Raw genomic sequence first — 72089 nt, 5'->3', positions numbered from 1 at the left:
AGGAGTTCGAGACCAGCCTGGACAATGTAGGGAGACCCCATCTCTACAAAACATAAAAAATATATGAATTGTTCAAGTATATAAATAAATGAGATAATGTTTAGGCCATAGGGCTCATGCTGATAGCTATCAAGAATTCACAGAATGGCCGGGCGCGGTGGCTCAAGCCTGTAATCCCAGCACTTTGGGAGGCCGAGGCGGGTGGATCACGAGGTCAGGAGATCGAGACCATCCTGGCTGACATGGTGAAACCCCGTCTCTACTAAAAATACAAAAAACTAGCCGGGCGTGGTGGCGGGCGCCTGTAGTCCCAGCTACTCGGAGGCTGAGGCGGGAGAATGGCGTGAACCCGGGAGGTGGAGCTTGCAGCGAGCCGAGATCACGCCACTGCCCACCAGGGGGGAAGAGAGAGAAACCCTCCGTCTAAAAAAAAAAAAAAAAAAAAGAATTCACAGAAGTAATTAACTTGGAAAAACTGTCAATGATCAATTATAAATGTGACCATGGTTTATTTTATCATTCATGTTATCTTTTTCATACTTTTCATACTTACAAAACAAAATCATGATTAGCGCTCTCTCTCTCTTTTTTTTTTTTTTTTTTTTTTTTGAGATGGAGTCTCGCTTTGTCGCCCAGGCTGGAGTTCAGTGGCATAATCTCAGCTCACTGCAAGCTCCTTCTCCTGGGTTCATGCCATTCTCCTGTCTCAGCCTCCCAAGTAGCTGGGACTACAGGTGCCCACCACCACGTCCAGCTAATTTTTTTTGTATTTTTAGTAGAGACGGGGTTTCACCGTGTTAGCCAGGATGGTCTCGATCTCCTGACCTCGTAATCTACCCACCTCAGCCTCCCAAAGTGCTGGGATTACAGGCGTGAGCCAACACACCTGGCCAATTAGCTCTCTGATAGCAAACACCAGCATGTATACTCACCAAACCCATTTTCCCTACATCCTGGGCACACACCTACATATTCATTCCCCAGCTTCCCTTTCAAGGAGTGTCACATCCAGGCCCTTAAGACTTCTCACACAATCCTCTTGTGCTTTCTGTCTTCCATATCTGCCAGACAGATGCAAAGGATCCCAGAGAGAAGGGAAAAAGAGTATCTGAAGACACAGGGAAAAATAAATCACTAGATGGAAGAAACCTGTGTCTCTGAATTACTGCATGGAGAAGAGCCATCCATACCAACCAGCATTGTCCTGTGACATGCAGAAGAAGCAGACATTTGTTGATTTAAGCCACTGAAATTTGAAGTTAAATACGTATTACCTAAGTTTACCTTCCTGAACTCATTCACAGTCTTACATTGTATTCTTTCCTTTTACTTCAGAAGTTGAGCAACTATGGACAATTCATGTTTATTTTTTCCATAGTTAGAGCATACTTTAGCTCTTTTTCAATGTTACTTGACTTTCTTCTGTGTCAAAACAACTTGACCGCAGATAAGTAAGACAGCTGTGCAACCATCTTTTACACAGTCCTTTAGGCAATCATGCTATCTCACAGTGCTAAGATGGAATAAAATACATAAAACCCAAATATTAAATCACTGAGAGAAATCTTTAAAATAGTCCTAGATTCCTTCTTTTTAATAATTCCACGATGGCCAGGTGTGGTGGCACACACCTGTAATCCCAGCACTTTGGGAGGCTAAGGCAGGTGGATTACTTGAGACCAGGAGTTAGAGATCAGCGTGGCCAACTTGCCAAAACCCCATCCCTACTAAAGATGCAAAAATTAACCGTGTGTGGTCATGCGAGGCTGTAATCCCAGCTATTCGGGAGGCTGAGGTGGGAGAATTGCTTGAACCCAGGAGGCGGAGGTTGCAGTGAGCCAGGATTGTGCCCCTGCGCTCCAGGCTGGGTGACAGAGCGAGACTTTGTCTCAAAACAACAACAAAATAATAATTATTATAATTCTATGATGGCCATTTCATGAAAAAATAGAATTTATCTTCCTGTAATACACATTACTGTCAATAAACATGCCCAAATTACACAGGAAATCACTATTAATGCCTAATGTACAAGAAAAGACAATAAAGAACCTTCAAAACACTTTTTTCTTAAAAGAAATAATTCTGACATTTTTGACACCTGTATTAATGCTATCTCACTAATAAAATTATGAGAATTACCTGGACTAGGTCGGGCACAGTAGCCCTCGCCTATAATCCCAGCACTTTGGAATGCCAAAGCAGGTGGATCACCTGAGGTCAGGAGACCAGCCTGGCCAACAGGGTGAAACCCCATCTCTGCTACAAATACAAAAATACAAAATTAGCAGGGTGTGGTGGCACATGCCTGTGGTCCCAGCTACTCAGGAGGCTGAGACAGGAGAATCACTTGAACCTGGGAGGCGAAGGTTGCAGTGAGCCGAGGTTGCATCACTGCATTCCAGCCTGGGCGAGACAGAGCGAGACTCCATAAAAAAAAAAAAAAAGGAATTACCTGGACTAAATCAAGCCCAATTACTGGGACTAAATCAACAAATACAAGTCAAAATGCATAAAGAGAAACGAACACAGTCTTTGTCAGCTATAGATTTCCACCAGTGCAAGGTAAAAAAACATAAATGAAATAAGTAAAGTGTGCATTTTCCAAGTAGAATCAACTTGGGTTAGGAGAGTAATAATAGTGGCATCAACAAAGAGCATTTTTGGCATCGTTCTTTGAGTTTTTGTTCTATCCGTATATGTAAGGAAGTTTTATTGGGTCATTCCTCTGAAGAGAGACAACTAAACTGAAATAAAAGCTTAATGATGTCTTTGTTTATTTAAAGGATACTGTGATGCTGTTATTATTGTGTGTTTGTGGTTTTACATAGGTTTCCATCCATGTTCCTGGCTCATAACTCCAATAGCTCTTGGTATAATGTTGGAGCACTTTAGGGCTCAGAAGCAGGCCTGAGAAAACAGAATCTCTCTCTGCTCCCCTCCTGCCCTCCTTGCACCTGCTCCTTTTTCTCCCCAAGTGAGGAATCTTCCTTATCTTTCTATCTTGGCGCTGGCCATAAAGGAATTCTCTGACCTACCTTGTCTGACTTGGGACGTAAGACCCTCATTTCAGAAGACTCTCATTTCAGACCCCATTTCTTGCCCCATATCCTAAAAGAAGGAGTCCTACACAGAGGGGCCAAAAGGAATCTGAACAGACAGGCCTTACTGGGTTTCCCCTCTCAGTCTATAAGTATTAGACCATACTCTTTTTGTCCAATTACATTTCTACACAGTTGTCAGTCATGCCTATTCAATGATGTTTCCACGAAAGGCTCAAGCAAGAGACCAAGATTCAGAGAGTTTCTGGATAGCTGAACACATGGAAGTTCCTAAAGGGTGGCATAGCCAGGGAGGCCATGGAAGCTCCATGCCCCTTCTCCCTTACCTTGCCTTTGCCTCTCTTCATCTGTATCATTTCTAACATCTTTTATAACAAACCAGTAATCATAAGTGTTTCCCTGGGTTATTTGATCCACTCCAGCAAATTAATTGAACCCAAAGAGGGAGTTATGAAAACCCCAACTTGAAGCTGATTGGTCAGAAATTCTGGAGGCCTGGAGTTGCAACTGACATGTGAAGTAGGGGCAGTCTTGTGGGAATGAATCCTCAACCTGTGGGATCTGATGCTATCTCCAGGTAAACTGCAACAGAATTGTAGAATTTGTTGCTTGCTTAGTGGCAGGAAGAACACCTCCAGCCCAATTTGGTCACAGACATCTTTTGTGTTTATTGTTGTTGAGAGAGAACAGAAAAAACACTTTGAGTTTGAGTGTGTTTTTTTTTCCACAGAGGTCCTTATTGTCTACAATTCATGAAGAAATTTAATGTCGTTATGTGTTATATTTGTTTCACTGTCTTTTAAAACTTACCACTCTAATTTTTCTCTTACAGTCAATATTTTGACCTGTTCATGCTTACCAATTTCTTTGTTTTCCATTTCTTCTTTCGTCCCCTTTTGAATTTCCATAATCTTTTTTCTAACATTTATTGTTTACTAGGTTTTTCTGCCTGGCTAGGACTTGTAAATAATAAACACTTTTAGTTTGTATTTTAAAATATCTTTATTTCATCCTGACTGAAATAATATTTTTAGCTGAGTCTAGGTTCCTAGATTGAATTATTTCCCCTTAGCACTCTGAATACACTAAGAAGGCCTTTATCCTCATTTTTAATGAGGAACCTGCTCTTAGTGGGTAAGTAGTCATCTCTCTCAGGGCCTTTCAGGGAAGGGTGTGGCCTGTCTGCAAGCCTTAGCTTCTGCGGAGAGAGCCCCACAGTTCCGAACACCCAACAAAGGAAACGTAAGTGCAGCTCCAGTAATTGGAGGGGGCTCCTCTAAGGGCCAGGAGAGGACTTGGCAAAGATCATCTCTCCCCTGAATATAGAGCATGGCTGTGAATACAAAATACCAAAGCGCCAGCGCTGAATGAGAGCCTGCTGGCCATTACACTTAAGCGCCCTCTACTGGTTTGCAGCCGAAATTACAATGCCAAAAATATTACCCAGAGCAAGAATCTAGCCACAAATAAAGATCCCATACAGAGCCTTGGCCCTCTGAGTGTATCCAGAAATGAAGCCAATTGACTCTACTCAGTATATATCACAGTTAAACCCTCAAGGTAAATGAATAATATAAAAACAAGAAGACAGAGGTACACCAGCCCTCTCAGAATGAGTCAGCACAAGAACTCTGGCACTTCAAAACATCAGAATATCCCCTCACCTCCAAATAAGCACACTAGACCCCCAGCAAGAAACAAAATGTCTGGAATGACAGACATAGAATTCAGAGTCTGGATGCCAAAGAAGCTTATCAAGATTCAAGAGAAAGTAGAAACCCAATCCAAGGAATCCAGTAAAAATGACCTAAGAATTGAAAGACAAAATAGCCATTTTAAAAAAGAACCAAATGAACTGGAGTTTTAAAATTCATTATAAAATTTTCATAATAGTGTTGGAAGCATTAACAGAGGAATAGATCAAGCTGTGGAATCTCAGAGCTCAAAAACTGATTATTTAAATCAACTCAATCAGACAAAAATAAAGAAAACATTTTTTAAAAATATACAAATCTGCAGAGAAGTATGGCATAATGTACGACTCACTGGCATTCTTGAGAGAGAAGGAGAGAGAGTAAGCAGCTTGGAAAACATATTTGAGGACATAGTCGATGGAAAGTTTCCCAATCTCGCTAGAGAGGTTGAGATGCAAATTCAAGAAATACAGAGAACCCCTGTGAGATACAAGATGAGCCTCCCTAAGGCATGCTATCATATTCACCAAGGTTAGTATTAAAGAAAAAACCTTAAAGGCAGCTAGAGAAAAGAGTCAGGTCACTTACAAAGGGAATCCCATCAGGCTAGCAGTGGACCTCTCAGCAGAAACATCACAAGCCAGATAAAACTGGGGACCTATTTTTATCATCCAAAAACAAAAGAAATTCTAACCATGAATTTAATATCCTGCCAAACTAAGCTTCAGGAGCAAAAGAGAAATAAAATTATTTCCATATAAGCAAATGCTAAAGGAATGCATTAGCACTAGACCAACCTTACACGAAGTCCTAGGGAGTGGTAAACATGGAAATGAAAGAACAACATCTGCTATCACAAAAATACACTTAAGCATATAACCCAAAGACACTATAAAGCCACTACACAATCAAATGTACAAAACACCCAGCTAACAACACGATGACAGGTGTTGTTAACATATCAGTGCTAACCTTGAATGTAAATGGTCTAAATGCCCCATCCAAAAGGCATTGACTGGCAAGTTGGAAAAAAGACAAGACTCAAATGCCTGTTGTCTTCAAGAGATTCATCTTCCATGTGATGACATCGAGAAGCTCAAAGTAAAGAGATGGAAAAAGATATATCATGCAAATGGGAAACAAAAAAGGGCAGAAGTTGCTATTCTTACATCAGATAAAACAGACTTTAAAACAACAACAATCAAGAAGAAGAACAACAAAGAGCATTACATAATGATGAAGGGTTCAATTCAACAAGAAGATTTAACTATCCTAAACATATATGCACCCAGCATTGGAGCACACAGATTCATAAAACAACATCTTGACCTACAAAAAGACTTAGATAGCCACACAATGATAGTGGGAGGCTTCAATACCTCTCTGACAGCATTAGACAGATTATTAAGGCAGAAAACTAACAAAGAAATTCTGAACTTAAACTCAACACTTGAACAATTTGACCTAATAGACATCTACAGAATGCTCTACTATACGACCAAAGAATATAAATTATTCTCATCTCCACATATAATATATTCTAAGATCAACCATGTGCTCAGCAATTAAGCAACAAATTTTTTTTAAAAATTGAAATCATACCAACCATACTCTCTAACCACAGTGCAAGAAAAATAGAAATCAATACCAAGAAGATCTTTCAAAACTACATAAATTATATGAACAACTTGCTTCTGAATGACTCTTGGGTGAAGAATGAAATTAAGGCAGAAATCAAAAAATATATATCCGAAACTAATTAAAACTTACCAAAATCTTTAGGCTATGACTAAAGCGGTGTTAAGAGGAAAGTTTATAGCCCCAAATGCCTATATCAGTAAGTTAGAAAGATCTCAAATTAACAATCTAACATTGTACCTGAAGAAACTAGAGCAAAAAAGAGCAAACCAACCCCAAAGCTAGCAGAAGAAAAAAAAATAACTAAATCAGAAAACAACTGAACAAAATTGAGGCACAAAAATGCATTCAAAAGATCAATAAAAGCAAAAGTTGGCTTCTCAAAAGAATAAATAAGACCAATAGACTGCTAACTAGACTAACAACCAAAAAAGAATTCAAAGAAACACAATACAAAATGATTAAAATGGCATTACAACGAATCCCACAGAAATATAAAAGATCCTCAGACTATTATGAACACCTCTATGCACACAAATTAGAAAATCCAGAGGAAATGTAGAAATTCCTGGAAACACATAACATCCTAAGATTGAACCAGGAAGAAAGCAAAAAACATGGACAGATCAATAACAAGTTCCAAAATTGAATCAGCAGTTTAAAAAAGTACCTACTAACAGAAACAAACAAATAAACAAAAAGCCCTGGATTAGATGGATTCACAACTGAGTTCTACCAGATGTATAAAGAACTAGTACCAATCCTTTTGAAACTATTCCAAAAAATCAAGAAAGGCCTCCTCCTTATCTTATTCTACAAAGCCAGCATCATCCTGATACCAAAATCTGGCACTGACCCAACAACAAAAAAAAGTAACCTCAGGCCAATATTCCTGATGAACACAGAAACAAAAATTCTCAACAAAATACTAGTAAACCATATCCACTAGCACATCAAAAGTTAATTCACCACCACAAAGTAGGCTTTATTTCTGAGATGCAAGGCTGTTTCAACATATGCAAATCAATAAATGTGATTCACCACATAAAACCATATGATCACCTAAATAGTTGAAAACAAAGCTTCTGATAAAATTCAGTATCCCTTCATGATTTAAAAAAAAAAAAAAAAAAAAAAAAAAACCTCCTCAACAAACTTAGCATCAAATGAACATAATCTGCAGCCAACATTGTACTGAACAGGCAAAAGCTGAAGTCATTCCCCTTGAGAACCAGCATAAGACAAGGATGCCCACTCTTAAACACCTATTCAACATAGTTTTGGAAGTCCTAAGCAGAGCAATCAGGCAAGAGAAAAAAAAATACAAGACATCCAAATAGGAGAAGAAAAAGCCAAACTATTTCTCTTCACTAACGATATGATTCTATACCTAGAAAACCCTAAAGACTCTGCAAAAGGTCCCTGGAACTGATAAACAATTTCAGTAAAGTTTCAGAACACAAAATCAATGCACAAAAATTAGTAGTAGCATTTATATACCAATAACATTCTAGCTGAGAACCAAATCAAGAACACAATCTCATTTACAATAGCCACACACAGAAAAGAAATGCCTAGGAATAAATCTACCCAAGGAGCTGAAAGATCTCTACAAGGAGAACTACAAAATACTGCTGAAAGAAATCAGAGATGACACAAATAAATGGAAAAACATTCCATGTTCATGGGTTGGAACAATCAATATTATTAAAATGGCCATACTGCCTAAAGCAATTTACAGATTCAGTGTTATTTCTATCAAACTATCAATATCATTTTTCACAAAATTAGAAAAAGCTATCCTAAAATTTATGTGGAACCAAAAAAGAGGCTGAATGGCCAAAGCAATCCTAAGCAAAAAGAACAAAATTAGAGACATCACATTACTTGACTTCAAACTATACTACAAGGATACAGTAACCAAAACAGCATGGCATTAGTACAAAAACAGACACATAGACCAGTGGAACAGAATAGAGAACCCAGAAATAAAGCGACACGCAACCACTGGATCTTCAACAAACTGAAAAAACTAAGCAATGAGGAAAAGACTCTCTTTCAATAAATAGTGCTGGGATACTGGCTATCCATACGCAGAAGAATGAAACTGGACTCCTACCTATCACTATACACAAAAATTAAAAAGATTTAAATGTCAGACCTCAAAATCTATTGGGGGAACCCACCCCCAATAGTTAACATGGGTTCTTTTCTATTTCCCTAAGCATCAGCTGGTCTGAAAAATAAAGGGAAAGAGTACAAAAGAGATACATTTTAAAGCTGGGTATCCGGGGGAGACATCACATATCAGCAGTTTCTGTGATGCTCCCTGAGCCATAAAACCAGCAAGTTTTTATTAGCGATTTTCAAAAGGGGAGAGAGTGCATGAATAGGGTGTGGGTCACAGAGATCACATGCTTCACAAGGTAATAAAATATCACAAAGCAAATGGAGGCAGGGCGAGATCACAGAACCACAGGACAGGGCGAAATTAAAATTGCTAATGAAGTTTCGGGCATGCATTGTCATTGATAACATCTTATCAGCAGACAGGGTTTGACAGCAGACAACCTGTCTGACCAAAGTTTATTAGGCGGAAATTTCCTCGTCCTAATAAGCCTGGGAATGCAACAGGAGACCGGGGCTTATTTTATCCCTTCGGCTTCAACCATAAAAGACTGCCACCCCTAAAGTGGCCATTTCAGAGGCCTACCCTCAGAGGCCATTCTCTCTCAGGGATGTTCCTTGCTGAGAAAAAGAATTCAGTGATATTTATCTCTCCTATTTGCTTTTGAAGGCCGGGCGCGGTGGCTCAAGCCTGTAATCCCAGCACTTTGGGAGGCCGAGGCGGGCGGATCACGAGGTCAGGAGATCGAGACCATCCTGGCTAACATGGTGAAACCCCGTCTCTACTAAAAATACAAAAAACTAGCCGGGCGTGGTGGCGGGCGCCTGTAGTCCCAGCTACTCGGAGGCTGAGGCAGGAGAATGGCCTGAACCTGGGAGGCGGAGCTTGCAGTGAGCCGAGATCGCGCCACTGCACTCCAGCCTGGGTGACACAGCGCGAGACTCCGTCTAAAAAAAAAAAAAAAAAAAAAAAAGAAAGAAGAGAAATATGGCTCTGTTCCGTCCAGCTCACCAGCAGTCAGAGTTTAAGGTTATCTCTTTTGTTCCCTGAACATTGCTGTTATCCTGTTCTTTTCTCAAGGGGCCCAGATTTCATATTGTTCAAACACACGTGCCCTACAAACAATTTGTGCAGTTAATGCAATCATCACAGGATCCTGAGTCAACATACATCCTTCTCAGCTTACAAGGATGACGGTATAAGAGATTAAAGTAAAGACAAGCATAAGAAATCACAAGGGTATTGATTGGGGAAGTGATAAGTGTCCATGAAATCTTCACAATTTATGTTCAGAGATTGCAGTAAAGACAGGCATAAGAAATTATAAAAGTATTAATTTGGGGAACTAATAATTGTCCATGAAAACTTTACAATTTATGTTCTTCTGCCATGGCTTCAGCTGGTCCCTCCATTCGGGGTCCCTGACTTCCCACAATAAAAATCCTATAAAAACATCCTACAAGAAAACCTAGGAAATACCCTTGTTGACATTGGCCTTGGCAAAGAATGTGTGGCTTAGTCCCCAAAAGCAATTGCAACAAAAACAAATGTTGGTGAGACTTAATTAAAGAACTTCTGCACAACAAGAGGAACAACCAAAAATGTAAACAGATAACCTACAAAATGGGAGAAAATATTTGTAAACTATGCATCTGACCAAGGTCAAATATCCAGAATCTATAAGGAATTTAAACAGTTGAACAAACAAAAAACAAATAACCTCATTAGAATGTGGGCAAGGACATGAAAAGAAACTTCTCAAAAGGAGACTCACAAGCAGCCAAGAAACATATGAAAAAATGGTCATCATTAATCATCAGAGAAATGCAAATCAAAACCACAATGAGATACTATCTCACAACAGTCAGAACGGCAAAATCAAAACCACAATGAGATACTATCTCACAACAGTCAGAATGGCTTTATTAAAAAGTCAAAAAATAACAGATGTGGACCAAGCTGTTGGGGGCGTGGGGGAAGGGACATTTATACACCATTGGAGGGAAAGTAACTTGGCCCAGCTAATGCAGAGAGCAGTTTGGAAATTTCTCAAAGAACTAAAAGTTGAGCTATTAATCAACCTAGCAATCCCATTACTTGGTATATACTCAAAGAAAAACAAATTGTTCTACCAAAAGGACACCTGTGTGTTCATTGCAACACAACAGAAAAAACATGGAATCAACCCAGATGCCCACCAACAGTGGACTGGATAAAGAAAATGTGGTACATACACACCATGGAATACAATGCAGTGATAAAAAAGAATGAAATCCAGCCAGGTGCGGTGGCTCATGCCTGTAATCCCAGCACTTTGAGAGGCCAAGGCGGGTGGATCATGAGCTCAGGAGATTGAGACCATCCTGGCTAACACAGTGAAACCCTGTCTCTATTAAAAATACAAAAAAAAAAATTCGCCGAGCATGGTGGCAGGTGCCTATAATCCAGCTACTCGGGAGGCTGAGGCAGGAGAATGCCGTGAACCCAAGAGGTGGAGCTTGCAGTGAGCCAAGATGGTGCCACTGCACTCCAGCCTGGGCGACAGAGCGAGATTCTGTCTTAAAAAAAAAAAAAAAAAAAAAAGAATGAAATCCTGTGAATTAATGCAGAAGCAGAAAACCAAATACCACGTTTTCTCACTTGTAAGTGGAAGCCAAACATTGGGTATGCATGAACATAAAATGGGAACAACGGATACTGAGGATTACTAGAATGGGGAGAGAAGGACAGGGGCATGGGTTGAAAAACTACCTGTTGGATACTCTGCTCATTACCAGGGTGATGGCTTCAGTCATACCACAAACCTCAGCATCACACAATATAATACCTCTGTAACAACCCTGTACATGAACCTGATGATCCTAAAATAAAAGTTGAAAAAGTAAAAAGGAAAATCATGATTAATCTCTCTTCAAATATTGCCTTTCTTTTATCTTTTTCTATGGGAACTTCTAATTAATGTGTGATTGCCTTCCTTACTGTAATCACCATGCAGCAACCTCTCCTCCTTTTAAATCTTTACTTATTTGTGCTGTATTTTAGGTAATTTCCTTAAGACTAACTCTCAGTTCACTAATTCTCTTTTCAGTTCTGAGTAATCTGTTGCTTAACACAGGACTTTTTTGTTGTTGTTGATTTTAAAGACGTAGATTTTCAGGTCTTTATTAGGGTTCTCAGAGAAACAAAACTAATAGAATATACATATATGGAACTTAATTGAACAAGCAAAAAAACAACCCCATTAAAAGGTGGGCAAAGGACATGGACATTTCTCAAAAGACTAACAAGAGACCAACGAACATATGAAAAGTGCTCATCATCACCAATCAGCAGAGAAATGCAAATCAAAACCACAATGAGATACCTCCTCACAACACTCAGAATGGTTTTTGTTAAGAAGTCAAAAAATAACAGATGTTGGTGAAGCTGTGGAGAAAAGGTACACTTATACACTGTTGGGAGAAATTTAAATTGGTCCAGCCACTGGATCAATCACATATACAGACAGAAAGAGGGAGAGAAAGATAATCGGTTTATTATGAAAATTGGCTCATGCAATTATGGGGACTGAGAAGTCTCACAATATGTTGTCTGCAAACTGGAGAACCAGGAAAGAGAATGGTGGAATTGAGTCTGAGTCCAGAAGCCTGAAAACTGGATAAACCAATGGTATAATTCCCAGAGTCTGAAGGCTCAAGAACCGGGAGCTTTGATGTTCAGGGGCAAAAGATGAATATTTTATTTAGCTCAAGATGAGAGAGAGAATTTGCCCCTCCTCTGTCTCCTTATTCTATATGAGACCTCCTCTTCATCCTGTAAGTTTCACCTTAAATGTTATCTCTTCAGAAAAGACTTTGTCAGCCACATTTCCTGGAGTAGTACTCACTCCCCTGTACACTGTATATTTCATTGTCCTTCTCTGGTCTCAATTGCACTTATCATTTATGTATTTATCTACTTATTTAATTTTAAATTTTTACTTACTAATCATTTGTCTTTCCCAACTAGAATGTAAGCTCTGTGAGAGCAGGGGCTTGGTCTGTTATGCTCTCCACCACATCCCTAGCACCTAGAATAGTGTCTGTCACATTGTAGGCTCTTGGTAATTTGGATACACTGAATTGGCAAATGAATGAGTGAATAAAAGAAACTGCAACTACTTTTGCTTTACATGTTCTTTCCCTGATGTGGTCCTCGTCAAGTTGACAATAATGGCGTGTACCCTGCCTTCTTTGGGTAGAGGTAGGCATGTGACCCAACTTGGGACAATTCTTGGTATGGTTTGGCTCTGTGTCCCCACCCAAATCTCACATGTAATTGTAATCCCCATGTGTCAGGAGAGGGGCCTGGTGGGAGATGATTGGATCATGGGGGCGGATTTCCCCCTTGTTGTTCTCATGATAGTGAGTTCTCACGAGATCTCATGGTTTAAAAGTATAGCACAATCAACCCAAATGCCCATCAATGATAGCCTGGGTAAAGCAAATGTGAGATAGATATATATATATATATACACACACACACATATATATATACACACACACACCCCAGAATACTATGCAGCCATAAAAAGGATGAGATCATGTCCTTTGCAGGAAGGACATAAGCTGGAAGCCATTATCCTCAGCAAACTAATGTGGGAACAGAAAACCAAACTCTGCTTAGTCTCGCTTATAAGGGGGAGCTGAACAATGAGAACACATGGAAACATGGGAAGGGAACAACACATACTGGGGCCTGCCAGGGGAAGGCAGGAGGGTGAGCATTAGGGAAAAGAGCTAATGCATGTTAGGTTTAATACCTAGGCAATGGGTTGACAGGTGCAGCAAACCACCATGGCACACGTTTGCCTATGTAACAAACCTGCACATCCTGCACGTGTACCCCGGAACTTAAAAATAAATAATAAAATAAAATAAGTGTGGCACTGCCCACTTCGCTCTCGCTCTCTCCTTTTCCACCATAGTAAGATGCACCTTGCTCAATTGTAAGTTTCCTGAGGCCTCCCCAGCCATGCAGAACTGTGGGTCAATTAAATCTCTTTTCTTTATAAATTACTCTGTTTCAGGTAGTTCTTTATAACAGTGTGATAATGGACTAATACAATTATGAACCTACACTCTTTTGAATACAGTGATTAGTCCAAGGATTGTCCACAGGTCCAAGCCAGGCCAATTGGTGTACTTCAACAAAAGTTTCAAAATAGAAAATTAAAATAAGAAATTCTCGTGGCTCACAAACTTTAAGGATATGTATGTAGGGTCATGGGTAGCCACCATCTTCTTTTGAAGCATTAAGGGTCTGTCAAGGGTAGACAAATGTGAGATTAAAACTTAAAGTGAAGCTGGGCTAAGAGATGTAGCTAGAAAGAGCGCCTTGATAACTTCAGTCAAACCTGGTTTCCAGTCTTGCTTGAAACTGGTATTGCAGTTCAGTGAGTCACTACATTTCTATTTTTGCTCAAGCCAGATTGAGTTGAGTTCCTGTACCATGAAACTAAGAGTCCTGACTATGAGTAGGTGCTTCACAGTTGGGTTCCTGTACCATGAAACTAAGAGTCCTGACGATGAGTAGGTGCTTCACACAGGTAACTCCCAAGCTTTCTGCTCCTCTCTGCCAAATGAAAGACTAAAGGATAGCAACACCAAGCAACAGCCATGGCATTTGGCAGTTCTGCCATCCTGGAGTGCAGTTCAAAAACTGAGCTTGAGAGAGGACAGCTACAAGTCTACTCCCTGTTTCAGAGCAGCTGCAAGCTGCTGAGAGGTCCTGCTGCAGTTCCCTTTCTTTCACTCCTCATTAAGCAACAAGGAGCAAGGCTGATGGCCAATGGAGGGTAGCTTTTCTTTCTTCCACCCCAGACCCACTCTGAAAAAGATCCCTTGTTCCAGATCAGATCATTAATAGCACTGGCAATGGCTATGACCCTTCCTCCCTTTCCACCAACCCCACTCCTCCTCCCAATGTCCAGGTCTGGATGAGAAGCAAATTGAAATCTTATGCCAAATCACAGAGCTGTGGCTGGCTTCCTTATTCTACTCCTTTATGAAAAGAAATAGCAATGATATCAGTAGGGTTGGTTGTGCCTGGCTGGTTGCAAAACAAAACCTTTTCTGCCAAGGCCAGAGTCAGAACAATTCATAATGAGTACTTTAAAGCTCAAAAGAAAAACTTAGCAAAAGGCGGCAAAATGTTCAGCAAAATTCATACAAGAGAGGTGAAGTCCTTATCTCCCCACTTAGCACTTGACTGGGCCACCTGGCTTCTCACTCTAATTCATCATTTTCTTGAATGTGCTTATAACCTGTCAGGGATCTATTCCTTTTCCTTAAACTTCCTCACTTAGGGACAGCATCTCCCTCCAGAGTTCTCACCTTCTCCCCATGTGTTCCCTTAAGTCCAGGGTTCATCAGAAAAAAAAGACCTCCTCATATGCAGTGAAGCCATTCCCGTTCATAAATTTGATTTCTGTTGCTAAGACCTAGGGGCAAGAAAATACAGAAATTGAGCAGCTTCCGAAGTCTAACCAGTTCTCAGAACCAAGCAGTGAAGAGAAGACAAAGAACCAAAATTTATTCTATTGTTTTAAACCACCCAGTTTGTGGTCATTTGTTATGGCAACCATAGGAAACTAATGCACTAGGCCATGGCACGCCTGCTCTGTGCTTAAACCTGTGCTATGTGCTCTGCACTCCTTATTCATGGCAAAAACATCCTTACAAGGGAGGTACTGTTATCCTTGTTTAACAGACAAAGCGCTTAAATGCCTTGTCCAAGGTCTGCCGAGGAGAGAGTGGAGCCTGAATTCAAATTCAAGTCTATCCAATTCTAAAGCTCATGCTTTCTCCACCATGCCACTATTTCTGTAGTTAATAAAATGTTTGTTTTCAAATAATTAAAGAATACGATCTGGCCAGGCACGGTGGCTCACACCTGTAATTCCAGCACTTTGGGAGGCCGAGGTCGGTGGATCACTTGAGGTCAGGAGTTCGAGACCAGCCTCGCCAACTTGGTGAAAACTTGTCTCAACTGAAAATACAAAAATTAGCCGGGCGTGGTGGTGGATGCCTGTAATCTCAGCTACTCAGGAGGCTGAACCAGGAGAATCACTTGAACTTGGGAGGTGGAGGTTTCACGCAAAGGTTTCAGTAAGTCTAGATGGCGCCACTGCACTGCAGCCTGGGTGACAGAGTGAGATTCTGTCTCAAAAAAAAAAAGAAAAAAAGAATAGGATCTGATTCTGATTCTCTGATTTCCAGTTTTTAGCATATTTGATATCCAGAACATTTCATTTCTTAATACTTCTTCCTCTCTTATATGACACAATTATTTTCAGTAATAATCATAAAATGAAATGAATGTATTTCATGTACGGACCAAAATTTGCATTTACCAAACAAAATGATTGCACTTCACAGTCCACGCATTTGTTTCATAATTAAGCAGAAATAAAAATTCCCAGTGGTCACATAGAAGGATGTAATTGAAGAACTAAATTTTGTTTCTTTCCTTACAGCTGTTGTGCTCCAACTCTTCCTTTTTATTCTACTGCTTAAACACAAAAATAGACACTACCACAGAAGTTGGAGGCATGAGCTGAGCCATAAGTGAGTAGAAACAATTCTAAACCTACAAGAACCTACTTTAGAAACAAACTAATGTGGCTGTGCCCTCATGTTGGAGTCTGACTATATAACTGGGAGTTGTCTGAATTAACTTCCACACTGAACACAACGTTCACTAAAAAATATGTAGGCCAGGCACAAAGGCTCACACCTGTAATCCCAATACTTTTGGAGGCTGAGGTGGAAAGACTGTTTGACCCCAGGAGTTTGAGACTAGCCTGGACAACATAGCAAGACCTAATCTCTACTACAAAATAAAGAATTAGTCAGGTGTGGTGGTACGTACCTGTAGTCCCAGCTCCTGTGGAGGCTGAGGAAGGAGTATCACTTGAGCCCGAAGGTTGAGGCTGCAGTGAGCTATGATCATGCCACTGCACTGCAGCTTGGGTAACAGAGCAAGATGATGTCTCAAAATAATAATAGTAATAATAAGCTTTTCTTCTTTTACTACTGTAGTAAAAACAAAAAACACATACAACATAAAATTTACCACCTTACCCAATTTTAACTGTGCAGTTTAGTAGTGTTAAGATCATTCACACAGTTGTACAACAGATCTCCAGAACTTTTTCATCTTGCAAAACTCAATCTCTATATCCACTGAACAATTCATCATTTCCTGCTTTCTCCAGCCTGGGGTAACCACCATTCTACTTTTTGTTTCTAAGAATTGGATTACTATAGATAACCTCATTTAAGTGGAATTATGTAGTATTTATCTTTTTGTGATTGACTTATTTCATGTATGTGAAAGGTAAAAAAAAATGAAGTTAACAAATATTAAAACTAAACATTAATATGTTTCATGCCACTGAACTGTACACTTAAAAATGGCGAAAATGGTAACTTTTACATATATTTCATCACGGTAAAAAAAAAATGGAAAAACACTCAACACTAACTGTAACAGACCAGTTAGAACAAAAAAATCATTTCTTATGGAAAGGTGTTCTATCATTGACATAGTTTAGGATTGCTGGCACGTGGTAATAATAAAAAGCACTAAATTTAATCAGTTTAATTATGATTGTGTTTATATTTTTGGCCAGCAGTTCACTTCCTTATTGCCTGTCCCCCAGGACTGACTGCCCCCCTCCCTGGGCACAACACTACTGCAAAATATGCCAAGAGCAGGATCTGACAGCTTTACCATGAGGCTGTCCAGCAATGTGGGCTCTCATGCTCACATATTTAAAGTGGGGTTTTTCAGTAACTGTCTTAGTCAGTTCAGGTTGCCGTAACAAAATACCATGAAATTGGTAGTTTCTAAACAATTGGCATTTATGTCTCACCGTTCTGGAGACTGAGAAGTCCAAGATCAAGGGGCCAGCAGATTTGGTGTCTGGTGCGAGGCTGTTCCTTGTTGCACTCTCACATGGTGAAAGGGGCTAGCTAGCTCTCTGAGTCGCTTCATAAGTGCATTATGCCCTCACTGCCCAAAGACACCCTCTTCTAACACCATCACCTTGGGTTAGAATTGCAGCATATGAATTTGGGGGTGGGTAGAAACATTCAGACTATAACAACAACCACAGGACATTTGTCTCCAAGTTTCTATATTCTTGATGCATCCCGCCATGAAACCGGCAGAAGCCATGCTCACTTTAATTGCATTAGGGAGCTCTCTTAGGAATAAACTTATTTCACCATCAGATTCACCAGAAGAGAAGTGATATGAGGTGAGGCTAAACAGATCTCCTTCAGGCAAACAAACATACTGATTTTTGTGTGTGTGTGTGAAAACATTCTTTTCCTTTAACTCATTGAACTATTAGGAGAGGGTAAAAACAGAACTGACTACTTTGCCAATCCCCAAGTCTTCACTGAATGACTCTTCAGGACTTTGCTGTCATGGTCCCAGCCAGTGTTTTTATTTGTCTGTCTTTTCAGAGTGGTGAGTACAGACAGAATATCGCCTCTGAATAGAAACAAGAGACCAGGTTGCTGCAAGGCCACAGCCTCTTATTAACAGCATCTAAGATGGAAACCATTCGTTCCTGGAAACTGAGGTGATGAAAAGACCCATCCCATCCTAAGCTAGGGATGGAGTATCTTGACCTCACTCTGCCAATCCGCCCTAGCTTCAAACTATAGTCTCACTGTGTGGCCTTAGGCAAATTACTTGGCCTCCACACAAAGCTCCATCAACTCATCTGTAAAATGAAGATAAAAATAACTACCCTCAAGGGTACTGTGTGTATCTGAAAAAACAGACAATGAATTTGGCACTCAAGAAGTATTTATTCCGAGTCCCCATCCCCCTCTTCTTCATACTTGTTGCATACTTCAAAACCAGTATTTCCAAACACTTCTCTCTGTTCCACAAAAGCTGTGTCTAAAATCTTTCAGTGTCCTTCTTCTACCTGTAATGCCCTCCTTGAGAACAGGAACTCTTGGTTGTGGGAGACGAATTCTATGGAAAGGCTCCAGAACACATGTCAAAAAGGAAGTTTTAAGAACATGAAAATAACACTAAGTATACATAGCACACACCCTCTTTATAATGTAGAACTTAAAAACTGAGTGCCAGCTCAAGACAGAGCACAGGGTCCTTATATATTTCACACCAAGGAGGAGAGGAAGTCTTAGAAAGTAGATCAAAGCAGACTTGTGCTAGAACAAGTTCAGGAAGATGTCAAGGACTTTGGAGTCTCTGTGCTCTTTCAAATCCTACAAATGGACCTCCAGTGGCCTCATCCACTGAGGCCCAGATTGGCCCCCCAGAGAGAGGCTATGCAAGGGATGAAGAATCTTGAAGGGACTCTGCCAATTCTACCAATCAGTCACTTCATGAACACTGTACTAGGTTTGAATATGGGTCTAGTTGTCACGATACACATAGTAGGTACCCAAGTATTTGCAGAATACATGAATGACAATATATAATGGGCTTAAATGTAACAAACTCCTTTATGTTCCAAGGTAATCAGCCAACCACAATTGTGATGCTGATATTACAAGTATTGCTATTTTGGTAATTCACTGAAGATTTTTGAATAGGATATTGAATGCCTAATTGGAAGAAAGGGCTAATTGTGAAGGCAAGACTCCTACAAGGGAAATGTGATTCTGAAGACATACTTTGCATGAATAATGCTTTTTCTTGGTTGCAAACAATAGAAAGAGACTCTGATTATTTTAAGCAGAAAAGGGATTGGAAGGGTACAGTAGTTTGCAGCAAAAGTCTGCTCAGGAGGTTGCCAATAGCCCTCTTGCCCCAGTCACTATCACACCACCAGACCTGAACATATACAGGACCTCTGATCCTGCAACTTTGTTTCATGCTCTTAAGACTCAAAGTCCTGAGTGTAAGCATCAGTCTGACCACTTCTCAAGATTTTGGTCCCTGTTTCTGGATCCAGTGATGGGTGACTTCTTACTTGCTATTCTACTTCCATAAAGAGGTATATATTACCCTCCATTCTTCTTGGTATGAAGCAAGACAGTAAGGGTATTCTGACACTGAGAAGCCAAAACAACAAATGTCCCTTGTGCATCCCTGCTGAAAGTAAACAGCTCTAAAGAGCTTTACTCTCAGGCGGGCATGGTGGCTCACGCCTGTAATCCTAGCACTTTGGAAGACTAAGGCGGGTGGATCATGAGGTCAAGAGATCGAGACCATTCTGGCTAACACGGTGAAACCCTGTCTCTACTAAAAATACAAGAACAAAATTAGGCAGGCATGGTGGCGGGTGCCTGTAGTCCCACTTAGTTGGGAGGCTGAGGCAGGAGAACGGCGTGAACCTGGGAGGCAGAGCTTGCAGTGAGCCAAGAGAGTGCCACTGCACTCCAGCCTGGGTGACAGAGTGAGACTCAGTCTCAAAAAAAAACAAACAAAAAAACCCCCCAAAAACCTTTACTTCTTCATCTCCTGCAACTAACCTGGGTGAACTTTAGTTTTCCTGGTCCTACTTGCCCCACTCAGCAAAGCCACCCTAACCTATGCATCATTAGCATGGAGGTTCTGTCAACACAGAGAAGTCAATATGCCCTTTTTCAAAGTGGAGGAGACATTGTGAGAATCAGTGATGTATCCGTATCTTCAGTGTTTGACAACTCTGTTTTTCTCCCTAAATTAACTGGACAGGCTCCATTAATATTTGGAAAAGTCAATTTTTAAAATGATAGTTCTATCATAGTTTTAGCTTTCAGAAAATTTGACTTACTTAGACATATATAATCTAGGACTTTTTTGGCAGGGGGAGAGAGGGAGCTTAAAAGCCCTCCCACTGTTTCATTACCCCTCTCCCATACCCAGCACTCAATTTTCTTCCCTCTGACACTTTCCGCTGTAACCAGATGCATTGTTTCACCAACTTACCCTCCCAGGCTTATTTGTGTTTCACTGACTCTCAATTTGTTTTTGCTACTTTTGATCGTTAATTTTTTTTCCTGGTGCACAAGTAATTTTAAATTATGCAAATAATTATGAAATTAAGCAAATAATTGTGACATCTGAGTGCTGACCGTGTACTAGGCACCAGCCTAAGAGCTTTACATGCATCACACCTCATTTCATCCTCAAAATCTTGTCATTTTACAGATGGAGAAACAAAAGCCAAAAGCTTAAGCTTAATCAAAGTAGGAGCTTGAATTAAACTGCAAAATACAAGATTTGCTGGCAATAAATAAGATATCTTTATTATGATTACGTTAATAGTTAAAATTTGCATGTTTTCTAGATAGTCTGTTAACAGGATAAAAAAATACAAAAAGGTGAGGTTCTTAATGATTCAGCTGAATTAACTATAAAATTAAAATACCTGCTAATTATTTAGTATCTTCTAAAATAACACAAAATATATTCAATATGCAATACAAACCTCAGTAACCCAATTCTCCTAATATGCAATTATTTATAACCTCTGAACTAAGAGGACGTGGTTTGGCTAAACAGAGAAATAACAATGTTTTTATCCTAGGTAATCTATACTTTGGAGTAGAAATACTCATTTAATACAATATGTTAATTATTAATATTTCACAAGGAGTAATCTTTATTTTTAAAAACAATGTTAATTATACCAATTTTTAGTTATAATTTGTTCATGTGAATTTGCCCAACCTAAATTCCTGTGTGCCTGGAAAATACAACTTTTTAAAAGCTACTATTAATAATTTGCAACACAGTTTACTAATTCAAATTGACATCTCAACCTACTTATCTTTAAGGTACAGAATTTAGCATCTTTTTGTTGTTAAATGGAATTCTCATTAACAATGTAAAGCATTTTCCTTTCTAAATTGTATTTTATTCAATTATCTATAACAATGCCATATACTAGTAAGCAAAGCAAGCAACATTACTTTTTTTAAATAACATCTTTAATTAAAGTTTTTGCAAAGGTAGAATATTAAACTTAAAATAGGTCTTAGTACATCAAAATACTAAGTTCTCTAATTGTATTCCAAGATGGTCTTTAAAACATAATATCCCATATATCACAGAAGAGCAACCTTGATCTGCAATGAATTTTACAAACATAATAAATATATTTACGCCATTACACATAACAGTATGTACAACAGCAGTTGACAATAGTAGCTCAGAACAGCAAAAAGGATTAGCCCTGCCCCCCAAATCATAGTCCTGATGCAGACTGGACTTATTAAGGAACCTTGACTGAAAGAGTAATTACTAACTCAATGTGTAGTAACTTCCCTTAAAAGAGAAGAGAAAAAGTTTTTTTGTTCCTCAAAATAAACAAAAATGTTAGTTTGGTGTGTTCTTCATTAAACCATAGACAATGACAAAAGACAGAGTAAGGCAGGCTTAAAAAGGGAAGAATATAAACTTCATAATCATTTCCATAGCATAATAGAGGACTAAAATGCAAAGCTATTTAACAAACTCATGAGGAAACAAATAAAGCAACTATTTTTTAACTAAAGAATTCAAAATCTGCTATAGCTGATTCTGACAGGTAGGTGGAAGAAAGACATGAAATGAAAATGTACAAAGATGGATCAATAAACTATTACATTGCACAAAAGCTCAAAAAAAAGTTCAATATGAAATAATCGGAAAAACAGGAATTTTCTCAAGTGGAAGAAAATGCTAAGTCATAAAGAGAACTCCCAAGAGGAAATTACGTCTGTTTTCCTATACAAGGGGTATTCACCCTCTGGTAAGAATGGTGACATTATTGCTATGAGAATCAAAAATTACTCTTAAAGGGAGACAACTCTTTTCATTCCTCCATAAAAGCCAGGAAAAAAAAATCTTTGATTTTCACTAGAGCAAAAGAAAATATTCATATAAAAGCTATATGTTATTTCCTAAAACCAGAATCTATTATGCTCATCAAGCATACATTTTAATTACTACACACTGCTCGTCTTGATGTAATCTTAGAACAGAGTGACTTTGCTTTTAAAAGAGGCAACAGTGTAAATGTGACATTATGATGGCATTTTAATTAACAGAAAGAAATGTGAACATTTAAAAAATAGAAAAGCCCAATATAAAGATCCCCCTCATATAACAGACATTTTACTCTAGAAATTAATTGCACATTAAAGAGTTGTTTTAGCCATATGTGGCACTCCACAGAAATTAAACATGCTCTCAGGCATTCAAATGGTCTGATTACACAAATGACCACCAAGCAAGAGTTTGTATACTGAAAGGCACACATTTCCATGTTTTATCTTGTAATTTTGGGTAAATTTTCTTTAGCACTGTTGATTAATGTTTAAGTAAAAGGTGCCATCACCATCTGTGCAAATCTAAACAAATCCTCTCCAGAAACCATTACTTATTTTCATAATACCAAGTCTGAACTATTTTCTGCCTTTAGATAAACATGCTACTTTCATTTTAAAATTCTCAAAGTGGAAATCCCTTGCCTTTTCAAAGGAATGACATTTCAATGGAACCTAATACGAAATGATTTGTTAAATACAATGTTAAAAGCATGATTAAGAATTCAAGTACAATAAAAGATAAGCAAGTGACATTCTTACAGCAAAAGCTACTATAATAAAACTAAAACATGCTATTTGATTAAAAAGGACACAATGCAAATAATATGTAAGAGCACAATTTGGTATGCAATGTAGCTTGGACCAGCCTTCAGAATTTTCACAGGTAAAAGAAAAGCATTTGCCAAGTATACCATAATTAATATGCAATACACAGGTGCAAATACAAAGGGTTATTTCCTGCTTCAAAAATAACAAAATAACCACTCTGAAAGCAGTGGTTGTTAATATTTGAAAAATAAAGTTATAAAAACAGGCCAGTAAACAATGCTACTATGAATACGAATGTTTGTCTACATAGAGGGCCCAAGACAAGCTGAGTATCATACAGTAATCCAAGTTTCAGTAGCATAAAAACTACTAGATAGCCAAAGGGTTTCACTTAAGCAACACTGCAGCACTGCTGAATTTTTATAGGTAGTTCAGGTCACTGACTTAAGCTTTATTGAGTAAATACAAACCTACTAGCAACTATATTAAAGAGCAGTTGAACAACAGGACTTCTGTGATGTTACTCCCTCCCATTTCCTCTTCTCAGTCTCACTAATAATAATATATATTCTAAAACCTCTGTGTGCTTTGAGAGTCGCAGAATAAACAAACTTCCCCTCAAAAAACTAATTAATATAGTCAAAATAAAAACTGTATTACCAGTTATGGCAGCTAAATAAAATCTAACTACTAGCATGCTAGACACCACCATTTACACCAAAGTTTAGAACATAATTTAAAGAGATCAAGGTGGTAAGCTGGGTGGGAAGTTGAAAAAAAAATTTTTGCCTTTTTTTAAAGTTAAAAGATTTGTGTTAAAAAAGGAATACTATATAATAGCTCACAGTTTTCTTCTTTGTAATGTACTTTAAAAAGTGTTTATGTGTTACTTCTGAAAACACAAAGGCAAAAGGAAGACAAAAACTGAAGATTAAAAAAATATATCAATATACAAGTAACCTAAACACATGTAAATTTTGTCAAGATAAACCATGGAAAGTTGAATTCGTTGTAAGAACACAATGGTGAAGACAAGCATTCCTGCAGTTCTCCCAGGCAGCGAATTCACACTGAACACAGCAGTGCCATATTGTTCTTCAGAGCCCCTTACAGAATACAGACCTATGCATTCTTAATATACATATTACATTTCTATTATTTTTAATATACAAGTCAAATTTCTATGCTTTCTTCCCGATGTGCAAACTGGAGCCAACGTCTTTATTTTCAATGGCCTGGAAGGGCCACCAAATGAAAGAGAGGTAACTTAGTGGCCCACCCACCTCTTCCCCCCAAATTTTCCCCTCAAATTACAAAGTTGATTTTAAAAACTTGTTGAATTAGAATAGATTTTTAAAATTCTTTACTAGTAAACACAAGAAACTTTTATAATTACTAAATTGTTTAATAAAAATCCAGGTCCTCACCACCTGCCCTATGCTAATCAATGCACAGACTGTTTACTGGATGTTTAGCTTAAAAACTAAACACATTTATAAGCACACACTTCAGCCCAACAGGAAAAGTCTACATATATTCATGTGTATACAATTTCAGCTAGATGGTATGCTTGCAAAATAAAACTATATTCCTGAGGAGCTAGTTTGGGGTTTCTTTTTAAGGTGTGGCACTAAAAGAAACAAATTAAGTTTTTCTATAAGGAAATTAAAGTTGTCGTTTCAATTCCACTGAACTCAGACAAGACCCAAGTCTTTAATTACATTTAATAAGTATGAAAACCTAATTAAAATAAATATTCATTCCTGGGTCAAATTTTATCTCCAAACTATGATCACTGATAACTTTAAATCTTAAATAGATGTTTCATAAAGCTGGAAAGGAAGAGGTATATATCACTGAGGGAGAATAGCAAGTAAAAATATTTAAGACCTACTATGAGAGTTTTAAATTGTTTTCTTATACAAGTGAATTAAAATTCAACACAATTCTTACCCTTTTGTAAAAAGCTCACACGCAACTTTTACCAAATATAACCACATACAATAAGCAGTTTCAGTTCAATCTATCAAAACCGAAGTTTCTTCAGTTCATTCCAACAAGTATCTTCTGATTGAACCCAAGTTGGAGGAAGGAATATAGACAAAGCTTTACATGCTAATTACCGGTGGCAGGTACCTGTATTTAAAATCAACAATTATGGTTTTCCTACACAAAACCCCAACCCTCCCACCCAACAACCCCAGGTGCTACAGTTCCATGGCTTGCCAGTAAGTAGTGTCTATGTTGTCAAGGTCTATCTTTGTTCCAGTAGCTTTGCTTCTACTGCACTTTTCTGACATGCAGAAATGAAGTTTTGGTTGGCGTATGCCCCAAGTTTCAAACTGTCCGCTTTAAACTTTTTTTAAGTTTCTTTTATTTATAAAAGAAAAAAAGCAACTCTTCACCATTCTGCATCTCCAATGGCTTTGGAAAATATATAATCTCTTCCATTAAGATTCATAATGCCATCCTTGAGATGAAATTTCCATTTGTTTTTACTTCTGTGTATCTAAACGAAAGCAAAATTTAAAAAATTGAGAGATACAATCAGAAAACAGAGAAAACAAGTAACAAAAAATCCATCCATACACACACACACACACGCACGCACACCCACACCCCCCCCACCTCAACAAAACAGTATTTACAGTATTGTATTTACAAACTGGTTTATTCTGTTTTTGCAGAGGCAGGGTCTCCCTATGTTGTGCTGGCCGGGCTCGAGCTCCTGGCCTCATGTGATCCTTCTGCCTCAGCCTCCAAAAGTGTTGGGATTACAAGCGTGAGCCACAGCACCTGGCCTAAAAATTGGTTTCTTAATAAAGTTTTTCACCAAAAAACAAAAACAAACACACACACACACCAAAAAAAAAAAAACAAAAAAAACTCACTAGGTGGGTTTAAAAAAAAATTTATCTGTAATTAGTACTATTTTATAGCTTTTAGTACTTGTGTTCATTAAAATAGTTAAAAAATATTTCTTTACAAAATGTCTTCTCTCTCTACCAGGTTTGCATATTTTCAAGGTCTACCTCCAAAAGACTATCCTCCACAAAGTTTTCCCAAATCTTACCAGCTAAAACTATTCTTTTCCACTGTTAAATTCCCAATGGTATTTTCACTGACATTTCTTACATTATTTGTTAAGTAATACAAGTATGGACTCGCTTCTTCTACCAAAATAAAACTCCTTATAGCGCTCTCAAGACCTAACGTGGAACCTTATACATAGCAGTATTTTAAATATACATCTAAAGGATGCTAATCATCCAGTCACTTACAGCAGATTTCAAAAACTATGTACATCCACAGTTAAACAAAAAGAGCTGAAGGGCAGGCTCTGGGCACTCCCATCTTTGCCTTCACTTATAGTCCTTAGTTGTTTGTAATTCCATGGATTTGGTGGGGGAGAGGAGTTGTAAAACTTAATGAACTGAAGTGACCTTTCTTCCTTTTCCCAGTAAGTCACACTAATTATTTAATGTTCAGTTCAAGTTCCACATCTTCTGCAAAGAAGGCCCCATGGTTCTCCCTATTCTATGATCTAAAGGTACCTAAAAAAAAAAAAAATCAACTAGTTCAGGCTTTCATTTTCAGAAGAAGAAATGACAGCTTGGATAGGGTTCAATGGCTTGACCAAAGGTATACTGCTACTAAGTGACAATCATGATTTTCAAGTCTTGGTCCAGTACTCTTTTTACTAAATCAGTCTGTTTCACATAATAATGCAGAAATGCTCAACAGGTACAGATATTTTCTTTTTCTTTTTTTTCTTTGAGACAGAGTCTCACTCTGTCGCCCAGGCTTGGAGTGCAACGGTGTGATCTCAGCTCACTGCAACCTCCCACTCCCAAGTTCAAGTGATTCTCCTGCCTCAGCCTCCTGAGTAGCTGGGATTACAGGCACTCACCATCACACCTGGCTAATTTTTGTAGAAATGGGTTTCACCAGGTTGGCCAGGCTGGTCTTGAACTCCTGACCTCAGGTGATCCGCCCACCTCGGCCTCCCAAAGTGATAGCATTATGGGTGTGAGCCACTGAGCCCGGCCAGGTGTGAGCCACTGCGCCCGGCCAGGTACAGACATTTTCCAAGATCTCATTCCTAAAATTCCATGGCCTAACCTCCCAGCGCAAACATTCTTTATGACATATTCCTGGCAAATGGTTGTGCAGTATCTGCTTAAATACGATTAGAAACAGTAAGCAAAGAATTTCAAATTAAGTTATTCCTTTTTGGAACAGCTCTCTTGTAAAATCTTTCAGAGTTTACCCTTACTGAAATCTGCTTCTCCAACTTCCATTTGTTGATCCCACCTCTGCTTTTTGAGACTTAAAAAAAAAAAAAAAAAATCACTCAATCAAACAACCTTCATCTTATTTGGAAACCACTCTCATGTTCTTCTTCTGGATTCAAACTTTTCTTACTTATTAAAGCAAAACAAAGCACAATAAAGGTAAAACAGCAGGTAGGGCAGAGACTGCTGGACTAAGAGCTAATTATACCTCTGGTCTAAATACACTACGTAAATGCTAAATGTAGCATCTTAAGATTGATGACTTGAATGTCTAACAGACATACCAGACTTGGCATGTCCAACCAGCTCCACATGCAGCTTTTCCTCATCTGAATTGATGGTATCACCATCCTTCTTTCAGAATCCTCATCAAAAAATCTTGAGAGTCATTCTTGATTCCTCTTTCTTTTCTACCACACATCTCAGAGTCAAGAAATCCTGTTAACACTCTTCCTTCAAAACAAATCCAAGATCCAACTAGTTCTCACCAACTTTAATACCATCACCATAGGCTGAGTCACCATTATCTCCCATTTGAATTATAATAATATCCCCCTAAATAGTCTTCCTTGTTTCAGCAACCTCTGCTTCCTCCTCATATTCTGCTCTCTACAAAGAAAGCAAAGTAATCCTTTCGAAATTTAAATCAGTTCTAACCATTTGTCTCACTGAAACCTTCCAGTAACATTCTAATTCACTTAAGAGTAACAGCCATGTCCTTACAAAATCCTTACCATCCACCTTCCCTTACCTCTACCTCTCCACCTACTACTGTACTCTCCCCTTCCCTCACTCCAGTCCAGCCACACAGGCCTCCTCGCTGTTCCTCACATACAACAGACTCTGCCACCAGACAATAGGGCTAACTCTTTCCAAGTCTTTGCTAAAATGTCATTTTCTCCAAAGACCTATTATGACTATCCTATTTAAAACTGAAACCAAACCTGTCCTCTTTCCCTGATCTTTATTTTTCCATACCAATTATCAGCTTCTAACATAATATATTAATCTTTTATTATGCTTTAAATAAATAAATAAATCCTAATTTATTATGTTTTAGCATCTATCTCCCCTGACTGGAGTAAGCTTCCCAACGGCAGGGACTGTTCTGTTTTGATCACTAGTGTATCTCAAGCTCCAAGAATAGTGCCCAGGGACATCATAAACAGTAAGTATTTGTTGCATGAAAAGACCTCTGTCTCCTCTTTTTCTTTGATTTCCTATAAAGTAGTATTTATCCTACAAACGTGTATATAAATGTATTTCCAGCATGAACCAAGTGACTGCAACCAGAAAGACAGTGGGCTTAACTAGCCAAAAACAAGAAAGTGATGAGCAGCCAGGAAATAGAGATTCTACAGACAACTAAAGAAATTGACTGCATTTTGTCACAGGACAGGACAATTTGCAAAAAATAAATGTAGGAAAGTTTCATGGGCCAAATAATCCACACAGTCAATAATGAAGTCATGTTGGGTAATAAATGAAAAATATTTTTATATTAATAGAAGTACAAAGTCACAACTAAAAAAGCAATCCATTTCCTGGCCCTGAGCCCTTCATGAGGGAATGTTCTTAAAGCCAGGAGAAAGCCCTCTTAAATTTCCTAATTAAAAATGTGTTAAAGCAAGTTTACCTACATCTGATGCTATTTTTGCCAAATGCTGTATCAGCCCTTATCCACCCACATGTAAGCAAGAACTCTGCCATATTATTAGCATTTAACTAAGATTCTCATTTGATTGGCAATACAAGCTTTATTATTTCTTCTATGATCTCTTCTAAAATTGACTCATTGTTGACATTCTAAAGTTTAGGCTTCAAAACTACATTCCTGAAATTCAAGTTGGCTCAAACAATATCCAACCTCATTTTATGCAGTCACAGAACACTGCTATTCTTTACTATTGGCTAAAGACATCAAGTCACCACTCCCCTCCAATCTCCAGAGCAACTCATTTGATTGTCAAAATTAGACCTCTGCAAATTTTAAAATTATTTATCATTCAGCACACTATTTAGAGCTATTTTCCACTTATTAATTTAAAACACTAAAGTAATGTCTCTGGGAGCAAAACAAACCAATTTTAACATTTAAACTACTATAAGTACAGTTTGTGCCAAAGGAGAATACAACCATTGTCTTAAAGTAGGAAGACACTTAGAAGTATATTCTTCAGTCAGGCTAAAACAAAGGTCCTCTGTTGCCTGATAAATCTGACATCTCATCATGAAATTGTGTTCTGGATAATTTGGTTGCAAGGAGATCCTCTGAGACTTCCTAACAATAAAGATTTAATGGTATCTCTTGTTTTAACCTCATAGTCTTGCTCTATGTGTATCTAACAGGAAATTACACTTGTTATAATGCGCATGGTATATGGTTTTAAAAATAGTCTCTCAGAAGTCATTATGCACAAAAATGAACGCTGTAAAACTCTCAATGACCTTACTGTCTTTATTCTATAACTTCACTGGTAAAAAACTAGTCTAACTCCACCTTTTTATTAGCAAATAAGATCCATAGTACTGGCACTCTCCCTATAGATCTGTTTGAAGTAAGCACGGATTCATTTCCATAAATGCAACAGAATTAAGATTTTCTTCATCTATAAAGGAAACTTCATGCAGGGCACGAATTTTACATGTTCATAACTACATCTCCAGGGCCTAGAATAGTGTCTGGTACATTTCTGCACTCTATAAATGTTAAATAATAAGCTTCTGTTAGAATTTTCATCATGTGGTAAAAATCTCTACTGAAATTATAAATGCAACGTAATATTTGCTGTATTATAAATTTAATGATTGCAGTAAAAAAAAAGTATTCCAGTTTAAATGTCTTAAAAACAAAAATCTCAGCAGTAATACAAATAAATCTAACAAAAATACTTAGAAAGCAGCACCCTGTTTAGGAATTAAGAACATAAGGAATCAATGGCTAGTTTTCACGGTATCTGGTTTAAAAATTCCTTAATGTGAGCAAACTACAGCAAAGTTAAATAATATTTTAAATGATTTTCAGTAAAAATGTATCTGTTTTTAGTACTGTTCATTGCCTTAGTCTTCTCCTTAATAATAACAGTTATAGAGATTCAATTGAACCCTTCTAGTTTTGAGATAGTTGAGGCTAAATAGAAAACAGAATTATCTCATTGAGTGAGCTATTACCATAAAGGACAACCTCAAAGTGGCTGTTTACTCTGCTTACAAGTTGAAAGACTGTCTAAATAGAAAAAGATCGTAGCTCTTTTCATTTCATTCATAACTTATTTTTCAAAGGTAAAGCTAAGAAATTAATCTTTCATTCTATTAAAATAATCCACAAAACTCTTTAACAGTGTTTTCATACTATTCATAATGAATTTAAGAGGTATGAATCAGCTGCACAAATGTTTCAATAAGGCAGAAAGAATAACATAGGGAAGAAATTACAACACAAATAACGTCAGTAATCTGAAGATGACATCCTTACCTTATCATACTGGCATACAACAACATTTTCTGTGTCAAAGAGTTCCTGTCCTTCCTCATCACTCACATCATCTTCACTATTGAGGGGCTCCTACAAATAAAAGGACAGTTTATTTATGTATTACTATAAGAAGGCCTAATATTCACTGAAAAAAAATATAGTGACCTTGATGTTCTCTGAGAACCAAACGCCAAATGCATAATATGTACGTCATGAATTTAATACTGTCAAATCAGCTGTTTAACAGTTTGCCAATATTACTGAAATCTTGTAAGAAATTAAATATAATTAAATTAGTTAAGCTACGTAATTTGTAAGTCTGAAAAGATGTTTATGTTTATTTTCGTTTTTCTTTTTTTGAGACAGAGTCTTGCTCTGTAGTCAGGCTGGAGTGCAGTGGCGCAACCTCGGCTCACTGCAACCTCTGCCTCCCGGGTTCAAGTGATTCTCCTGCCTCAGCCTCCCAGTAGCTGGGACTACTGGCACGCGCCACCACACCCAGCTAATTTTTGTATTTTTAGTAGAGATGGGTTTCACCATGTTGGCCAAGATGGCCTCGATCTCTTGACCTTGTGATCCACCTGCCTTGGCCTCCCAAAGTGCTGGGATTACAGGAGTGAGCCACCACACCCGGCCTATCTTTATTTTCTTTATTCTTTAAAAACAGTTCAAGAAGATAATTCTCCACAATAACTGTTTAAGATGCCTAGAAGAGGACCTAATATGAAGGTTCAAAGGAGCTAATGGCACTTTGTACTACAAACTATATAAAACAGTGGAGAAATTAGAGGAGAAAAGAAGGGCAATGCAATAGGCTAACAGTCTACCTTGTTGTCTTTACGTTAAAGAACCTGGATTCTAAATACAAATCAGCATGTTTAGCATGATGATGGTTATGGTAGAGGTATGAAGCGGAATTAAGACTCAGACTTTTTTTTTTCTTAAAGGCAGAAAGTAGGAAATCTCAGCATTAAAGAGAGTTTCCAAGATAAAACCTAACTAGAGCATAAAATAACCAACCATGTTAAATTTTGCTTCAATTGAGACAGAAAATAAAAGATGTAACTGAGATTTCTAATAAATGCAGAAAGAGAAGACAAAACGAAAGTAGAGAGGACAATAATCAAGACTATATTATGGACAGGCACAGGGGCTCATGCCTGTTAATTCTAGCACTTTGGAAGGCCTAGGCGGGACAATCACTTCAGGCCAGGGGTTTAAGACCAGCCAGGGAAATACAGTGAGATGCCATCTCTACAAAAAAAAAAAAAAAAAAAATAGCAAGGTATGGTGGCATATGCCTATAGTCCCACCTACTCAGGAGGATGAGGTGGGAGGATTACTTGAGCCCAGGTGGTTGAAGCTATAATAAGCCTTGATCACACCATTGCACTCCAGCCTGGACAACAATCTGAGACTCTATATCAACAACAAGAACAACAACAACAAAAAAGAATTATGTCTAGATATTCTTTAACTTAAAATAGGTATCATCAATGTAAAATGAAAAAAAATTTCTAGGCCGTGTGTGGTGGCTCACGCCTGTAATTCCAGCACTTTGGGAGGCTGAGGCGGGCGGATCACGAGGTCAGGAGATCGAGACCATCCTGGCTAACACGGTGAAACGCTCTCTCTCCTAAAAATACAAAAAAATTAGCTGGGCGTGGTGGCAGGTGCCTGTAGTCCCAGCTACTCAGGAGGCTGAGGCAGGAGAATGATGGGAACCCAGGAGGCAGAGCTTGCAATGAGCCAAGTTTGTGACACTGTACTCCAGCCTGGGCGGCAGAGTGAGACTCCATCTCAAAAAAAAATTTTTTTTGAGGTAAAATTCTTGTTAACAAAATTCACCATTTTAGCATTTGTACATGTACAATTCAGGTGCAATGAACATTTATAGTGTATATAACATTCACCACTACCTAGTTCCAGAACATTTCATCACTCTTACCCATTAAGCTGTCACTCCCCATTCTCCCTGTCCCCTGGCAATCTATAATCTGCTGTCTGTATGGATTTGCATTTTTCATATAAATGGAATCATATGATATATGGTGTTGTGTGGCTGATGTCTTTCATATAGCATGTTTTCAAGGTTCACCCATGTTGCAGCATATATGAATACTTCATTCCTTTTTATGGCTAAATAATATCCCACTGTTATCAGTGCATTTATCAGCTGATGAACATTTGGGTTTATACCATTTAGGTATCATAAATAGGGCTGCTATGAAGAGTCATATACAAGTTTTTGTTGAAAAACATATTTTCAGTTCTCTTGTATATATAGTTAAAGAGTGGAACTGCTGGGTCATATGGATAATTCTATACTTAATTTTTGAGGACTATCAAACTGTTTTCCACAGCAGCTGTACCATTTTACATTTCCACCAACAATGCACAAGGGTTACAATTTCTCCAAATCCTCACCTACATTTATTTTCTCTTTCTTTTTTGAGTATAGCTATTCTAGTAGGTGTGAAGTGGTTATCTCACTGTGGTTTTCATTTGCATTTCTCTAATGACTAATGATGCTGAGCATCTTTTCACATGCTTGTTGCCTATTTGTGTATCTTCTTTGGAGAAACGCCTATTCAAGTCCTTTGCCAGTTTTTAACTGCGTTATCTTTTTGTTGTTACACTGTTTAAGAGTTCTTTATATATTCTGGATAGTAGATCCTTATCAAATACATGATTTGCAAATATTTTCTCCCAGCTACTCAGGAGGCTGAGGCAGGAGGAACACTCTAGTCCCGGAAGTCAAGATGCTGAGGCTGCAGCGAGCCACAATCATGCCACTGCACTCCAGCCCCAACAGAGTGAGATTCTGTCTCAAAAAACAAAGATAAAAAACACCTTTTTAATCTACAAAGTCCACTTTTTCTTTGATTGCTTGTACTCTAGGTGTCATGTCTAAGAAACTGTTGCCAGCGGCTGGGCACGGTGGCTCATGCCTGTAATCCCAGTACTTTGGGAGGCTGAGGCGGGTGGATTACAAGGTCAGGAGATCGAGACCACCCTGGCTAACATGGTGAAACTCCATCTCTACTAAAAAAAAAAAATACAAAAAATTAGCCAGGCATGGTGGCAGGCACCTGTAGTCCCAGCTACTCAGGAGGCTGAGGCAGGAGAATGGCGTGAACCCGGGAGGTGGAGCTTGCAGTGAGCCGAGATCGCATCACTTGTACTCTGGCCTGAGTGACAGAGCAAGACTCTGTCGCAAAAAAAAAAAAAAAAAGAAACTGTTGCCAAAGCTATGGAGATTTATCCCTATGTTTTCTTCTAAGAGTTTTATAATTTCAGCTCCTAGATGTGGGTCCCTAATCCACTTTGAGTTAATTTTTGTATATGGTATGCCATAGGGGTCCAACTTAACTCTTTTGCATGTGGATATCTAATTGTCCAAGCATAATTTGTTGAAGACTATTCTGTCCCTACTGAACAGTCTTGGCTGATGTAAAAGTTTTGCAACAAATAGCATAAATAGCAATACTCTACCTTAAAAAGATAAACCTAAAGTTTACAGATCCAAAATGTTTGAAAAGTGAAAGAATGAAAAAAGCTGTACCTGGCAAATTCTAACCACAACAAAGATGGTACAGCTCTATTAGTATTACACAAACAGACTTTATGGTTAACAAAAAAATTACTAGCAATAAATTAAGACATATGATCATAAATGGTTCAATTCACTGAGAAAAAAACAATGAATGTGAAACTTACATGCACCTGTTTTGAGGCTCAAAATATGAAAAGGAAAAATGGCAGAAAAACAAGAAGAAACGTATCAACTACCATAGTAGGAGACATGAACATATCTCACTCAGTAGTAAAAAATGGATCAAGTGGCCGGGCCCGGTGGCTCACGCCTGTAATCCCAGCACTTTGAGAGGCCGAGGTGGGCGGATCACAAGGTTAGGAAATCGAGACCATCCTGGCTAACATGGTGAAACCCCATCTCTACTAAAAATACAAAAAATTAGGGGGACGAGGTGGCAGGCGCCTGTAGTCCCACCTGCTCAGGAGGCTGAGGCAGGAGAATGGTGTGAATCTGGGGGGTGGAGCTGCAGTGAGCCGAGATCATGCCACTGCGCTCCAGGCTGGGCGACAGAGCAAGACTCCGTCTCAAAAAAAAAAAAAGAAAAGAAAGGATCAAGCACACAAAAAATATCAAGGATACACAAAGAGCATCTGAGCAAACCTACTGCCAGTGTAAAAATGTAAGTCTAACAGACACATACAAATACCAAAGAGGTGCAGAAAACACATTCTTTTCAAAGCATATACAAAACCAAAAACCAAAAACTGACCAAATCAAGCAAGTCTCAAGCAATTTCAAAGGATTCACACATCACACAGATCATATTCTTTACAAACAAAACAGTTAAGTCAGAATAGAAAAGAATAGAATAGAATGGGAAAAACACACTAGAGAGAATAAAGCTAAAAGTTTAGTCTTTGAAAACACTGATGAAACCTACACAACCCTGACAAGACTGAACAGGAAAAAAAGAGATGGCACAATAATTATATCAGGAATGAAGATGACAAAGGATTCCGGCATCAAAAAGACAATATCATGATTCACTTTACGTTAATCAACTTGAAAATTTAGATAAATATACAGAGAGTCCTAGAAAAACATAATTTATCAAAAAGGTCTCAAACGGAAACAAAATACTTGAAGGGCATGAGATTACTAGACCCAGGTATCTGTAGTGGCATGTTTTAATAAATATCAACAGAAGAATAAAATACAATCTTTGAAAAAAAAAAAGAGCTCAAAATAGAGGAAACATGTCCCCAAATTCATTTTATAAAGCTAACGTAACCTGAAAACCTCATAAGAGAATGAGAACAGAAAATCACAGACAGTATCTATCACTCATATCTACAAAAAAGGCCCCAACAAAATGAATTCAGTAATTGATAAAAAGAGAAATATAAAATGATCAAGTTATGCTACCCCAGGAATACAAGATTGGTTTACAAATAGAAAATTAATGAAATTCATTATAAATAACATTACAGTGAGAAATTATACAATCAATCATCGCAGAAAAACTGTTGAATTAAATGCAACATCCGCTTACAGTTTAAAAAACAAAGCAATGCAAAGAAGGGAATGTACTTAAACCTGATGAAGATATCCATTTAAAAAAAAAAAAAAAAACCCACAATGAACATTAAACTTAACAGTGACGCATGGCAAAGATTAATTTTCAGTTTCAGAAGAAGAGAACGGTGCCTGCTATCACCATTTCTAATCAATATTGTTCTGGAAGGTTTAGCCAACAAGCCACAAAAAAACTGCCATTCTTCATATAAGATGTGAATGTCTACACACAAGATACAAAAGAATCTACAGATACATTATGAGGACTAACAAAAGACATTAGGAAGGTGGCTGGTTCAAGGATGAATATTAAATGCTCTACATATTTCCATACTACCAATAAACAACTGGAAAAGGTAATAAAACATGTTACTTAGAGTAGCATTCAAACTATAAAGAATTTAGGGGGGAATATGGGCAAGAGACCTCAATAAGCACTTCCACACAAAACACTAATATCAAATAAATATACAAAAAGAGGCTAAAACTCCTAAGTGAGGAAATGCTAACTAAAACCAAAATGAAATACTATTTTCTACCTATCAGACCAGCAAAAATTAGGAAGCCTGACATTACTAGGTATTGATAAGGCAGTATGGACATCTGCACAATTATGTACTGAATGGCAGAAGTGATTTGGCATTTTATTGTAAAGTTGCAGAAGTGCATGCCTTAGGAGCCAGAAGTTCAATGTTTAGGTATAAAATTTAGAGAACCTCTTGCATTTGTGTCCCCAGAAGACATACACTACAATATTTTATAACTGTTTGTAACAGTAAACAATTAGAAACAATCCTGATGTCCACTGGATTAGAAAAATTGATAAATAAAATTATGGTATATTCAGCAATGAAAATAATTATAGCTATAAGCAACAACTTGGATAAACCTCAGGAATATTATTTTGAGGGAAAAAAACCAACTTGCAGAAGAATACATAATTACTTCACTTACATTATAAACATGCAAAACTAAACAATAAGCTATTTAGGAATATAAATATATATGGTAAAATATAAAAGCAATTAATAATCAACACAAATGTATGAGCAAAGGTACTTTGATGGCCTAGGAAAGAATATGGGATTAGGGAGAGGCACCCAAGGCGCTTTAAATAATGGAATTTTATTTTAACCAGATGGTGGGCACCAGGATGATTTTTATCTTGAAACATTTCTATTCATTTGTGTCTATTCAATATTCAATAATAAACTATGTTTTCTTTAGAAAAAAAAAATTACTTAATTTAGAAGAACTTTGTACTAAGAAACAAGACGACTGCATTTTAGGCTAACAAAGGCAATTAAAATGAAAACTGTGGTGGGACAAATAGTTTTTGGAGCCTAGTAACTAAGCTGGAATAGTGAGGAAAACAAAGGCATACTTACATGCTTCTAGAAGAACACAGACATTAAGGGTACATGGGTTTTTAAGGAAATGGTACAGAACATGGACCAAAAGGTTTTAAATATTTAATAAATTTGTGACATTTGGTTCTTGAGTTTGCTCTCTCCCCAAATGTTGCCATGCTTTTTATATTACTGAAGCAAAAGTTTAACCACATCTATTTATCTACCAATGTCTTATGTTTAAGCCACATTATAAATGTGTAAGCCAGAGTTAGAATTACCTGTACTCTTTACTACACATATTAATACAATTTAATTTGCTATAATTTATTACCAGCTATATGAAATAGTTGTATTTTATGAAGATAAATATAGCCAGAATATAAAAACCTTACTAAAGTTAAATCAATCTAACTTTATCTTTAAAATCTTACGTTGTACAGCACCTGTCTCTGAAAAAATAGGATATAATTTACCAGTTTTGCACCAACTAAAAATGGAAATAATCAAGTAGATTATCATTGTAAGTATTTTACTAGAAACTTACTTCTTCCACTTGCCCATCTTCAGCTCCATCTTTCTCTTTGTCTTCCTCCTCATCATCATCATAGTCTTCTTCTTCATCTTCATCTTCTTCAGACGATGTATCCCCAGTTCCATCAACTTGTAAGACCAATGGAGCTTGTGTTTGAGCAGGCTGGGCCTGCGGTTGCTGCTGGCCAGTTGCAGTTATCTGTGCTTGGGCTGGTGTAGGTGCTGCCACTGTCGTAGGTATAACTTGAGTCTTATTTCCTGTAAATAAGATTTGCTGAGGCTGGATGATGACTCCTGTCTGTGGTGAAATCCCTCCAGGAAGAGGAGCCAGTACCTAAAGCAAAAGAAAACCACATAACAGTAACTAGTTAAGAGGATCAAGTACGGTACACAGAAATAGGAACAAATGCTGAAGAATCACCAGAATGGCCATATTTCACACACAGTTAAAACTACTAAAGTACAAAAGCAATGTTTAACTAGTGTAGTGACCCACTAAATTTCCACTTTATCAAATTTCTGCAAAATAAGGATTTTCTAAAGATAACTGCTTCATTCACTGAGCACATACTATGTATATGCCAGATACCAGGCCAAGAGTTACACACTGCCTTCACATGAAGAACACTGGACTGAGAATCTGAAAACCTGGGTCTACCTTTTTTTTTTTTTTAGATGGAGTCTCGTTCTGTCACCCAAGCTGGACTGCAATGGTGCAATCTCAGCTCACTGCAACCCCTGCCTCCTGGGTTCAAGCGATTCTCCTGTCTCAGCCTCCTGAGTAGCTGGGACTACAGGTACATGCCACCATGCCCAGCTAATTACGTATTTTTAGTAAAGAAGGGGTTTTACCATGTTGGTCAGGCTGGTCTCAAACTCGTGACCTCGTGATCCGCCCGCCTCCCAAAGTACTGGGATTACAGGCATAAGCCACCGTGCCTGGCCAACCTGGGTCTACTTTTGTCTAAAGTCAGACATAAATACAGTAGAAGCAAGTCATTTAACTTCTCTTGGCCTCTGCCATTTCACTGTCAGACTAGGATTAATGGTTCTCAACCCTGGCTGCAAATAAGAACCACCTGGCAGCTTAAAAAGTACTGATACCTTGGTCATACCACTAATATTCTGATTCAGTGTGAGATAAATGCTAATTATTTTTCTAAAAACCACCAGATCAGATTTCTAAAGTTCCTTTCCAGGTTCTGCATCTAAGATTCTAAAGTAAGCCACAGCTTGAAAAAATATACACTAACAAATATTAACTATACATACTATACGTATTACAATAAAAGAGGAAGACTGGATGTTTGATGTTTGTTACTTGCCATTAGGTTCAAGGAATGCAAAAATAAGACACAGAATTTCCTTTAAAACGCTTACACATGGTGTAACAGCACAAAAGACAAAAAAAAAGGTAAAATAGACAAAGCACTAACAACTCAAACAGAGACAAGACGTAGTACAAATATGACATAGTGTTATGGGAACACAAGAGAGTGTACCAAATTCAACTTGGGGGACAAAGTATGATCAAATATTACTTACATTATTAGTAAATAATATTTGAGTTTCTGTTTGTGCTTAAAAGCAGCGATCCCCAACCCCTGTTAGAAACCGGGCTGCACAGCAGGAGGTGAGTGGTGGATGAGCCAGCATTACCATCTGAACTCTGCCTCCTGTCAGATCAGCGGCAGCATGGGATTCTCATAGGAGCAGGAACCCTACTGTGAAATGCACATGCAAGGATGGAGGTTGTGCACTCCTTACACCTGATGGTCTGAATTAAAATTTCATCCTGAACCCATCTCCGCTGCCCAATACGTGGAAAAGCTTCCTTCCGCAAAACCAGTCCCTGGTGTCAAAAAGCTGGGGGACCGCTGCTTTAAGGAGATTAGCCAGGTTTTTCTATTTGTTTAGGGGAAGTGCAGGGAGTTGCCAGACGGCATTCTTAAGAGACGCGTAACATCAAGTGAAACCCAGAAGTGAAAGCAGTACATAATTTTGGAAAGATGTAAATAAACTGGATTAATATTACTGATCTGATCTTGTCTCTATCGTCATACTATTTTACTGACATTTAAAAAAGAGACAGACACATAAACAAATAAAGTACATAAGTTCCTCAAGAAAATAACCATTCCTCTTTCATTTTAGTGCTCACAGCACAAGAATATAACACAAGTAGATCCAAGTGTTTATTTTGATGTAAATGCAGCTAAAGAAAATACCTGGGAGTATGGCAAGAAATAAACCTGGAGACTTCAAAGAAATAAGATCCACAAAAAGATCTTATAAACCATGTTGAGTTGTTTAGGCTTTTCTCAGTAGGCAATGAAAAGTTGTTAAAAGGTTTTAAGATTTTTAGAAAGACAGGCCAGGCGCAGTGGCTTATGCCCATAATCCCAGCACTTTGGGAGGCCAAAGCGGGCAGATCACCTGAAGTCAGGAGTTCAAGGCCAGCCTAGCCAACATGGCGAAAGTCCGTCTCTATTAAAAATACAAAATTTAGCTGGGCGCAGTAGTGCGTGCCTATAATCCCAGCTACTCAGGAGGCTAAGCAGGAGAATCGCTTGAACCCAGGAGGCGGAAGTTGCAGTGAGCTGAGATTGTGCCACTGCACTCCAGCTTACGCGACAGAGCGAGACTCTGTCTCAAAAAAAAAAAAAAGATGGCTATAAATCAGCCAGGTTAGGAGGGCATAAGATGAGAGGCAGAGAAACCATTAAGGAGACAATACAGCATTTACTGACAAATTATGGACACTATGAACTAAGGAAATGAAAAGAGAGGCTGAGAAAAAAAAACAGTGTCAAACATATTAAGGGACTGCAACCATGGCAAAACTGCAGTTAAAGAAAAAAAAAAGCCGCGTACAGTGGCTCACGCCTGTAATTCCAGCACTTTGGGAGGCCAAGGCGGGTAGATCACAAGGTCAGGAGATCGAGACCATCCTGGCTAACATGGTGAAACCCCGTCTCTACTAAAAATACAAAAAATTAGCCGGGCGTGGTGGTGGGCACCTGTAGTCCCAGCTACTCGGGAGGCTGAGGCAGGAGAATGGCATGAACCCAGGAGGCAGATGTTGCAGTGAGCCAAGATTGCGCCACTGTGCTCCAGCCTAGGTGAAAGAGCAAAACTCCATCTCCAAAAAAAAAAAAAAAAAAAAAAAGGAAAAGAAAAACTATTAACAAGAATTGGTAGGGCTTGATACCTTGGATATTAGAGGTAAGGAAAAGGGAGGATTCTACACACCCAGTTCCAGAAAACAGAGTAAGCATCATAAAACTAGAGTCATGTCTGCCTCATTCACTCCTAAATCTCATGACCCTTATAAATAGCCCAAGACTCAGTAACTGCTTATTGAATAAAGGCCGAATGAACAGCTTAGAAGGCTGGAAGGAGAGTGCTGCCACCTTTGAGGGGATGATGAAGGATGGGCACAGACAACAGTAATTTTTTAATACATGTTTAATACATGTTGAATCTAAGTTAAGCTGTATACAGGAGAAATTAGAAACAACTGGGTCTATAGCACTGAAGAAGAGTCTTTTGTGCATATAAGAAGAGGGAAAGTACCCAGGGAATACATACAGAAGAAAACAGAACCCTATACTGATCATAATAGAAGATTATTTTACCTGCTGTATAACAGGAGCTTGTACTCCACCAGGCTGCATCTGTGGTATAACCTGTTGTTGTAGAACCACTGACTGCTGAGGCTGAAAGATATATTGGGCACCATTGGCTGCTCTGACCACCTGAAGAAGCTGGCCTAAAGCAAAAAGCATGCATTCCAAGTTATCATTTTAGCAGTGACCATCTCAAAAGAAATGAATTCATATTTACTTTCATACCACCAAAGGCACAGAAATTATCAAGAAAACTGACAATTTTATTAAAGACTATCATTCATACACAGTATGCATAATCCTCCCCTTCTCTGACTTCTCGCCATGTTCAAATACATTCCTTAAAATGTTTTATTTTTTATATTTATATCCTCATTCAGCTATTTCCAACAAGGTTTTAACAACAGATTATGAGACTTGACTAAAGCTTACATTATCTTTGCTAACCTTAGGAGTCAAGAAAGAGCAATAAGATCAGACACTTTAGGAGCTGTTCATTTTTAAAGCTTTAAAGGAACAAAAGCTTAATAGCTCATTTAATATCTTGAACCAAACAAAGTACCACAGAACTTTGCTTCAAAATTGGTAAAAGCAATAAAAGTTCGCTAACCAGTTATCGTCATACAATTCACACAGAATCAAATTCCCTCAATATGTTCCTTTAGATGACCCAGAATCTTGAATTGATTAAAAAGCAAATTACATCTTATTATAAACATGTAGCAAGATAAGCCCCTAATTTCACAAATTTACAATAACAAAAATAACATACATACATAGAATAGAAAATAAATAACTACTATATAATCAAGATTACAGGGGACACTTAAAATCCATGTAAATAAATTTTTCAAGTACTAATATGCCAAAACACAAGAGCTAGACATTGGTCTTTTGTCAATGAAGAGATACTATGTATAATAATAGCATACAATAAATTTGCTCTTAATATGCTCTAGGAATTACTTTCATATCACAAGTTCAAATAAGTTTAATACTCACTTGGCATGGTAAATGTGTTTAATAAAAAACTAAGTAAGCATTTTTATATAATCATACTTCAATAAGAGGGTTATCATGCACAGATCAAAGGTTCAAGTACAATTTGCATCTTCTTTACTGTATCCTCAACAACGATTACAGTTGTATGTGTTACAGCCCTCAAATAAAGTTATTTTAATAACCTAAACCAAATGGTAAAAGAAATATTAGTATTTTCCGTCTTTCAAAGAAGACAAAACCTAAGGGCTAGATAGTACAATTTTCTGAATTACATTGTAAAATGCTTCCATCATTCCTAATTACCTGAATTTGTTAATATCTGCTGAACAGGAGTCACACCTGCAGGGAGTGCTAAGGTAGCAGCCGTAGCAGCAGCACTCTGAAAAAAACAAAGAAAAAATATCAAAACCACATACATATATAATACTATCTGTTTATCTCTAGCATATTTTAATAGTATATGAAACTTTTTGTTTAGAATATATCAAAATTTTAAGAATCTAGTAAGGCTAAATCCCATTTTATAAAATGGTACAAGAAAGATCAACCTAGCCTAAACAACCTACTAAATTATTTTAAGTCGTTAAATACAACAATATCATTGGGTTTTTTTCCCCTAGAGAAGGTGTTCTAAGTAAATCTCACAGGTACTGTAGCTCTTTTTTTCCTTCTCGTCCCATCAATCTTCTTTAAGGTACCAAGCCTTCCTATACTTGATCTAACCTATACACTTTTAGACAATACCCACATTAACAATGCTGTACAACATATGAAATAGCTATTTCATTACTGCTTCCTTTCCCACTGTTTCCTTATCCCCATTTCCTTGAGGCAGAAGTGTAACTGTCTACTTTTTAGAATTCTTAACTTTTAAAATTTCTACTAAATCAACAGAGATCTATAAAGAACACTATTATCAGAAGACTTCACTGGGAGTATAGCTGACAATTCTTCTAAGATGTCATATTAGCAAAGAAAAAAAGGGACATATTGGCATTATATTCTAGGTGAAACATGTATTAAGAACAGATTAATACAAAAATTCTGTAATTCTTAAGAAAAGCCACACCAGGCACAGTGGCTCACACCTGTAATCCCAGGACTTTAGGATGCCCAGGCAGGCAGATCGCTTGAGCTCAGGAGTTTGAGACTAGCTGGGGCAATATGGTGAAACCCCATCTCTACAAAAAATACAAAAATTAACTGAGCGTGGTGGTGCACACCTGTAGTCCCAGCTACTTGGGAGGCTAAGGTGGGAGGATGGCTTGAACCTGGAAAGTGAGGTTGCAGTAAGCTGAGATTGCGCCATTGCACTCCAGCCTGGGTGACAGTCGCAAACTTTAATTTCAACATTTTGAAATGAAGTTAGTATGTGACACTTAAGTTATAAAGATATACATGGGATTATATTATGAATTTCTTAAAATCCAGGACAAATTCTTGACTTCCTGGAGAATTCTGGAGAGTTTTCTCCTCCTGTCCTCCCACAAAGAATTATGCCATTCTCTCGTTTTCTATTCTGTACTTTAAGTATTTTCCTGTATCCCACTAGAGCTACACATTTTGGTAGTTTTTTCCCTCTCTTTTCAATCTTCTTTGGGTACCAACCATTCATATATTCAATCTAACCTATACATTTTTAGAACTACCCATATCTAGAAAAGCTTAAAAAAATAACTGCTTTGGAAATGCTAGTGTCAGAGAAGTCAACAAACTTGGAAAATTATTAAACCAAGTTAATAATTCAACTACTGTCTAATCTGGGCTCTATCTAGGTATATAGCTTTCCAAGAAAATAAACTTGTTGCCACTTGACAAACCTAAGTAATTTCTACAACTTGGGCCTGAAATGCCCACTATGTCTCCAGAATTTAACGATAGCCCACCAGGTTGATCCGTGTTTAAGTTGAATACTCAATTATCCAATTTAAGATAAATCTTGTCTATATAAGCAAATTAAAGGTTATCTAAGTTTAAGGGAAATACTAACCACCACATACTACTAAGAAATATTTAAAAACAAAAAAACAACAAAAATATTATTTAGAAATATCAAGGGCCTATAATTCGTATTTTGAAAGATAACAATTCTTCCTCTACCAGCAAACCGACATAATAGTTTCTATACAGAATACATGACCCAGTAACTACCTGCACACCCCCCCACAAATTCAAGCTGCATAACAGGTATTTGCTGAGTCACGTACCATACACAAACCACCTTGTACTTAGTAACTATTAAAATTTCTTCTTGTATTCCACAAAACAGCCCAAGCACAAATAATGCATTAGACCAATCATTTCATAAAAATGAACTGAAAACAATGGTTTAATAGAAGTTCCCTGAAATAGCCTTCCACTATTATTATCTCACATTTTTATTAGTTCATTTCTAAAGCAAACAGAGCCATTAGAAAGAACAAATGTATTTCTGCTGAATATTTCCGAATCAGAAGTAATAATGCAAACCCACAAAAACCTAAAACACTTCCATTGGTACAAAGCTTATACTGATTATGTTCAGAAATACATGAAGGAAACACTGACTAAAAACAATAGAGTAAAATGTAAAATATACAGAAATGTTAAATCAATTTTTCCTGAATAACTGACCTATAATTTGTTTAAATACATCTGCTCTTTAGAATAAAGGAGATTTAACCAGTAGTAGAGATGGACCACTAATTTTTATCCCAGAAATAATTTATTAATTCAAAATTATCTTCCACAACATTTAAAAATCTTTTAAACGTTAAAGGAGATTCTGCCAAAATTTGTTTTAAAATAATGCGAGTTATTCCCTAGGATATAGTCTTAATAACATCAACTGCAATATGCAACATATAGTGAGACTTTTTTTTTTTAAGGGTGGAGGTTAAAAAAAATTGGGGCCTGAGACTTAAAATGGAGTTTTTTCCAATAAAAAATCTTGTGAGAAATAATGGGCATGAAATTTATTCTCATGTAAACGAAATGATTCTAGTAACTATAACTACAAGTACAAACAGAGATCCTTGATATTTGTGAATTTAAAAACTGCAATTTCTACTATCATGTAGAAACTTTCAATTCTGCCACAGTATGAATTTGTGAGGCTGGTAATGTGTAGGAGGAAGTCATTTGCCTAGTGGTAAGCCCTTCTCATCTGGCTTTTACCACAAATGAGCTTTGTGATTCACTGTCACTCGCAAAGTAGAACTGATCTTTTCATATACTGCTTTTTTTAAAAAAATTTGAGGCTGGGTGTGATGGCTCACACCTGTAATCCTAACACTTTGGGAGGCCGAGGTGGGCGGATCACTTGAGGTCAGGAGTTGGAGACCAGCCTGGCCAAAATGGTGAAACCCTGTCTCTACTGTCTCTACTGAAAGTACAAAAAAATTAGCCAGGTTGGTGGCATACACCTGTACTCTCAGCTACTCAGGAGGCTGAGGTAGGAGGATCACTTGAACCTAGGAGGCGGAGGTTGCAGTTAGCCAAGATCGCGCCACTGCACTCCAGCCTGGGTGACAGAGCGAGACTCCATCTCAAAAAAAAAACTTGAACAGAAAAAAAAAAAAAACTCATTCCTAGTACTAACTACTTACATAGGCTAAAAGATCTTTTTACAAATATTGATTCTTTCTCCTTTAAATAAAATTTTGGCTGAAGAATGAAATGTAAGAACTGAGTCAACCCTCAATGAAATTAACGGTCTGTATATTTTAAACAGAATAAAGAAAAACCATTTATAAGGAAGTACTGAACTACTCTGACTGTATTTTAATGTTTTATCCAAAAAAAAAAAAAAAAAAGAAAACAACTTCAAGCATATAGGTAAAGATTTTCTAAGGATCTGAAGAGGTTCTTTCAAGTTCACAGTTAAACTATACTACATTTGTTGAGAAATATTGTATGTCTGAAATGTAATTTGAAAATGAGTAAGGACTTGTAAAGTTTAGTGGATAGTCCTCAGAAATATAAAACTTCTAATGTAACTCAACTGGTTAAAATGTATTCTATGGTAATTTACACACTATAATGACTTATTAGACTATACTATGGTTAAGTCAAAGCAATATTTTTAAATGCTTGATTTTAAAAATAGTTATACTGAACTATCCAAACAGTTCATCTTCATTTTTTAAAAGTTAACAATTCTTAGCCTTCCCAACTTCTTGCAATTACCAGGTCTCCTGAAATAGAACCATACTTGGCATTATAAGTTTGGTAGGTACCCTAAAACTTTTTCGGACATAGTAGGGAATGGAGTAACTCTCACAAAGCACCATTCTTTTAGTATTCTTAAACAATTCCATAATTTTATGAACCTTAATGTCTAGGTACCAAGCTAAACTTCAGATCCAATATTCAGGAAACTAAAATAGCTGTTCTGCCTGAGTCTTCAATAAACTTCAAGTTGTTAATATATGACATATATAGGCATAATCACAATTTGAGTTAGAATTAAGTACAGCCAATCAAACTGCTACATTCTGAGTCTTACCATGTTTGATGCATTCATATGCTGTATCAACTTAGAATCTGGAACAATAACTTGTGGTGCTGTGGCTACAAAAAAACAAGTACACATGTAAACAAGGAACCATGAGGCTATTTTCTGATCACAAGAACACTTTACATACAATGATGAAAACTTTTTTCATGTTTTCCATGTTTTCTGCACTCAAATGCTTTCAATCATTTGCTCTCAGGACAGTATAAATTTATACGGCAAGTAACAGCTGTGATATACCCACCCTATACTAGAAAACACAAATATTTAAGCTTTGGGAGGCCAAAGCGGGCGGATCACTTGAGGTCAGGAGTTCGAGACCAGACTGGCCAATATCATGGTGAAACCCCGTCTCTACTAAAAATACAAAAAAATTAGCGGGGTGTCAGGCTGAGGCATGAGAATCACTTGAACTCGGGAACTGGAGGTTGCAGTGAGCCGAGATCATGCCACTGCACTCCAGCATGGGTGACAAGCTCCATCTCAAAAAAAAAAAAAAAATTTTAAGTGACAATTCCTAAGGATGCAAGGGAATTTAGGAACATGAAGTAGTGAGTTACTTAACACCTAAACATACACACATACACAGTTCTATGCATTCCTAAGTAAACTGGATATTTTCAAACACAATTTTGTCTTAACTCAAGGTTAACTGTTTTACTGATACAATGATACCACTGTTGCAATGAGTTACTAATCCAATAAAAGTAAGCTCAAAAAATTGTGACTAGTTTTTGAAACCTACATAGTCCTTTTCTTCCAATATGACAAGTTGACAGACTCATGCTACTTTCATCGGCTGTTTAAAAAATACAAATCAGCCGGATGCAGGGATGCATGCCTGTAGTCCCAGCAACTCAGAAGGCTGAGGTGGGAGGATCGCTTGAGCCCAGGAGTTTCGGGCTATAGTGCGCTATGCTGATTGGGTGTCCAACTAAGTTCGGCATCAATATGGTGGCCTCCTGAAAGCAGAGGACCACCAGGTTGCCTGAAGAGTGGTGAACGGGCCCAAGTTGGAAAAAATACAAATCAGAAATAATGGCAATGTTACTTAGGCATAAAAGGAATTAAATGTTTGATTCCGCAAATTTCAGAGAACAGACGGATAACTCCATTATCCTAATATTCTCTGAGTGAAGAAAATCAAATTTTAATTTATGATGACCTAAAATCCTAATGCCAGGTCTGAAGGCAACAGGAAGAACAGTCATCAAAAAATAATAAAGGGATAAAATTATTTGATACAAAGTATACACTAAAATTAGGTATGAAAACTACCACTAGACGTCAACAGTAAAATAACCCAAATAGACTCTTCTACTGTGTATCATTACCAATTTTAAGACACATATATATACTGTCAAATGAGGCAAATAAGTAACTAAATGATTACATTAAAATGAACTTTTCATCTACTTCTAGTGTCCTCTCCCATAAAAGCAGATGCACTGAATTAGAACGCTCAGAAAGTTTTATAACTGAATAGACGTGTGTCATGAGAGAAAATACAGATCAAGTTTCTTAGCATTTTCTGGGCTCAGATTTTCCTCAGCTGTGAAACTGAGCCAAGGGCTATTTTACAAAGCCCTTATAAGGTGCCAATGAAACAGTATCTATAAAATGACTTGCAGAGTACAAAGCACTATGGACACAGTCTACGAATATTTGCTTTTTCTTAGCTTTAATCCAAGAAATATAAATTAAGATATGTTATATATCCACGCTTAACTTATAATAAATCTAATTCAGTCCGTTTAGGCTTACATAAATTACTATGGAACTGAATTTTCAGATTGCCAAAGTATACAAAAAACTCTAGAATTTAAGATATATTTTAAAAACTAATCTGAAACATGTCTCTGAAAGAACATGTTTCATAGAGAAAGCAAATAACTATTTTACCATATAATTTAATAAAGTCCTTAGTAAATAAACCTTTTAGGTTTAACTTATTTTAGGAAATCCATCACTACATAGCCTTTTCAAAACTAAATAGTAATACAACTTAGGTTTTCAATTAGTAAATTACTTGTCTACCATTACTCTACAGATACAACCTACGTTTTATACAAATTTATATACATTTACATACACCCACACCCCTCAGCCAAGAGAAAGGGGAAAAAAAGCCCAAAATCAACATAGGGGTTTTTGTTTGTTTATTTTTAGGTTCTCCATGCGCCCCTTAAAAGACAAGATCCAAGAAATGTAGAATATTTCTCTTCTTTCATGATGACAAACTTAATTCCAAGTCATAAGTAGGAAAACAAATCCAGTCTCACCTTGCTGTGATGCAGGAATAAGGACCTGCTGGGTCTGCGCTTGCTGAGGTACTGTCTGCTGAGGCTGAGCTTGCTGATGGTGGTGATGGTGGTGATGCTGCTGCTGCTGGGGTTGATGCTGCTGTTGAACTTGCAGTAGAAGCTGCTGCTCTTCTGAATGAAATCCATCTACTGCCCTGGACTGCATTAGTTTGTTTTCCCATAACTAAGGCAAAGAACATTAAAGATTTCTAAGTGAAAAATAACTCTGGACAGACGAACACAACAGTCTTATTAATCTCTTTATAAAGTTATTCCATTTTAAAAACTGATACAGACACAGAAATACAACAAATCGATAATTCTAACCCAAGTGTAAACAATAACAAAAACAAAATTTTAAAGTATCAAACCTCATTTTTGCCACATCAGAGTACTGGAGATTTTGTTTCTTTTTCTATCTTCAATAAACTTTCTATAGTAATTCCTTAATCAGCAACTATTATTTAGCAGAGTTTCATATAAGCTACTTCTTTAGTAATCAAAGATTATCCTTTATAATATCAAAATCATTACTAAATTATTTTTATATGGAACTTTTTCCTTATAAAAATACAAAATATAAAATTTTCTGCTTCAACATGAAAAACATAAATTCTCAAATAACATACACAATATAAATTCATTTAGCACAGTGAGAAACAGAGATAATCCCCCGAAGAAGAAAAGCCTAACTTTCCATCTGTCCAATCCTACAGAAAGAAAAAGAACCGGCGATGCCTGAAGATCTTAGTAGTTATCGCAACACTTCTTGAAATGTCCTTCCTTCTTCCATTATGCCAATTGGCAATCCTTTTCTGTTCAGCCATTTCTATTTTCTCATTTCACCTTAGGTTCTATGATGGGAAAAATCAGAATGGACAAAAAGAAAGAAAAGAAAACATGTGCAACGATTTCATTCTTCTACCTAACACATTTCCTCTCTACCAGGTTTAGTGTTCATTCTGGAGCCTTAACCTTACAAGAAACTGGCCAAAAAGTCACAAACTATTCCCTGAAAATGCAGATAAAACTTCATTCAGTCATTCTGCACACAAGGCTCTATACATACTTTGTCTTCTCTTCTAGGATTTGCTCTTGGGATATTGCCTAATTGACTTTAAGCTTCTATCATATCCTTCAAGAACGTCCCTTTGCCATACTTACAGAGAGTTTTTTATTTTATTATTATTATTGTTTTTTAATTTAAGAATTAGAGACAAGATCTCACTATGCTGCCCGAGCTGGTCTCGAACTCCTGGGCTCAAGCAATCTGCCCGGCTTGGCCTCCCAAAGAGCTGAGATTACAGGCATGAGCCAACATGCCTGGTCATACTCCGTAGAGATTTTTTATAATCTCCTGACCCTTCCAATCATTCCAGACATTCTAGATTTGTTGTCTTGATGCTAGTAACAATTCCACTAAATCTCTAATGGCTTACTGAAAAAGCAGATATTAAGGTCAATTTCCTAGGGAATCCTACTGGCAGGCACAGTATTTAGATTTACCTGAAGTCTATTCTTAGAGAGATGGTAACAAGATCTATCTCACTGGTTGTTGAGAGGATTAAATGGCATATCTATGTAAAACAATTATCAGTGTTACATAAAATTGGTGATCAAAATATATTATTATTGGTGGCAATGGTGGTGGCATTAACTGTTTAATAAATCCTTATACCAGAAGTCAGGAACCCAGTTAGTCCTGGTTTGGCCACTTATGTAACCTAATCATTTATCTTTCTTAGGCTTTCTTTTTTTTCTCTTTTTGAGACAGAGTCTCGCTCTATCGCCTGGGCTGGAGTGCAGTGGCCAGATATCAGCTCACGGCAAGCTCCGCCTCCCAGGTTTACACCATTCTCCTGCCTCAGCCTCCCGAGTAGCTGGGACTACAGGCGCCCGCCACCTCGCCCGGCTGGTTTTTTGTATTTTTTTAGTAGAGACGGGGTTTCACCGTGTTAGCCAGGATGGTCTCGATCTCCTGACCTCGTGATCCGCCCGACTCGGCCTCCCAAAGTGCTGGGATTACAGGCTTGTCTTAGGCATCATCTTTACCCAAAAGGGGAACCAATCGGATTAGATTACTTCTAAACTCACTTCCAGTGAATAAATTTAAGTCTCTGCTAATCCCAGGCGAAAGACAGCTAGCTTCTTCCCGTAGTAACAAGCACTACTTTTTGAGAGCCCATGTTGTGTCTGATTCATCTCTGTAAAGTGGGCATCTAGCATAGCGCACCATCAAAATAGATACTCATATGCTAAATAAAACACATTATGACTAATGTATTATATATAGTAAGGCTTCCAAACAGTCTGTTATCACCCAAACCTTCTACATCTTCTCCTCTCTTCCAAAACAAAACAAAGCCTGTTTCTTGTGAGCCAAAAATCAAGGTGAAAAAAAGTCTTATTAATGTTTTGTTTAAAAAGTGTTTTAAATTGTAATTTTCTAAATTTTATGCTTCACTTTTATCACCTACAATTGGTTTACCCACAGCAATCTGGACCCATCACTTCAACGAAGCTCCTATGATAATGGCAAATATTAATGAATATACATTATTTGTGGCTAAGTCCTGGGCACCATGACTCACCTAGACTCCCGTGTAAATGACCTAGGAGTCACAATCCACCCCAACAGTCCACCATTACCGTCTATTCTGATTCACTGTTCCAATGTATCTCTATGACGCGGCCCTGGTCCTTTCTGCCCAGCAGTACTGTAAACAGTAGTAATCTAGTGACTGAGCGCTTGAGTTTCCTGCGTCAAGTCATAGAGTCCACAAATAATTATGTCCTATATGCCGAACACTGTTACAGGCATTGAGAAGGTACTGTGAACAAACCTGAGAAAAATGCTTGACCTTACAGAGCAGACATTCCAGTGTACGCTTGCCCTTCCAATCTATCCTCTATAAATCAGTGATCCTCAAAATGCGGTTCTAGACCCAACATCAGCATCACCTGGATACTTGTTAAAAATACTGAATCAGCAGCTCTGGGGGTAAACCAGAAATCTAATTTAACAAACTGTTCATTCAGGTTATTCTGATGGATGCTAAAGTGAGAACTGTTTTAAAATCTAAACTGATATTTTTCAAACTGAGGACTGCAACCCACTAGTGATTCAAAGTCAATTTAGAATTTTCTTTGTAGCCCTCTCTCCTTCTCTCCCTTTCCTCTTTCTCTCCCCTTCCCTCCCCTTCTTCGTCCCTCTCTCCCTTTCTTTTCTCCTTCCCCCTCCCTCTCTCCCCTAAGGATGTTTTTTGTAAACAAAATAGAATTGAAAGGAAAAATCAGACTGTACTGCACTGAGAAAAAACTTTTGCAGATTTATCACTCATATACTTGTACATATATTTATTCAAAATGTTAAATACTATTAATTCTTAAGGAGAGTCCTAGTCAAGAAGTTCGAGAAACACTGTTCTACACTGTTATCAAGGTGAATTTTTTAAATTTATAAATATATCCTCTGTTTAAAAACTGGAACCACAGAGCAAAGTAATTTATTTACCTACCTACCTACCTACCTACCTGATATGGTTTGCCTGTGTTCCCACCAAAATATCAACTTGAATTGTATCTCCCAGAATTCCCATGTGATTTGGGAGGGATGGGTAACTGAACCATGGGGGCTGGTCTTTCCCATGCTATTCTCAGGAGACCTGATGGGTTTATCAGGTGTTTTTGCTCTTCCTTGTTCCTCATTTTCTTTTGCTGTCAACATATAAGAAGAGCCTTTTACCTACTGCCATGATTCTGAGGCCTCCCCAGCCATGTGGAACTGTAAGTCCAATTAAACCTTTCTCTGTTCCCAGTTTTGGGTATGTCTTTATTAGCAGCATGAAAACAAACTAATATAGTAAACTGGTACTAGTAGAGTGGGACATTGCTGAAAAGATACCTGAAAATATGGAAGCGACTTTAGAACTGTGTAACAGGCAGAGGTTGGAATAGTTTGGGCAGCTCAGAAGACAGGAAAATGTGGGGAAGTCTGGAACTTCCTAGAGACTTGCTGAATGGCTTTGATGGAAATGCTGATAGTGATATGAACACGGTCCAGGCTGAGGTGATCTCAGATGGAGATGAGGAATTTGTTAGCAACTGGAGCAAAGGTGACCCTTGTTCTGTTTTAGCAAAGAGAGTGGCAGCATTTTGCCCCTGCCCTAGAGATTTGCGGAAGGAACTTTGAACTTGAGAGATGATTTAGGTTATGTGACAGAAGAAATTTCCAAGCAGAAAAGCATTCAAAAGGTGACTTCGGTGCTGTTAAAAGCATTCCGTTTTAAAACGGAAACACAGCATAGAAGTTCAGAAAATTTGCAGCCTGACAATGCAGTGGAAAAGAAAAAGCCACTTTTTGAGGAGAAATTCAAGCTGGCTGGAGAAATTTGCATAAGTAGCAAGGAGCCTAATGTTAATCTCCAAGACCATGGGGAAAATGTCTCTAGGCCACATCAGAGACCTTCACTGCAGCCCCTCCCATGATGAGCCCAGAGACCCAGAAGGAAAAAGTGGTTTCGCTGGCCAGGCCCAGGGTCCCCATGCTGTGTGCAGCCTAGGGACTTGGTGCCCTGTATCCCAGCCACTCCAGCTGAAAGGGGCCAACATAAAGCTCAGGCTGTGGCTTCAGAGCGTGGAAGCCCCAAACCTTGGCAGCATCCATGTGGTGTTGAGCCTGCGGGTGCACAGAAGTCAAGAATTGAGGTTTGGGAACTTCCACCTAGATTTCAGAAGATGTATGGAAATGCCTGGATGGCCAAGCAAAAGTCTGCTGCTGCAGAGGCAGAGCCCTCACGGAGAACCTCTGCTAGGGCAGTGCAGAAGAGAAATGCAGGGTCGGAGGCCCTACACAGAGTCCCTACTAGGGCACTGCTTAGTGGAGCTGTGAGAAGAGGGCCACAGTCCTCTAGATCCCAGAATGGCAGACCCACCAACAGCTTGCACCGTGCTCCTGGAAAAGTCGCACTCAATGTCAGCCCGTGAAAGCAACTGGAAGCAAGACCACCCTGCAAAGCCACAAGGGTGGAGCTGCCCAAGACCATGGGAACCCACCTCTTGCATCAGCATGACCTGGATGTGAGACCTGGAGTCAAGGAAGATCATTTTGGAGTTTTAACGTAAGACTGCCCCGCTGGATTTCCGGACTTGCATGGGCCCTGTAACCCCTTTGTTTTGGCCAATTTCTTTCTCCCGTTTGGAACAGCTTTATTTACCCAATAACTGTACCCCCATTGTATCTAGGAAGTAACTAGCTTGCTTTTGATTTTACAGGCTCATAGGCAGAAGGGACTTGTCTTGTCTCAGATGAGACTCCAAACTGTGGACATTTGTGTTAATGCTGAAATGAGTTAAGACTTTGAGGGACTGCTGGGAAGGTATGATTGGTTCTGAAATATGAGGACATTAGATTTGGAGGGCCAGGGACAGAATATGGTTTGGCTATGTCCCTACCAAAATCTCAACTTGAATTTTATCTCCCAGAATTCCCACATATTGTGGGAGGGATCCAGTGGGGAGGTAACTGAATCAAAGGGCCCGGTCTTTCCCATACTATTCTTGTGATAGTGAGTAAGTCTCACGAGATCTGATGGGTTTATCAGGGGTTTCCGCTTTTGCTTCTTCCTCATTTTCTCTTGTCGCTGCCAAGTAAAAAGAGCCTTTCACTTCCCATTATGATTCTGAGGCCTCCCCAGCCATGTGGAACTGTAAGTTCAATTAAACCTTTTTTTGTTCCCAGTTTCTGGTATGTCTTTATCAGCAGTGTGTATATGTCCTTATTAGCAGTGTGAAAACTAACTAATACACCATCTAACAACCTGGAATACTTATTTTCAAAAGATTCCTAGGTCTCATCTTACTACCCCTATCAAGCCAGACTCTCTGGAAAATCCAAAAATCTGCATTTTAACTAGTACCCCAGATAATCCTCACTCTAAAGACCAAGCTCCTTAGTATAGCATGTTACCATATACCAATTGCTACTACAACTTGAACTCTATTTTCTCACAGTACCAAATTACTTGGAGGTCTCTGAATATATCATATGTAACCTTAATGAACTATTCCTTATGATCAGCAGTTTTCTCCCACAATTCCCTATAGAAGACAAATGCCAAAGTCTCAACAGCCTCAAAGAAAAGCCATCACTCACTGCCTCCACGCATAAGAGGTATTTCTATTTTGTACTTACCACACAAAGTCTACGACTTCTATCAAAGTATGAATATCTTCTAGGCAGCAACTGTCTTATTCAGGATCTAACTTCAAAGAGGGAAAACAAAACTATTTGTCTTCTAGAATACTGTTCCTATATAAGGATGCTACTGACATTTTGGGCAGGACAATTCTTTATCATACAGAATGGTCCCACAAGAAATATGCAGGAATTGCAACATTCCTGGCTGCTGTCTAGTAAATGCCAAAAATCCTCATGAAATGTTGAACATGGCCCCACATATTTCCAACAGCTTTGGGAGAGGCGGGTAATCTACCGAAAATCATTATGTACCAAGTACTATAATACTGGTTCTAGGTAATGTAAGACATGCAAAAAGAGGATCATACAAGTACTTTGTATTAAGCTTATAATGCCAATTACCATAAAGTTCAAATTAATTTAATGTCTACAATTCCATTTTCACACAATCTTTATTTATCAAAATATTAGATATCAACTATTTAAAATGAACAATGAGGCTGGGCGTAGAGGCTCATGCCTGTAAACCCAGCACTTTGGGAGGCTGAGGTGAAAGATCACGAGGCCAGGAGTTGAAGACCAGCCCAACCAACATAATGAAAATAAAATAAATAAACAATGAAACACTATTTTGGCAATAGTAATCATACTAACGTATTTCTTTCTTTTTTTTTTTTTTTCTGATGTGGAGTGTCACTTTGTTGTCCAGGCTAGAGTGTAATGGCGCGATCTCGGCTCACTACAACCTCTGCCTCCTGGGTTCAAGCAATTCTCCGGCCTCAGCCTCCCCAGTGGCTGGGATTACAAACACATGCCACCATGCCCGGCTAATTTTTGTATTTTTAGTAGAGACGGGGTTTCACCATGTTGGCCAGGCTAGTCTCAAACTCCTGACCCCAAGTGATTCGCCCACCTCGGCCTCCCAAAGTGCTGGAATTACAGGCATGAGCCACCGCACGCAGCCTCTAATACAGTATTGAACACAATCAGGAATACTAATCTTTGCAAGGTATCTGAAATTAGATGGAGAAAATTCATCTTCTGTACCCAAAATGATTCACGTGTACATTTGTATATCGTGTTAACCAGACTGGTAACTAAAACTTACTAAATTCTGTGTACTTTATAAACACATGTACAGACTAGTTTTTTCACAAAAATTCTGTAAGATAGATATTATTATGACTTTTTACAGAAAAAGAATCTGATGAGAAAGAAGTTAGGTAGCTTATCCAAGATCGCTCTAACTAATGACAGACAGAATAGGGATATAAACCAGGTGGTCTGACTCCAATGTCCCAGTCAGGGCTAGAGAGTGAATGTCTCTTTGTATTCTGCACCCCAGGACCCTCACTTGCCTCCCTTTAATCCCAGTACTAGTTCAAACTCCTAGTCTCTAAACTGGACTGCTGCTATCAGAGCAGGTCGCCAACCCTCAAAACCATCTCAGGTGCCACCCACCAACAACCCAAGATCTAGTCAAAACTCTCTTACCTTCCTTCCTACTGCTAAGTACTGTATATGTCACATGGATGCAAAAGGGCTAGGTTCGTGGCTCTATCATTTATTAGCTAAATGACTTTGTCAAAGCACATTCCAAGTCTACTTGGAATATAAAATCATGAGATTTTATAGATAAGTGGACTTACTGCTCCCCAAGTTAATCCCCTTACTGCTTCCCTACTGTTAATCCCCAAGACCATGGAGAAAATGTCTCCAGGCCATATCAGAGACCTGCATTGCAGCCCCTCACATCACAAGCCCAGAGGTTAGGTGGCTAAACCTGGCAACATGGTGGGCTAGAAATTCTGAAGGATTCTCCTACTTTCACAAAACATCTAGCTCCTGGATAAAATATATTACACTTCTAGGTTCCCAAGAAACAGTGCTGGAGAAACAGAGCTTTCCCTAAGAGTAAATGAAATGAAATAGTAGATTATCATTCAACTTATGGTCCAAATATTTATATATAATTAGAGTATATCAAGTACTTTTTATGTATACAGCTAGAGTATATTTAGAATAGTGGTTCTCAGCCAGAGGTGATTTTGCCCCCCAGCGACATCTGGCAATGTCTAGAGACATTTCTGGATACAACTGAAGGGTGCTACTGGCATCTAGTGGGCAGAGGCCAGTTGTGCTGCTAACATCCTACAATTAATAGGACAGCCCCTGCAACGAAGAATTAACTGGTGCAAAATGTCAATAATGCCAATGTTGAGATATCTGAACCAGAGGCAGATAAACTGAATTTCAGATATACTTCCAATTGAGGCAACTCTTCTCATTTTATTTGTTTTATTAAAAAGAGAAAAAATGTTTTATATCTCCCACAGAACTTGATGTCTGGACATAGGTAGGTCGGAAAATCTAGAAATCCGGCTGATTTTATCATTCACTTTGAAGAGAATTTCTACAGTGTCATTCCCACCCATAGACACTCATCAATCCAAAACACATTTATATTCAAATATAGATTTACTGAAAACCAGGGCTGTATTTTATTGTTTTTCCTACCTCTCATAGTTTACACATTAACGTAGGCCCGCAGTGGTTCAAGAGATAACCTCGACGACTGGGTTGAAATATTCTTATCATCTCCCTTTCTGCATTACCTCATTAACCCTCAAATTACATGCATTCTCATCATTCATCTTTGTCCTCAATCTAATTCACCACTGCCTCCTTTATAGCCTTATACAAGCTTTTGATAAGTTTGTAAAATGGCCCCAAAAAGTGGGGAGAGGGGCTAGAGCTAATAATGCCAGTGTTTCTAAACCATAAAATACGAAATTAAAGTTCGTTTTATTAAGCAAGAATGTCTAAACCTGAGCAGTCCAATATGGCAGCAATCAGTCATATGTAGTGATTTAGGTTTAGATTAATAAAAATTCAGTTGCTCAGTTCCACCAACCACATTTTGAGCGCTTAATAAGCACATGTGGATAGTGGCTACCCTACTGAAGAGCACAGATATAGAACACTTTCATCACTGCAGAAAGTTCTATTGGACAATGCTGGCTGTCCAGCTGTTAAATCTAGGGCATATTCTAGAAATTCTAATGAGATCCTGAAGAAATTCAGTGCAGAGAATTAAAATAAACTCATTTTAGTCTAACAGTTTTATTTTTAACTTCAATACAACCCAGATAGAAGAGTATGGCCCATTTAAAAACAACAAGAATATTACACTATTTTGTTCAGTTAGATTCAGGTGCCATATCTGTTATCAAACAGTTCAATCAAATACTTACTGAATGCCAACCACATATGCCCAGACATTGCGGTAGAAGCTGGGGATTCAAAGTTGAGTAGGTCACATTTTTTGCCATTAAAACCTAAGTATTAAACTAAAAATCAGTGTGTTACCTATAAAATATGTACCAAAAAAGTCATACATAATAAAAATGGAGGTGGAAACATTTGGTCTCAAAGATAGCGCATTCTCTTCAAGAGAACGTCTCGATTCTACTGTTAAAGATAGGAAAAATAAATTCTCCAGATTTTCATTATGAAAAGCAAGAGTAGATAACAACCCAGACTGACCACTAGAATTTGACCTAGAGAAAATTACCTAACATCTTTAGAACTGATTTTCTACACCTAAAAATGCTGCATTTTCTATACAAGGTCACGAAACCACAAGGACAACCATTATAAAAGTATAACATAAATTGCAAAAATCTCATTCCACGTTACACTAAGGAATCAAAATAAGCTTGTTTTCTAATTATTCACATCCCTCAGTTACTTCATGCTACTTGAACAATTTATATTGTTCTTCTTCCAACTCATATCTCAGAATTAGCACTCTTACACTTGTATTTTTAGATACCTACTCTTCACTATTAGTAACCCTTACATTTTTCTCAAGGTAAATACATATTTGCTCATCTGTTTCACACCTATATATTTTTCTTACCTCACACAGGTATACTCTTGTTTTTGTTTTTTTTCCAAGACAGAGTCTTGCTCTGTCACCCAGGCTGGAGTGTAGTGGCACGATCTCGGCTCACTGCAACCTCCGCCTCCTGGGTTCAAGCCATACTCCTGCCTCAGCCTCCCCAGTAGCTAGGATTACAGGCACGTACCACCATGCCCAGCTAATTTTTGTATTTTTAGTAGAGATAGGGTTTCACCATGTTGGCCAGGCTGGTCTGAAACTCCTCACACAAGAATATTCTTATTGAAAATTCTAGAGAAGTTTCCTGCAGATATCTGTTAATAAATACATCAAGACCTACTTCATCACCACAATCAAGGTGAGATTTGCTTTACGTAAAATAAACTGGTTGCCAAGCTGCAGCCTCCAAACCTATGTTGGATAAATGACACCACAACAAATGTTCCTTAACATTTATTAACTGTGATTATTTATTTGTACATAGACTTAAAGGAGCTTAATACTCAACTTCTAAACCAGCAGTTCTAAAACTCTTTTACCTCAGGATGCTTTATCACTTTAAAAAATTACTGAGACCCTCAAAGAGCTTCTCTGTATGTGAATTACACCCCCCTATATTTATAGTAACAGAAATTATAACAAATGTTTAATGCTTACTAATCTGTTTAGAAATAATGGATCCATTATATGTTAACATAAATAACAGTTTTCTGAAAATAGTCATATTTTAGTAAATAAAATTGAGTGAGAATGACAAACGACTTCAAGGAAAATAGCTAGATTCTCATATCTGCCTGTGTTTTCGCTTTGTTTTGGTTGAGGTATACAAAGAAAATCTGCCTTCCTACAGTTAAGTAGTTAGGAAAAGAAAAGGTACTTTTAAGTGATAGTTTCTTACAAGTTAGTTACAATGCAGAATATGAAACCATGTAACTATGAACTTTTCATACTGTTAAAGTTCATTAATTTATCTTGCATTTTGAATGAATTTTCCAACATCATGCATTGGACATTCAGAAAATACAAGTTCAATGAATTATATGGATCTTTCTAATGTAAACACACTTCATTACAGAATATCAAACAATCAAATTTCTTAGTATCAACACTGAGTCCACATCTTTTTAATATTCAGAAATGAGAAGTATGCATACAGCATTTCTGCTGCTTATTTACAGTTATCTCAAGGAAAAGCATCTGTGCGCTTGAGTTATGAATTTAACTGGCCACTTTTCTCACAGAATACAACTTTTACTTGAAAGAATGAAGGCAAACTATGATTTTCCAGACTTGAGCATTTAGTCAACCTTGTGGACCCCTGGAAAGAACCCTTGGGGAGAACCCAGGACTCCATGAACTATATACCTTGAGAACCACTATTCTAACCAACAGGGCAAAAATAGTCCACAATTTCATGAGTCATTACACTGCAAGGAAAACACAACTGCCAATAAAAAAACTAAATATTTCTGCTTAAATCCAAGATACAGAAAACCAGCTCTTAATGTAAAATATATTTAAAACATTTGGCCTACATAAAGGGTCTACTTCAAGAACCTAAAATTCTTTTATCAAGCACTTACTCCCTACAACTTAAAACACACTTAGAATACAGGTACATTAAGACCATTAAAAAAAGGCAAGATTAAAGCTGGGCACTGTGTCTCACGTCCATAATCCTAGCACTTTGGGAGGCCGAGGCGGGAGGATCACTTGCAGCCAGGAGTTCGAAAGCAGCCTTAACATGGTGAAAACCATCCCTACCAAAAATACAAAAATTAGCCAGGCATGCTGGCATGTGCCTGTAGTCCCAGAGGTGGGAGGATGGTTTGAGCCTGGGAGGCAGAGGTTGCAGTAAGTCCAGATTGTGCCACTGCACTCCAGCTGGGCGACAGAGCCCAACCCTGTCTCAAAAAAAAAAAAAAAAAAGAAAAAAGAAAGCAAGAAAACTCTTCCAGGCATGTCAAGTAATTAGACCCTAAAATGTAGAATGTTAACTATCCAATAATAACTGCTAATGCTACTATCAGGCATTGTGCTAAGATTTTATATGGTTATTCCATTTAATCCTCAAAACAAACCTATAAGGTAAATACTACCAATTTCCATCTTACATGTAAAGAAACTGAAATATAAATGTAGCCTGCCTAAGGTCAGAGGAAGAATGCATGGTACAGTTGGGATTTAAAACCAGCACATTTCATTAAACTATACGTTCACCCTACAGAAAAATTACAGATTCATCTCTGACTAAAGAAAATGATTTGGGGTGAAAAGGTACGAATATTTTTTAAAAGACAAACTTACGGTTTTTAGTTCCATCAGTACTTGTTCATCCACTCCATCGTCCAGAAAGATGTCTCTCACGTCATTAATGACATCTTCAATCACAGATCTGTACAATTTAGGCTTTAAAGGAAAAATAAAAGACTTGATAAAGACAGTTTTTCACAGGTTACAATGTATAATTCAAAACCAATATAATAGTCATTTTGCCAACTAACTACATATGAATTTAAAGATACGACCACCATCATTTGCCATAAACTGGATTTGATGACTGCATACTTTAATAAAAATTTTAAGATTAATGCAATTCATAAATAGAAGGTCCCTATGCCTACAAGGTCCATACAATTTTCAATTATAATTTCCTATGTTACAGTCAAAATACCTAATGTAATGTTCAATAACAGCTTCAGGGGTTGCTTACGTCTGGCTTCTACTATTCCATGCTTGGTTTGAACTCTGTTGTATGTTTTACTACCTCACCACTAAATCTTAAGACTTTGGAGAATCTTACGTCCGGGAGTCATCTGCCTGGTAATAATCTGCAACCTAATGAACATTCAGGTTTAAAAATCACCTAACTTCTGTTGTGTGACCCAGTCTGTACTTTCAAGCTACACCATTAAACTACTCACACACCCGCAATGACAGGTCTCAAGGTCCCAAAGAAACAAGGTACACTGATTTCCTTCCCAGAATTTCTCCTCTACTACTGCCCAGATAATGCTATGAAACATTATAATGAACATAAACCCTCTAAACGTTTATTATTATTATTATAATTAGCACTGTTGGTATTACTTGAAGGAGGAGCGGGAAGTAAAGGAGCTGGCTTCTAGAAGGTTGAATGGTAAAATGGGCAAAATGAGAATAGATGTGAAAGAACTTTCAAAAAATAAAAATTTTTTTAAAACTACAAGGTGGGAGATAGAACAATTAGCCCAATCCACATCCTATTTTTAACCTGTAAGACAAAAGGAAGTCATGTCAGATGACAAAACTAGAGCTGCCTTGACAAAACTAGAGTTGCCAGGTTATAAATCCTACCCATTACCAGAGAGTTATGGTTAACAAGCTTTTTAGAGGTCTTCTCATTACTTGTGTTTCATACCTTGCTTAAGGTTAAATGGCTACCAAAAAAAACTAAGTGTTTGTTCTCATGAGCAAACTTCAAACAGAAATATGTGTTTCACTACCATCTCTTATCAGCAACACTGTGACACAGGGGGAACTGCTAAGAAAATGTGTCCTTGTCTTGTGAAAACTACAAATAATGAGGCCAGATGCAATGACCTGTAATCCCAGCATTTTGAGAGGATCACTTGAGCTCAGGAGTTCAAGACCAGTCTGGGTTACATAGTGAAACTCAGTCTATACAAAAAATTAGCCAGGAATAGTGGCACGTGCCCGTAGTCCCAGCTACTTGGGAGGCTGAGGTGGGAGGATGGCTTGAGCCCAGAAGGGAAAGGATGCAGTGAGCCAAGATTGTAGCACTGCCCTTCAGCCTGGGTGACAGGCCCAGACCCTGTCTCAGAAAACAAACAAAATACAAATGAGTTTGTCAGTACAATTTACCTCAACCATTAAAAACTATTTAGTCCTTCTCATTACAAGAAAACCAATTCAAATATCCGGGTTCTTGCTTTACTGTTTCACTCACTAACCTGCTTTATTTTGCCAAATCTTCCTCTTGAAGTTTGTTCATCTGTAAAATGCACATTTCTATAGTCCCTACTTTAACATTCTAATTCTATATATAAGGAAAGTATATCTGACTATGGACATCACCTTGCCTAAAGTGACTTAACTGAATTACAAAAGTATCTCTGTAAAGTGTGTGTGTGTGTGTTTTAACCAACAATGACTCCTCAAGACATTAGGAGGGCAATATATTTTAAATTGGGAATATCAATCTGAAATTGACAATATGTCTGCTTTTCAGTAAACTAGACGGTGTTTTGGTGTTTCTGAAGTCAGTTACCTCTAAAAACCTGTTGCTTGGAGATCCAGACACGTATAGGTATAAATCTGCTTTCTTCTAGTACTCTCTACTTAATGAATCATTCTTTAAGATTTTATTTTTGTGTCTTAATGAACTCACAACTTGACCACTTAACAGCTTCATAAGCTCTATAGTTGAAGGAAGGGAAATGTGTACTCTTCACAAAATACATGCCTAATAAGTAATTTAGCAGAATTGTTCACAATTTGAAAAGCCCTCAAGATAATTTTTGAAAAGTATGTGGGCACATAGTATTCGAAACAAGAAATTTCTAAATTATTACTTAAAATTCTACGCTATATTTCAGGCAAAGTTTCTATCTTTCACGAAATACAATTTAGGTTTATCCTGATTTTTAAAAAACAGGTTATTTCAAACTTAAGAACTGGTAAATAAGAGGGCCACTAGTGGCATTAAGTGATTTGTTAGAAGGTTTCCTTCAAAAATGTTAATTCCCTGATGCAATGCTGGAAGATAAATTGGAATAATTTTTACACCGGATACCCATGTTAATATCCAAGGCAATAAAGTTCTACTTAGAATTTTTTTTAATCCAGTTTGCAGCATGTCTCTTCCCTCTAATTACTCATGATTCTCCTACACATAAATGGTCCTATAATGAAGCTTTAGGTACTTATCTATTTCTCTGAAAAGCCTCGTGTCTTTTATATTTACTATAGGAAAACATAATGTAATATTGGGAGCTATATTTCTAACATATTTCTTGAATACTTAAACAAAACACTACCAAAACCGAGTCCTCTGTAGCTAACACTTTCAATGTTGAAAACAGTTTTTTAAATTCCCGAAAATAATGCACACAAGAAAAACGGCTAGACCATCTTATCTAAAACTCTTTGTTTTAAATTATAAATTTTGAAAACTGTAAACAAAATAAAAAGGGACAGCGATTCGGATATATTTCCCCTAGCAAACAAAGAAGGCAAATCCTGGCTGCTGCTAGGAACAAAACCAAAACTTGGGGCTCTGAAAGCAGCCCCCGACGGATGAGAAATTACAGCGTGAAAAAAGGACCTAGAAATAAATTGAGCTCTGCACGCGCCTGGCTCTCGCCTCGGGAGCACGCACCTCCCAGCCCCGCTCTCAGCAGCTCTCACTATTTAAAGCCGGATCTGGTGTTTAAATGGAGAGGCGGTGACGTAGGACTGAAAAGCACCTTCCCATCCTGGCAGAGTCTATATTAGAGAGCGGCAATGGCTCTATATAAACAGGGCAGCCAAAGGGAGGAGGACCACAAGGCTCAGGGACTGAAAAGCAGGGTAAGCGGCCGCAGCCATGATGGATCGACCCGAGTCGCCAACGGTACGGTGTCGGGCGGCCGCGGGCTGGTCTGCGGCATTTGGGACAGGGCAAAAACGTGTTTTATTGTCATCATAAAAATAAGAGTTGGGTGGACTAGTGATCACATTGCGTTGGTGACTGAAAAGGTTATTTATGTGACTGCTTTTTGCAAACCTACGTGATCTCAAGTAACCAAAAAGGGACCAACGGGAAGAAGTAGGTAAATTTCAAGGCGAAAGCGGGGACACTTGGACCACTGCAGGCTTTTCTTGTTTGTTTTGGTGCTTCTGCTAGTCGAAGATACGATGGGGGTCTTCCCCTTCGCCATTTTACCCATTCGGAAGGAACTGAGATAAGTGCTTTTCAACCAACCTTCGTCCTTTTTTTAAACATAAAATGGCCCCAGTGAAGGTTCCCAAAGCACAACAGCTTCAGAAAACCTGGTAACCCCTCAAAGAACACACATTATTCTTCCACTGCATCAAAGTGGATCACGGTGGGTCTCGGGGGTTCGCCCGATTCCCCAGACACGGCTTTTTACCCTGCAGCCGCTCGGGGAGCCCTCGCCGGGCGCCAGTCGCGGACGGGCCCCTCGCGGGGAAGCGGCGGCTTCCCTCCCGCCCTCCCTCCCGGCGGCCGGGTTCTGGGGCCGGGGCTGCACGCCCGCCCGGGCCCAACCGCCTCCGCGGCCCGGCCCGACCCGCGGCGGCCCCAGGGCTCCCGCCGGCGCCCCTGCCCCTCCCGCGCCGCGAGCCCTCGGCGCCCCCGCCTCCGCCGCCCGGCGCCTCCGGCCCGATCCGCCCGAGGCGGAAGCGGGCGGGCGGCGGGCGGCCCGCGCGGATTGGCTGAAGAGTCGAGGCTGGAGTCGCCGCTTCGTCCTCCTGCCCCTGCCTGGTCTGGCTGTTGCTGCCGCCTGAACGAAGCCCCCGCCGGCCATCGAACCACGTCCTTACCACGGTGTTTGTATTTGCCGAGTTCGCCATTTCCAATAATAATAACACAAACAAGAGGGGCAACCCAAGAAACAAGATAAAACAAACCAAAACTAAAACACCCGGAGGGTGACCCAAATCACCGCAAGATTGGGGAAAAAATTTTAAACAAAATCAATCCTGAAGGAGTAAGGAGAGCGGAGAGAGGAGGAGGGGGGCACTCCTCCCGCAGCTAAAAACCTCGAGAATCGCCTTTAAAAGCCACGACCCTTAGGTCCGGGGCGCCGCCCGCCTCCCCCACCCCGCGCCAAGGAGGGAAACCACCACCGGTCGCCGCTCCCTGCGCCGCCGCTGCCGCCACCGGCTGCAGCTCCAGCCGTCCGGTCCGCCCGCTTCTCTCCTTTATATAGCGAGCCAACAAGCTGCGCGAGCCGCCACCGCCGCCGCCGCCGCCGAGAAACAGGGTGAAGGGGGAGGGAGGGGCGGAAAGGGCGGGGGCAGATGTGGGCGGGGCTGAGCGCGAGACACCGCGAGAGCCGCGTGCGCAGGCGCGCCGGGGCGGAGGCCGCCGCGAGCCGCGTTGTCACGCGCCGTGGTGGGTGCTGGGCTGGCGGAGCCCGGGGAGTGAACTAGTGTAGTCGGACCTACGCCTCTCCAACGCTCGCCTGATCACGTGGTTGGCACCCAGGCGGAAGTCTGCGGCAGTTCTTTGCGGTGAAGTACTTGCAAAGCATTGCTGGAAAAGACGCGAGTTCTAGTGACACTCCGAAGCTAGGTGGGACCGCCTCCTGTCGCACGTTTCCGCCCGGTCCCGCGCTGTAGGAGCTAGGAAATGTGACAGAGGCGGTGCCAACTGCCTCACTAGGAATGGCCGCGGAGGAGGATTGGTCACGTGGCGTAGCTTCCGGCCTCTGGCGCGTTCCTGTTCGGGAAGGTTTTAAATGCGGAGTCATCTCTTGATTTGTCAGCGAGGCTTTGACTATAAGCTTCTCGGCTTTCGCGCCTCACCGAGGGTGGGTCTTTCGCGCGCAGAATTGTATAGGATTTCCCAAAGGGAGTAAACGCCGATCGGGGCCCACTTTTAACATTCCAGAATTAGTAACCTCTGATTCGTTTGTTTCCACACTGGGTACGCTGCGAAGACTAGGCTTAAGTTGCCCAGAGGTTAGTTCTCTACTAGCCCACGTACTTTAATTTATCACGCTAGTGGAGATGCGGTGGGGAAGAAAACCCCACCAGCCTTTGGATTATAACAGCACAGTAACTTTCCCTGGTTTTTAAAAATATTGCCAAAATACTGCGACTCCGCATGGCCAACGTATAGTGACTGATCACATTGAAATGCATGCCCTTGACCCAGCAACTCTCATGGCCTCTCGCTATAAGAGAGCAAGCAGGCTGTGTTCCATGTGCAATTCAATAAGCTTTTGACCTATTCTGCCCAAGCAAATCCTGCCTTTATATCGACATTGCAAGCGGAACAGAGAATGCTGTTTGGAAGGCAGAATTCATAGTACCTAATTTTCTTGTCCCTGGGAATTTTGAGGGACTTGAAATGTCGCTTGGATGAGTGAGGGAGTTTGTCTTCCACAGACAAAGCAAAACGAAATGTCAAAGTTCTGTGCTGGTGAAACCGGATTTGAAAAATATCAAAGGCGTCTTACCAGAGAGGGAAAAAAGTGAATCCTGCCAAGACTTGAAAACAGGGATTAGAGAAACCAGAGGCCTTGAATACCCAGAAAATGGGGGATTGTGAATGGGTGTAGAGAATATCTATGAACCTTGAGATTTCTTTTCACACCAAGTTCGTTCGCCTCTTAACCCTTAGTTGCTTCCCAGTTTCCTGTACAGCTTCATGGTCTGGGACACTTAAAGAAAAAAAATCACAGGAAATCAGTATTATATAAAATTATGATTCTATCAACATTTGTAATTCATTTAATATTCAAGTGACAAACCGAAAAGTTACACTAAACAATACCATTCCTGGTAAGTTTTACTACGTATTGAGAGGACTTCTTCTTGCTTCTCTGTATACATACTCCCAAACGCTTTGCACCTGGAATCGTTCACTTTCCACCTAGTTTTCTTCCCTACTACTTGGTATTCTTGACTAAATGGTTGAGTAGTTTTGCCATCAATTAAAGTTAAAACCACTGCAGACAGGACATGGAAGAGAAGCTATGAGGTTTGCTCTTCACAGATTTAATCTGTGAAATAATGGAATGTAGTTATTGGATTAAAATGGTGGAAAACCCAGTCTTGGCCTCCTTAAGACCATCAGACTCCCTGGAGGCTCTGAGTTGGCGTCTCTCTTTACACCTAGATTGCAAAAAGACCTAAGCACTTGGTTAATATTTACCCAGGAACTTAGATTGCTTGTGTGTCTGGCATCTAGCCATCATGGATTCCATTCCAATATATTGGTTTCCCAGTCCCTCAACAGCTGTTATATGCCTTCATTGCAACATATGTGTGCCATCCCGTTTAGTTTCAGAAAGAAAGATTTTCTGTTCTTTCACGAAAATTGTAGGACTGAATACTTAGAAGCTGCAGCCTTTTAATTCACAAAACTGAAAATTTGTGAGAGAAAACTCCCAAGTAAGATTACATTTAGCATCATATGTAAATTGTTTCTATCTGAACTTTTTATTGTTGGTCTCCTACAGCTTGAATGACGTTTCTAACTTTAACAGCTCTTTCTACTATATAAAACATTTATACAGGATTTGCTGTTTGATCTCATACTTTGTAGCAGCCATGTACTTAGATAGATACATAACAGTCCTCTCTTTGTGATGAATGTTTGTGTGTGTTTTTTTAACTTCAAAATGATTTATATTGGGAGATAAAATGTTGCGTCTTTCTTTTAATATGCAGCCTAAACAGTAGATAACTGTAAAATAAGAGAAGAAAAGGGAAAAAAAATCAATGTATAAATTTTGTTATACCATCCACAAAATGACACCAAACCTTCTATGTCCAAACATTTAAGTATTTAACTGTCCAAATGACTATTTTAGCAACAATGCCAAGAAAGAACAGAGTCTAAAAAGATTGTGGAAATTGGCTTAAACTAAAATCTCGTGATTTCCCATCAAACTCCATTTTCTTAAATAGTGAAGAAAGAAAAAAACAAAACTAGTTTTGAAGCCTATTTAGGTCCTCATGCTCAGTAGTATTGGGCACTTTGGGAGGATACAAAATTGAAGAAGAAAGATGCCTCGAGCTTACTAATCATTTCTTTTTTTTGTTTGTCTTTCTTTCTTTCTTTTTGAGACAGAGTCTCGCTCTGTCATCCAGACTGGAGTGCAGTGGTGTGATCTCGGCTTACTGCAGCCTCTGCCTCATGGGTTCGAGTTATTCTCCCGCCTCAGCTTTCCGAGTAACTGGAATTGCAGACTCACGCCACCACGCCAGCTTATTTTTGTAGTTTTGGTAGAGACGGGGTTTCACCATTGTTGGCCAGGCTGGTTTCGAACTCCTGACCTCGGGTGATCCACCTGCCTTGACCTCCCAAAGTGCTGGGGTATAGCTGAAAGCCACCATGCCCAGCAAGTTTACTAATCTTAATGAAAGTTCTTGTTTTAAAGGGTAGTGCATAGTCATAGCATTCATTTAAGCTGCTGAAAGCATACATATTTCAGTCCTACCAAAAAAAATTATACTGCATTCAGATTTCACCTATGTTTCTGTCATTTTCAAAGAAACTGCCGATTTTCCCATGCACAAATTTTTGGTGGTGGCTATAAGAAGAAACTGGTGACCACACAAATCAGTTCAATACATGTGATGAAGAGATTTTAAAAACTCTTTTTAAATTGTCTTTGTCTGTTGTAAGTTAGTTTGAAATTGCTACTTCATGCCTTAAAACACCAACCAGCTCTAAGTTATTTTCTGTAGAACGAAGTGGAGACCAGTTTGTAGTTTTTAGCAAAAATAAGTTAACTTGGTGTGGAGTTTTGGTGGAATCAGGTTTGACTCTTGCCACTAAATTCCTGTGTGACATTGTGCCATGATTCTCTCTGTGTCAATAAGGTGAAATAATCACCATCACCTATCGTTGTTGGAAGATCAAAGGTACTAGGAAGTGCTCTGACAAGTATTTGGTGGGTGTTTTATTATTAATGGTAACTGTAACAGCTACACCAGTATCATCAAAGCTGGGGAAAGATGTTCTTAACTCACTTTGTAGAACACTACCATTACATTTTAATAATGATGGCTATGTGTTGTGGTTCATGCCTGTAATCCTAGCACTTTGGGAGGCTGAGGCAGGCAGATCACTTGAGGCCAGGAGTTCAAGACCAGCCTGGCCAACATGGCGAAACCCTATGTCTACTAAAAATGCTCAAAATTAGCGGGGTATGGTGGCATGTGCCTGTAATCCCAGCTACTTGGGAGGCAGAGGTTGCAGTGAACCAAGATCGTGCCTGGGCACCAGAGCTGGAAACAGACTGTCTCAAACAAACAACAACAGCCAGGAGTGGTGGCTCACGTCAGTAATCCCAGCACTTTGGGAGGATGAGGTGGGTGGATCACTTGAGGTCAGAAGTTTGAGACCAGCCTGGCCAACATGGTGAAAACCCATCTCTACTAAAAATACAAAAATTAGCTGGGTATGCTTGTGCATACCTGTAATCCCAACTACTCAGGAGGCTGAGGCACAAGAATCACTTGAACCCAGGAGGCAGAGGCTGCAGTGAGCCAAGACTGCACCACTGTATTCCAGCCTGGGAGACAGAGCGAGACCCTGTCTCAAAAAAAATTTTTTTTAAATAATGATGTCGGTGGCCAATGCTTACTTTACAAGAAGCTTAGCCAAATTTTGATAACTCAGGTGGTAAATATGTAACAGCATCCCAGCCTCACAATGCATTTTAAAACTTTTTTTTCTTACTTGCTTGCTTTCAGCCTTGAAACATACTTTGAAACTTTGTTTGTCCCTTTCTCACCAGCCCCTTCTGAGAACAGGGCTCACTTATCTTACTGATGTGCTTGCTTAAAAATTCCAGGGGCCAATTTTGAAACAAACTAGAGGGAGAGACCCCAACTGCAGAATCCTCCTGCTCAAGGGGGATTAGGAACCATTAGTCCAGCACTACCAGCTGAGGTCATATGACGTGAACTGGGCCTCCAGGCAGGCAGTCACTGAAGACGGCCATCAGAAGAAGGCACACAGACCTACACCTTCCTGCGCTACTCCTGCATATTTCCTACACCTTTCTGCTTCTTAAACCCCTTCACTCAGCCCAAAAAGTTGGAGTGATCTGTTAAAGGCATGAGCCTGTCCATCCCCCAACTGCTAATATTTGAATAAAGTTGCTATCCTTTCACTACATGTCGCTTCTCATGTTTTCAGCCTCTGAGCAATGAGCAGCCAGACTTGAGCTGGTTATAAGTACACAGCGTTTGTTTTTGTTTTTGTTTTTGTTTTGAGATGGAGTCTTACTCTGTTGCCCAGGCTAGAGTGCAGTGGCTCGACCTTGGCTCACTGAAACCTCTGCCCCCTGGATTCAAGCAATTCTCCTGCGTCAGCCTCCCAAGTAGCTGGGATTATAGGCGCCTGCCACCACGCCCTGCTAATTTTTGTATTTTTAGTAGAGACGGGGTTTCACCATCTTGGCTAGGCTGGTCTTGAACTCCTGACCTTGTGATCCACCTACCTCGACCTTCCAAAGTGCTGGGATTACAGGCGTGAGCCACCGCGCCTGGCCCACAGCATAATTTTTGTATGTTAATATAATGAGATGATTCCTTAAGCTGAAAGCTGATTTATTGATTAAATATATCAGATTGCTTAGTTACACGTGTGCCCAACTATATGTAGTAAAAGTTATGAATGAATTTGCCCATTGACCTAGCAATGCCAAATCTAGGACTCTGTCCCACAGATACATGTATCTTTTCTTATCTTTATAAGAAAAGATATATGCCCCAGACTATTCATTGTAGGACTGCATTAACACCCATCCCACCCCCCAAAAAAGTAAATATTTTATATAAGAAGATTATATAATATGTCCGTGTCCCACATGTCCATATAAGGAGGCTGGTTGAATAAACTATAGTACATGCACACAGGTGAGTACTATGCAGCTGGAAGAAGAAATAAGGAATGTATATATATACCCACTATGGAAT

At 38.7% G+C, this 72089-nt stretch overlaps 1 protein-coding gene, 1 long non-coding RNA gene and 1 other non-coding gene across 5 annotated transcripts; 1 reads left to right on the top strand and 2 right to left on the bottom strand.

Annotated features, from left to right (window-relative positions):
* Nucleotides 1-20761: 20761 nt before the first annotated feature.
* Nucleotides 20762-66401, bottom strand: GTF2A1 (general transcription factor IIA subunit 1). Of its 3 annotated transcripts, XM_031667933.1 has the most exons (10): nucleotides 65967-66401; nucleotides 61728-61829; nucleotides 55511-55577; nucleotides 49297-49501; nucleotides 47006-47070; nucleotides 42823-42898; nucleotides 41527-41660; nucleotides 37902-38222; nucleotides 30893-30982; nucleotides 20762-25631 (listed from the first exon to the last, which is right to left on the bottom strand). In XM_031667933.1, exons 4-10 carry the CDS (start codon nucleotides 49481-49483, stop codon nucleotides 25524-25526), a joined length of 981 nt encoding a protein of 326 aa, XP_031523793.1. In that variant the 5' UTR covers nucleotides 49484-49501; nucleotides 55511-55577; nucleotides 61728-61829; nucleotides 65967-66401; the 3' UTR covers nucleotides 20762-25523. The 3 variants fall into 3 exon arrangements, with proteins under 3 accessions (XP_031523793.1, XP_003902177.1, XP_009210337.2); XM_003902128.4 differs by lacking the exon at nucleotides 55511-55577; XM_009212073.4 differs by lacking the exons at nucleotides 55511-55577; nucleotides 65967-66401 and adding an exon at nucleotides 65386-65409.
* On the bottom strand, nucleotides 48084-48227 carry LOC116276235. The gene has a single exon (XR_004185664.1). It is a non-coding gene; the product is annotated as a small nucleolar RNA SNORA79 (small nucleolar RNA).
* A 113-nt stretch (nucleotides 66402-66514) lies between the features above and the next one.
* On the top strand, nucleotides 66515-71286 carry LOC108586928. The gene is made up of 2 exons (XR_001904946.3): nucleotides 66515-66958; nucleotides 70961-71286. It is a non-coding gene; the product is annotated as an uncharacterized LOC108586928 (long non-coding RNA).
* Nucleotides 71287-72089: the final 803 nt, after the last annotated feature.

This window comes from Papio anubis, chromosome 7, assembly GCF_008728515.1.
Source record: "Papio anubis isolate 15944 chromosome 7, Panubis1.0, whole genome shotgun sequence".
Lineage (NCBI taxonomy): Eukaryota > Metazoa > Chordata > Mammalia > Primates > Cercopithecidae > Papio > Papio anubis.
Note: the sequence above shows the minus strand (reverse complement) of the source record. Positions and strands in the feature narration are given on the sequence as shown.

Coding starts and splice junctions, on each gene's coding strand:
- GTF2A1 (XM_003902128.4), bottom strand. CDS start 65,996: ATGGCGAACTCGGCAAATACAAACACCGTG. Junction 61,830..65,966: donor CGGCAAATACAAACACCGTG/GTAAGGACGTGG, acceptor TTTCCTTTAAAG/CCTAAATTGTACAGATCTGT. Junction 30,983..37,901: donor AAGATGGGCAAGTGGAAGAA/GTAAGTTTCTAG, acceptor TTTTATTTGTAG/GAGCCCCTCAATAGTGAAGA.